Source organism: Aegilops tauschii, chromosome 5 (genome assembly GCF_002575655.3).
Source record: "Aegilops tauschii subsp. strangulata cultivar AL8/78 chromosome 5, Aet v6.0, whole genome shotgun sequence".
Taxonomy (NCBI): Eukaryota; Viridiplantae; Streptophyta; class Magnoliopsida; order Poales; family Poaceae; genus Aegilops; species Aegilops tauschii.
Window position 1 is genome coordinate 366732364 of NC_053039.3, and position 72089 is coordinate 366804452.

A 72089-nucleotide genomic window follows, 5' to 3' on the forward strand; every position below is an offset into this window, starting at 1 on the left:
CGTCGAGGGATTTGATTTCATCAATAATAGCTTCCCTAGCATGCTTTGTTTCGCTACCATGGTTTGCACCCCACCCACGGAGGAAACCACGCAGCACACCGGCCGCCGAGATCCATATATCCATTGGTCCCCTGGGACGGCCAGCCGCAGCCATCGCTTGCTCCCAGCGAGCGATGAGAAGGGGGATGAACCCATCTACCTCAAACCAACCAGTCTCGAAGTAGAAATGCAGGTTGCGCTTGATCCTGTCCTCCCCTGAGGCCAAGATAAGCGGGACATGGTCCGACCCGATGCGAGTTTCCGCGACCAGCGTGCACATGGGAAAGAGAACTTCCCAGTCGGACGAAACGAAAACACGGCCGAGAACACTACGGACCGGGGCAAGTTGTTTGTTAGTCCACGTATATCTAGCGCCAATCCTAGCGATTTCCCACAAGGCACAAGCCACGATAGCGTTATTGAACAGAAACACTCTTGGCCAGTCAATATTGCGGGTATTCTTATCCGCCCCCGAGCGGGTAAGGTTGAAATCACCCCCGAGCACAATGGGGATATCCGCGGCTTGCTTGGCCCCAACTAGGGCTTGGATTTCGCCCAGGAAATCCGCCGCACGCGAGTGGTCAGCCGGACCGTAAACGCAAACTATCGCCCAGACAGCTAAGGACACGCGGTCTTTAATTGTAACAGAAATATAGAAAGTGCCCGATTCCCAGCTTACAACATCACATACATCACAATTACATCCCAGAAGAAGGCCGCCCGAGTGGCCACAAAAGGGGATCCAACCCCACATGAAACACTGAAGAGGGTCGTAGGCCGCAAGATCTCTAAAGGTGAAGTTGATACGTCCATTTTGCATCATGCTTTTATATCAATATTTATTGCATTATGGGCTGTTATTACACATTATGTCACAATACTTATGCCTATTCTCTCTTATTTTACAAGGTTTACATAAGGAGGGAGAATGCCGGCAGCTGGAATTCTGGGTTGGAAAAGGAGCAAATATTAGAGACCTATTCTGCACAACTCCAAAAGTCCTGAAACTCCACGAAAGTTATTTTTGGAAATAATAAAAAATACTGAGCGGAAGAAATACCAGAGGGGGCCCACACCCTAGCCACGAGGGTGGGGGGCGCGCCCTACCCCCTGGGCGCGCCCCTGCCTCGTGGGCCCCCTGTTGGCCCTCCGGTGCCCATCTTCTGCTATATGAAGTCTTTCGTCCGAAGAAAAATCATAAGCAAGCTTTCGGGACGAGACTCCGTCGCCACGAGGCGGAACCTTGGCGGAACCAATCTAGGGCTCCGGCAGAGCTGTTCTGCTGGGGACACTTCCCTCCGGAAGGGGGAAATCATCGCCATCGTCATCACCAACGCTCCTCTCATCGGGAGATGGCAATCTCCATCAACATGTTCACCAGCACCATCTCCTCTCAAACCCTAGTTCATCTCTTGTATCCAATTCTTGTCTCTAAGTCTGGGATTGGTACATGTAGGTTGCTAGTAGTGTTGATTACTCCTTGTAGTTGATGCTAGTTGGTTTATTTGGTGGAAGATCATATGTTCAGATCCTATATGCATATTAATACTCCTCTGATTATGAACATGAATATGCTTTGTGAGTAGTTACGTTTGTTCCTGAGGACATGGGAGAAGTCTTGCTATTAGTAGTCATGTGAATTTGGTATTCGTTCGATATTTTGATGAGATGTATGTTGTCTCTCCTCTAGTGGTGTTATGTGAACGTCGACTACATGACACTTCACCATTGTTTGGGCCTAGAGGAAGGCATTGAAAAGTAATAAGTAGAAGATGGGTTGCTAGAGTGACAGAAGCTTAAACCCTAGTTTATGCGTTGCTTCGTAAGGGGCTGATTTGGATCCACATGTTTCATGCTATGGTTAGGTTTACCTTAATACTTCTTTTGTAGTTGCGGATGCTTGCAATAGGGGTTAATCATAAGTGGGATGCTTGTTCAAGTAAGGACAACACCCAAGCACCGGTCCACCCACATATCAAATTATCAAAGTACCGAACGCGAATCATATGAACGTGATGAAAACTAGCTTGACGATAATTCCCATGTGTCCTCGGGAGCGCTTTTCTCTATATAAGAGTTTGTCCAGGCTTGTCCTTTGCTACAAAAAGGATTGGGCCACCTTGCTGCACTTTATTTACTTTTGTTACTTGTTGCTCATTACAAATTATCTTATCACAAAACTATCTGTTACCTATAATTTCAGTGCTTGCAGAGAATACCTTGCTGAAAACCGCTTATCATTTCCTTCTGCTCCTCGTTGGGTTCGACACTCTTACTTATCGAAAGGACTATGATAGATCCCCTATACTTGTGGGTCATCAAGACTCTTTTCTGGCGCCGTTGCCAGGGAGTGAAGCGCCTTTGGTAGGTGGAATTTGGTAAGGAAAAATTTATATAGTGTGCTGAAATTTACTGTCACTTATTAATATGGAAAGTAATCCTCTGAGGGGCTTGTTCGGGGTATCTTCACCCCAAACAGTAGAGCAAAGAGTTGCTCCTCAACCTACTGAACCTACTGAAAATGAAAATGTCTACTTTGAAATTCCTTCGGGTATGTTAGAAAACTGCTAGCTAATCCTTTTGCAGGAGACGGAACAATGCATCCTGATGAGCACCTAATATATGTGGATGAAGTTTGTGGATTATTTAGGCTTGCAGGTGTGCCCGATGATGTTATTAAGAAGAAGGTCTTCCCTTTATCTTTGAAGGGAGATGCATTGACATGGTATAGGCTATGTGATGATATGGGATCATGGAACTACAAACTATTGAAATTGGAATTTCATCAGAAGTTTTATCCTATGCATCTTGTTCATCGTGATCGCAATTATATATATAATTTTTGGCCTCGCGAAGGAGAAAGCATCGCTCAAGCTTGGGGGAGGCTTAAATCAATGTTATATTCATGCCCCAATCATGAGCTTCCAAGAGAAATAATTATTCAAAATTTCTATGCTCGGCTTTCGGATAACAATCGCACCATGCTCGATACTTCTTGTGCTGGCTCTTTTATGATGAAGACTATTGAATTCAAATGGGATTTATTGGAAAAAATTAAACGCAACTCTGAAGATTGGGATCTCGACGAAGGTAAGGAGTCAGGTATGACACCTAAGTTTGATTGTGTTAAATCTTTTATGGATACCGATGTTTTTCGTAAATTTAGCACTAAATATGGACTTGACTCTGAGATAGTAGCTTCTTTCTGTGAATCTTTTGCTGCTCATGTTGATCTCCCTAAGGAGAAGTGGTTTAAATACCATCCTCCCATAGAAGTAAAAGTAGCTGCACCTATTAAAGTTGAAGAAAAGACTATCACTTATAATGATCCTATTGTTCCTACTGCTTATGTTGAGAAACCACCTTTCCCTGTTAGAATAAAGGATCATGCTAAAGCTTCAACTGTGGTTCATAAAAGCAATATTAGAACCTATACACCTCCTGATCAAGTTAAAGTTGAACCTAATATGGCTATTGTTAAAGATCTCTTGGCTGATAATATTGATGGGCATGTTATTTATTTCTGTGATGAAACTGCCAGAATTGCTAAACCTTGTGCTAAAGATAAATATAGACCTGTGGTAGGCATGCCTGTTAGTTCTGTTAAAATAGGAGATCATTGTTATCATGGCTTATGTGATATGGGTGCCAGTGCTAGTGCTATACCTCATGACTTATACAAAGAAACTATGCATGATATTGCACCTGCTGAGATAGAAGATATTTATGTTACCATTAAGCTTGCCAATAGAGATACCATATCACCCATTGGAATTGTTAGAGATGTTGAAGTCTTGTGTGGGAAAACTAAATATCCTGCTGATTTTCTTGTTCTCGGTTCCCCACAAGATAGATTTTGCCCCATTATATTTGGTAGACCCTTCTTGAACACTGTTAATGCTAAGATAGACTGCGAAAAGGATGTTGTTACTACTGGTTTGGAGGATATGTCTCATGAGTTTAATTTCTCTAAATTTCGTAGACAACACCGTGAAGAGGAATTGCCTAGTAAAGATGAAATTATTGGTCTTGCTTCTATTGCCGTACCTCCTAATGATCCTTTGGAACAATATTTGTTAGACCATGAAAATGATATGTTTATGAATGAAAGAAGGGAAATAGATGAAGTATTCTTTAAACAGGAACCCATCCTGAAACACAATTTGCCTGTTGAAATCCTAGGGGATCCTCCTCCACCCAAGGGTGATCCCGTGTTTGAGCATAAACCGTTACCTGATACTCTTAAATATGCTTATCTTGATGAGAAAAAGATATATCCTGTCATTATTAGTGCTAACCTTTCAGAGCATGAAGAAGAGAGATTATTGAAAACTCTGAAGAAGCACCGCGCTGCTATTGGATATACTCTTGATGATCTTAAGGGCATTAGTCCCACTCTATGTCAACATAAAATAAATTTGGAGAAAGATGCCAAACCAGTTCATGATCACCAACGACGGCTGAATCCTAAGATGAAAGAAGTGGTGAGAAAGGAAATACTAAAGCTCCTTGAGGCAGGTATAATTTATCCCGTTGCTGATAGTCAGTGGGTAAGTCCTGTCCATTGTGTTCCTAAGAAAGGAGGTATTACCGTCATTCCTAATGATAAAGATGAATTGATTCCGCAAAGAATTATTACAGGTTATAGGATGGTAATTGATTTCCGCAAGTTAAATAAGGCTACTAAAAAGATCATTACCCCTTACCTTTTATTGATCAAATGCTAGAAAGATTATCCAAACATACACATTTTTGCTTTCTAGATGGTTATTCTGGTTTCTCTCAAATACCCGTGTCAGCTGATGATCAATCAAATACCACTTTTACTTGCCCTTCCGGTACTTCTGCTTATAGATGTATGCCTTTTGGTTTATGTAACACACCTGCTACCTTTCAAAGATGCATGATGGCTACATTCTCTCACTTTTGTGAAAAGATTTGTGAGGTTTTCATGGGCGACTTCTCCGTTTATGGATCCTCTTTTGTTGATTGCTTGAGCAACCTTGATCGAGTTTTGCAGAGATGTGAAGAAACTAACCTTGTCTTGAATTGGGAGAAGTGCCACTTTATGGTTAATGAAGGTATTGTCTTGGGGCATAAAATTTCTGAAAGAGGTATTGAAGTTAATAAAGCCAAGGTTGATGCTATGAAAAGATGCCATGTCCCAAGGACATCAAAGGTATTTCCTTGGTCATGTCGGTTTTTATAGGAGGTTCATTAAGGACTTCTCAAAAATTTCTCGGCCTCTGACTAATTTATTACAAAAAGATTTACCATTTGTCTTTGATGATGATTGTGTAGAAGCATTTGAAATGCTTAAGAAAGCATTGATCTCTGCACCTATTGTTCAGCCACCTGATTGGAATTTACCCTTTGAAATTATGTGTGATGCTAGTGATTATGCTGTAGGTGTTGTTCTAGGGCAAAGAGTTGATAAGAAATTAAATGTTATTCAATATGCTAGTAAAACTCTAGACAATGCTCAGAGAAATTATGCTACTACTGAAAAAGAATTCTTAGTAGTTGTATTTGCTAGTGATAAGTTCAGGCCTTATATTGTTGATTCTAAAGTAACTATTCACACTGATCATGCTGCTATTAAATATCTTATGGAAAAGAAAGATGCTAAACCTAGACTTATTAGATGGGTTCTCTTGTTACAAGAATTCGATTTGCATATTATTGATAGAAAGGGAGCTGAGAACCCCGTTGCAGACAACTTGTCTAGGTTAGAAAATGTTCTTGATGACCCACTACCTATTGATGATAGCTTTCCTGATGAACAATTAAATGTCATAAATGCTTCTCGTACTACTCCATGGTATGCTGATTATGCTAATTACATTGTTGCTAAATTTATACCACCTATTTTCACATACCAGCAAAAGAAAAACTTCTTCTATGATTTGAGACATTACTTTTGGGATGACCCACATCTTTATAAAGAAGGAGTAGATGGTGTTATCAGACGTTGTGTACCTGAGCATGAACAGGAACAGATCCTACGCAAGTGTCACTCCGAGGCTTATGGAGGACACCACGCTGGAGACAGAACTGCACATAAGGTATTGCAATCCGGTTTTTATTGGCCTACTCTCTTCAAGGATGCCCGTAAGTTTGTTTTATCTTGTGATGAATGCCAAAGAATTGGTAATATTAGTAGACGTCAAGAAATGCCTATGAATTATTCACTTGTTATTGAACCATTTGATGTTTGGGGCTTTGATTATATGGGACCTTTTCCTGCCTCTAATGGATACACACATATTTTAGTTGCTGTTGATTATGTTACTAAGTGGGTAGAAGCTATTCCAACTGGTAGTGTTGATCATAACACTTCTATTAAAATGCTTAAAGAAGTTAATTTTTCCGAGGTTTGGAGTCCCTAGATATTTAATGACTGATGGTGGTTCACATTTTATTCATGGTGCTTTCGGAAAAATGCTTGCTAAATATGATGTTAATCATAGAATTGCATCTCCTTATCACCCGCAGTCTAGTGGTCAAGTAGAATTGAGCAATAGAGAGCTCAAATTAATTTTGCAAAAGACTGTTAATAGATCTAGAAAGAATTGGTCCAAGAAACTTGATGATGCATTATGGGCTTATAGAACTGCATATAAAAATCCTATGGGTATGTCTCCGTATAAAATGGTTTATGGAAAAGCATGTCACTTACCTCTCGAACTAGAACATAAGGCTTATTGGGCTATTAAAGAGCTCAACTATGATTTCAAACTTGCTGGTGAGAAGAGGTTATTTGACATTAGCTCACTTGATGAATGGAGAACCCAAGCCTATGAGAATGCCAAATTGTTTAAAGAAAAGGTTAAAAGATGGCATGACAAAAGGATACAAAAGCGTGAGTTTAATGTAGGTGATTATGTATTGCTATACAACTCTCGTTTAAGATTTTTTGCAGGGAAACTTCTCTCTAAATGGGAAGGCCCTTACGTTATCGAGGAGGTCTATCGTTCCGGTGCCATAAAAATCAATAACTTCGAAGGCACAAATCCGAAGGTGGTGAACGGTCAAAGAATCAAACATTACATCTCAGGTAATCCTATAAACGCCGAAACCAATGTTATTGAAACCGTAACCCCGGAGGAATACATAAGGGACACTTTCCGGAACGTTTCAGACTCCGAAAAGGAATAGGTCTGTGGTACGGTAAGTAAACCGACTCCAAAACAGTTCTAATGGCAATTTTTCTTTGTTTTGGAATATTTAGAAAAATAGAAAAATAAGAAGCAGTCTGGGAAGGACACGAGGCCTCCACAAGGGTGGAGGGCGCGCCCTACCCTACTGGGCGTGCCCCTGCCTCGTGGGCACCTCGTGCGCTCTCCGGACTCCATTTTCTTGCACGATACATATTTTGGTCGGTAAAAATTCATTATATAATCTCCCGAAGGTTTTGACTCCTGTATCACGCAAATATCCTCTATTTTCGTTTCGAGCTGTTTTCTGTCAGGGTTGTCATGGCCAGGCATCATGTCACCCCCCTCCTCCAACAATGGTGACAACGATGCTTGGCTAATGAAGATAGAGCTGAAGAAGGAAGAACCCATGGAGATCAACAAGGATGAAGGGATCAAGAAGGCAACGGAGGACCAAGTTCCGGCAACAGAAGATATCCTTCAACTTGATGACAATCTTCTTACCCCAACTGAGATCGAAGCTTTCAAGATGATTGAGTTAGCTCGCATACAAACAAGTATCTCACACGTGAAAATATTTTGTTGAAGGAGCATATCATCGCACTCAAGGGCATTATCCGCAAGTTGGAGGACCTCTTACGCTTGATGTGCGACTATCCATCATCACCTCCACTTTCTTCACCAGCAAAGGAGATATAATCATATGGGTATGGGCACTCCCCTTGGCAACTGCCAAGCTTGGGGGAGATGCCCCGGTATCGTATCACCACCACATCTCCTATCTTTACTATTTTTCTTAGTTCGATCCTTTTAGTAGTATCTTGATCTAGTAGAATAAAGTTTTAGTATGATCTAGTTTTGAGTTTTGCTTTATGATCTTTCTATGTAATCGAGTCCGTGAGCTATATATATAATAAAAATTCGTGTTGAGTCAAGGGCTTGATTATCTTGCTATGATTTTGAGTGAGTAAAAGAAAGAGAAAAGAATAAAAAGAAACAAAGAGATCATATTGATTTTATGGAGAGTAATGACTTCACATAGAAAGAGTATGATGATTAAAACTTGTTGAGAGTTGACAAACATAGCTTTGGTCATCGTTGCAATTAATAGGAAGTAATAAAGAAAGAGAGGTTTCACATATAAATATACTATCTTGGACATCTTTTATGATTGGGAGCACTCATTAAAATATGACATGCTAAAGAGTTGATGTTGGACAAGGAAGACAACGTAATGGGTTATGTTTTCTTATATCTGAGATAAAGTATATTGTCATGGATCATCCAACATGTTGAGCTTGCCTTTCCCCCTCATGCTAGCCAAATTCTTTTCACCAAGTAGAGATACTACTTGTGCTTCCAAAAACCCTTAAACCAATTTTGCCATGAGAGTCCACCATACCTACCTATGGATTGAGTAAGATCCTTCAAGTAAGTTGTCATCGGTGCAAGCAATAAAAATTGCCCTCTGAATATGTATGATTGATTGGTGTGGAGGAAATAAGCTTTATACGATCTTGTGATGTGGAAGAAATAAAAGCGACGGACTGCATAATAAAGGTCTATATCACAAGTGGCAATATAAAGTGACGTTCTTTCGCATTAAGATTTTGTGCATCCAACCATAAAAGCGCATGGCAACCTCTGCTTCCCTCTGAGAAGGGCCTATCTTTTATTATCTTCTACCTTATGCAAGTCATGGTGATCTTCACCTTTCCTTTTTATATTTTATCCTTTGGCAAGCACGATGTGTTGGAAAGATCCTGATACATATATCTAATTGGATGTAAGTTAGCATGAACTATTATTGTTGACATTACCCTTGAGGTAAGAGGTTGGGAGGCGAAACTATAAGCCCCTATCTTTCTCTGTGTCCGATTAAAACTCCGTAACCACAAGTATTGCGTGAGTGTTAGCAATTGTGAAAGACTAAATGATAGTTGAGTATGTGGACTTGCTAAAAAGCTCTGACATAGACTCTTTCTGATGTTATGATATATTGCAATTGCTTCAATGAGTGAGATTATAGTTTGTTGGTTCTCAATAAAGTTTCTGACTCATACTTTGCATTGTGAATTGATTATTACTTGAGCATAAGAGATCATATGACAATATCCATATATGTTGCTGTTATGAGAATAATCATGATGCCCTCATGTCCGTATTTTATTTTATCGACACCTCTACCTCTAAACATGTGGACATATTTATCGTTATCGGCTTCCGCTTGAGGGCAAGCGAGGTCTAAGCTTGGGGGAGTTGATACGTCCATTTTGCATCATGCTTTTATATCAATATTTATTGCATTATGGGCTGTTATTACACATTATGTCACAATACTTATGCCTATTCTCTCTTATTTTACAAGGTTTACATAAGGAGTGAGAATGCCGGCAGCTGGAATTCTGGGCTGGAAAAGGAGCAAATATTAGAGACCTATTCTGCACAACTCCAAAAGTCCTGAAACTCCACGAAAGTTATTTTTGGAAATAATAAGAAATACTGAGCGGAAGAAATACCAGAGGGGGCCCACACCCTGGCCACAAGGGTGGGGGGCACGCCCCCCTGCCTCGTGGGCCCCCTGTTGGCCCTCCGGTGCCCATCTTCTGCTATATGAAGTCTTTTGTCCGAAGAAAAATCATAAGCAAGCTTTCGGGACAAGACTCCGCCGGCACGAGGCGAAACCTTGGCGGAACCAATCTAGGGCTCCGGCAGAGCTGTTCTGCTGGGGACACTTCCCTCTGGGAGGGGGAAATCATCGCCATCGTCATCACCAACGCTCCTCTCATCGGGAGAGGGCAATCTCCATCAACATCTTCACCAGCACCATCTCCTCTCAAACCCTAGTTCATCTCTTGTATCCAATTCTTGTCTCTAAGTCTGGGATTGGTACCTGTAGGTTGCTAGTAGTGTTGATTACTCCTTGTAGTTGATGCTAGTTGGTTTATTTGGTGGAAGATCATATGTTCAGATCCTATATGCATATTAATACTCCTCTGATTATGAACATGAATATGCTTTGTGAGTAGTTACGTTTGTTCCTGAGGACATGGGAGAAGTCTTGCTATTAGTAGTCATGTGAATTTGGTATTCGTTCGATATTTTGATGAGATGTATGTTGTCTCTCCTCTAGTGGTGTTATGTGAACGTCAACTACATGACACTTCACCATTATTTGGGCCTAGAGGAAGGCATTGGGAAGTAATAAGTAGAGGAAGGCATTGGGACCCAAGCACCGGTCCACCCACATATCAAATTATCAAAGTACCGAACGCGAATCATATGAACGTGATGAAAACTAGCTTTACGATAATTCCCATGTGTCCTCGGGAGCGCTTTTCTCTATATAAGAGTTTGTCCAGGCTTGTCCTTTGCTACAAAAAGGATTGGGCCACCTTGCTGCACTTTATTTACTTTTTACTTGTTGCTCGTTACAAATTATCCTATCACAAAACTATCTGTTACCTATAATTTCAGTGCTTGCAGAGAATACCTTGCTGAAAACCGCTTATCATTTCCTTCTGCTCCTCGTTGGGTTCGACACTCTTACTTATCGAAAGGACTACGATAGATCCCCTATACTTGTGGGTCATCAGAAGTCAGATTTGATCGTCTCTTGGAGCGCAACGACATCGATTTTTTCACGGGCAATATACTCTCTAAGCTGGGTACGCCTGCCCGAGTGGCCGCAACCCCGAATATTCCAGAACAAATAACACATCAAATAATATGATTACGGAGGCGCACCCCTCTGGAGGTCACCGGTTTTGCCACACGGTTTTTGGCCGGGGCACGGCTAGTGGAGGGGGTTGCTTCCACCTCCCTGCTTTCAGCGCCACCATCCGACAGGACAAGCGCACGAGCGCCAGGCACAGTCCCTACTGTGCCCGAGGCAGGCAAAGACGCGACATTGGCCTCCCTGGCCTTAGCCGCGGCCGCAGCTTCAGCCAGAGCCGCTTGGGCATCCTCGCGCGCACGGATAAGTGAAATAAGCGCACCACCCTCCGAACCTAACTCGAAACCACTATCGTCTAGGATCGTAGCTAATTGCGGATCAGAAAAAGCATTCAGAATCTTATAGGAGGGGGGGATTACCTGAAGTCTCAAGATTCTTGTCAGCGAGGCGGAGCTGCGCACTCTGCAGGGAGGACAGGTCCCCCAGCGCCGCCTTGGCTCTGGCACTTGGAGCGCGCAGAGAAACCGGGGAGGCTTTGGAGCGCTTGGCCTTGGCTTCCGCACCCGCAGAGCCCAGCGCAGCCTGCAGATCCATGCACACCGGAGCAGCTGGCGACAGGAGTGACAGAACTGCAGGGATGGCCGTCGGCTTCCGACCGGCCGTCTTCTTGGGGGCGCGCCCAGAGCCACCCGAATTGCGGCGGCTCGACAGGCGAGTGCGGAGAGATGGTTCGTTGAGCACAACTCCTGTGTTAGAGCCCTGCAGACTAGGAGAGACCGGGGCGGCTGCAACAACCGCAGGGACATCGACCGCCTTCAAATTCGAGCCAAGCTGGTTGAACGTATCCTCCAGAGCACGGGCTGTGGGGGGACTGCTCCCGGCCGTGTCCAACACCGCGAGCGCCCTAGGCTCCAGAGCGTCTTTGTCCACACTGAGGTCATTCACATTGATGCCCAGCTGATCCCAATTCTCCGTGTCGATCGACGTATCCGACATGCTGTCATCTAGGTCCTCGTCGCGGCACGCCATCTCCACATCATTGACTTGACCACCAGTGAGCCTACCCTGGCCTCCCTGGCCCCCAAGCTCATCCTTCTTTTGCACAGACGACCCCCCGATCCCCGAACCGAGCGGGCCACCGCTCTTATCTGAGGGCCGAGGGGGAGCATCACTGGGCCCAGGCGCCGCTGACCCGTCCCCTGGGTGCTTCGGCAGCCACTCCACCTCAACCTTGATGTCGTAACCCTCGTGGTTGAACCACACCTGCACAAATCCATTCATCTTATCGGGGGCTTTGCAGCCAAACTTCATCCTCACCGGCCCCAACCGGATGAGGGAAAGCTCATCCACCACAATTGGCCTGCCCAGCATCTTGAGGCCCTCCATCAGACGGTCGACACGGCGGTGCTTCTTTGGAATGCCATGGAGGCGGAGCCAGACCTCAGGCATGGAGAGAGGTACAATCACTTCATGAATGGAGTCGCGGACCAGCACCGTGATGTCGTTGATAGAAAGGAAGAGCTTGCCACTAGTTTTTGCCATATGAAGCAGATCCGCGGAGGGGAAGATCACCGAGAAGTCATTGTCACCAACCTGTGAGATCTGCCAGTCCCAATCACCAACCACCATGTGCTTCAACTCTTGTTTGAGCGTACGGAGCGAGAGCCTCCCTGGCTCCACCGACAGAATCGCACCGTTAACTGCCTTCAAGTCAGATCCCTCCTCCTCGTCCTCGTCTTCAAATTCCATGCAGAAGAAGCCTTCGCCAGGGATAGCACTGCCCATGATTTGAAGATGAAGATGTTTGCCCCTTGTCGGGCAGTACGCAGAGGCGTGCCCCTCCTGCTTGTAGAGCACACAGAGGGGGGGGGCAGTGCACTTGGCTTGAAAGTGACCCGTCCGCCCGCACTTGAAACACTCTGAGCCGATCTCTTCTTCGACCGGGATGGGCGCCGCCGCCGATCCCCGCTGCGCCTCCAGCAAGCCACCGCCAAAGGCACAGCCGACGCCCGCGGTTTTTTGGCCAGCGGGTCCTCATGGCCCCCACCACATAGGGGATGCTCCTGCGGCTTGCGCTCGAGCTCGCGCCGCCGTTGCCCTTGCTTACGCTTCTTCTTCCTCTCCTGTTGACCCCACCAGGGTGGAGGAGGACCCCAATCCCCCTCGCGCCCGTAGGAGCCAGATCCGTACCCTTGACGGTAGCCGCCACCACCATAGCCTTGCCCGTAGCCACCACCTTGACCTTGCTCAAAACCGCCGCCGTCGTCCCGAGCCGCTGTCCTGGCCCGCTACTCGTGCTTGGCCTTGTCACGCAACGCCTTCTCATGCCGCCGCTCCGCCTCAAGGACCAGGGCCTCCATAGGCCGCTTGTCCGCCCGCCTGTCGCCCATGGCCGTCACCTCGGCGAAGGAGAGGGTGAGAGGGGGAGGAGGAGGAAAGGGAGTGAGAGATCTGGCAGAGAGACCGAAGCGCCGCACCTCACTTAGGAGAGCCGAAAACCCTAGCGAGGGGTCACGCACACCCCTGCGCAGCCATATATAGCGCGGCCCCACGGGCTCCCGGGCCCCTTGCGAGACAGGCCGGTGGATACGGGCCTGAGAAGGGCCAGGCCCAACGCAGACAGCCGTGGCCCCCCAGCCGCAGCGGACGCCACACCGAGCATGGGCCCCGGGGCCACCGGGCCAACGGAGGCCGGCCCAGGCCCAGCAGGCACCGCCAGGCCCAACAGACGAGGTTGCGGGGATTCGGCGCGCGGCAGCGCCAACCCTAGCGCGTCCGCCGCCGCCGCCCTCACCGGAGAAGACAGGGAGGGGAGCGCAGGCCACTCCTCCGGAGCTGTCACAACCGCGCTAAGGCCGACCACCAGCACGGGAGCAGGAGCCGGAGAGCTAGCCCCCCGCAGACCCGGAGCCGAAGTCGGCGGCGGTCGCCAGCGTCGCGCCGCAGTCGCCCTTGACCCACCACCGCCCGGCGCGAAGCGTCTACGCCAGCCTCCCTGCCCAGCGCCACCCGCTCCCACCAGCAGATCGAAATCACCCAGCGTCGTGCCTGCCGGAGGAGCACCAAGCCGCGGCGAGGGGGTCCCATCCTCCTCGTCGGAGTCGTCCTCCGTCAGAGCCCAGAAACGGCTTCCTCGCGCCTCCCGCACCGACCCAGAGGCCCCACCGGGGCCGGGCTCGCCGGAGAGCCGCAAGGGCCCCGCCGGACCTGAACCCAAGCACCCGCCGCGCCGAGATCTACCGAGAGGGGCAGGGCGCCACCCGCGTCGCCGGACGCCGCACCCAACGGCTCGCTATTTTCAAAACCCATCGCTGGCGCCGTGGAGTCTTCCACGGACGACCCGTACGTACCGACTCGCCGGAGCCTAAAATCGTTCAAACTGTTGGGTCCAAACGTATAGGGGTGATTTGGTCAGCCGTATTGAAGAGGAATTGAAGGGCATATTCAATGTTCACTGGTCAGCTAGTACACGCTACTAGTAGGTACGTATACCACATTCACTCGAGAACATGCATATCGACGACACGATGCTGGTAGCTCGGAGGCTAATAGTAGAGCGGCAGAAGGACTAGCAACCAATTATGGATGCCGTTGATGCATGTGCAACACTTACCATACCCACGTGCCACCGTCGACTTCGCTCCGGTGCAGTAAATAAAAGACGTACATCCACTGATTATTTGTGTAGACGTGCCGACAATTTATTGAAGGACCGGGACGTGGAGTTGAGTGTTGAATGCCGGATCCGTTGGGTTCGGGGCGTAGCCAGGCCAGGCCCCGGGCAATACTGGCCATGGCCTGGGCGTGGCATCGAACTTCTTCGTTCATTGTAGCTACAGTAGCTACTATTCAGCACTGTTTCATGTAGCATGATGTTGGCCTGGGGCGTGGATGTATCCTGGCCACGCAACTGACCCAGCATCGTTTTGTCACGGTTAGCCATAGTGCAATCTTTTTCTTACGTGAGAGTTGGATTTCATCATTAGTATTGTTGTGTTTCATCACTTTATTATACATAGAGCCTATGTGCTCACTTTTCAATGGACACAACCAATCACTGATCATAACTAGTTAAACTTAACGAGTTTAACGAATGAGCTTGTTAAGTTTGTTAGTACAAAGTAACACGTATTTTTATTTCAAGTGCTAGCATTTCGTGGCGCCTCCACCCAATCCACTCCATAGAAACTAGCAACTATATATCACACCTCCTTCCGTGGCCACCTTCTACTTTCGTAAAAATCATAGTCATAATCTCGTCCACAGACCACAACACCTCATAGCCAAACCAAGAGGGCAATGCCTATTAAAAAGCGCTCCTGACTCTAATAAGCTTCAAACGAACCGAGCCGAGCAAGATTTCTGCTCGTTAAGCTTACCAAACCCTAATGATTCGAGTATTAATGATCACGAGCTTAGGGAGCAAGATTTCTGCTCGTTAAGCTTACCAAACCCTAATGACTCGAGTTTTAATGAGCACAAGCTTAACGAGCCTAGCAATTCGTTGGCCTACCCGCATTGCAATATACAAAATTTATTGCACACCATTGACTTTTAGAAAATGGGAGATCATCTTTCTGCCTTGCACCGTGGGTGCATACTTACAAAGTTTAACGAGTCTTCAGATTATTAAAAAGACAACACACCATCAACATACTAAGAACTCCAGTATTGCAAAGTCTATTGCTAAACCATCACCTATGTTGAGACATGAATCCCCTAATAACTTGCTCCAGCTTGCCACTGCTGGCATTTAAATCCTCCTGTTGGTCTAGATGTTGCAACGTTAACCATAACTGCAGCTAAATAATCAATAAGAAAGTAGCTTGCAAAAGAGTTTGATAACTTACTTTCTATCAAAAGCGACATCATTAGAGCAAAGCCAAATGGGCCAACATCGAGCTATGACGCCAACAAAAAATTAGGCTTGCAATATCTAGGTGATCCCATAGAGCCAATTTCCAAACATATGAGATATAGAATGACGTGGGGTGTAAATCAAAAGCTAACCAAATCACTAGCCAATTTAGATGCGCAAACTTGCAATCAGAGGAATTGTATTGAATAGTCTCCTCCTGATTACAAAATGCGCAAAACAAGCTCCATGCCATTGTTTTGCTAGATTATCTTTATTTTAAAAAGCACTCCTTTAAGAAGACACCCAAATAAAAATTAACGGTTCTTCAAATTTGACCATGTATATAGAAAAATATTAACATCTACAACAACAAAAATTAAATTTTATGAACATGCATTTTATGATGAATCTGATGAACATGGTGTTATAGACATTAGTATAATTTTTAATAGACTTCATCAAACTTAAAGATGTTTGATTTACGACAAATCTTAAACTTCAAGTATTCTGGAATTGGAGAGAGTAGAAGGCAATCTTGTCATGCACTATAGCGTAAGTTGACTGAATTTGCAATTCGGGTAAGTCGATTTCGTGGGAGGATGAACAATTGGACAAGGAAGAAATGTGGAGGAAGAAGAAAGAAGAACGACTGTTGAATCTTAATCTAATGGCCCAGAAAACTGACTTACCCAAAATGCTACCTACATATAGCCAGTCCCCTTGTCATGAGTGCGATTGTTTACTATTCAATTATGTTAGGCTTGTGTGCTACCCATCTTTTTAGAATTCTTCTCTTGCATATGATACATGCTCATGAGAGGTTGTAGCCTTCTCTTGCTGAAAGACTTCCTCTACGATGATAATCTACTCGCGCGATCTGAATCTACAAAAAACTCTGGGAGATGTATATTTCAAAAGATCATGGATACCCACATTTATCTCTTACCTAGCATGCTCTCTAAGGAAGTATTTTATCGCATCACAAGTCTCATGCAACATGTGGGGCAGGTTAACAACACATGCGACCATGTGGGATGAATTAACAACATAAATTTTTAACCACTTTGTGCCAGGTCATGAAGACAAGAAAGAAAACTATTTGGAGTTTCAAACTTGAGGTTGCCCTAAAATTATATTTAAACTTGGGTAACAACTAACTAGGTTTTTTATACTAAAATAAAATCGAATTAAGGGTTTATGGTTTAACCATGCTCTTTTTTTCACATATATGTAACACAAAGCATAAACTTTGGAAAGTTGAATGTCTTAGTTGAACATCAGGAATGTACACTGCGCTACCTAGAGTATCTATGTTGCTAAAAGCCTAAAATGACTTCATTTTATTTTGGATAAACATAAAAATGTTTCTAGCAAGCACGACTTGAAAAGAAGATATATTTTTCCAACAACCGTTCACCTTATAGACTCTGACAAGTAACAATTACAAGTGATTGATTCATAATGAAAGACATTCTCGACAATCAGCACAGTAAGTTTTCTTCTTTATTGATTCTTCAGAGAAACATATCATCACGTCAACCTTTGCCACTCTAGACGGCGAGGAAATGATTCACTGCACTCAACCACTTGGGCTCCCACAACAACTGGTCAGGTGTTTGCGTTGGACGTCACCAAACGCGCGCCCTTAGAGAGCATATCTTAATAGCATCTTGCCGTGGGTCAAAGTCCATAGAATGAAGATGCATCTTTGATGTGTTAGCACACTAAAATCAAAGACAAAGCCACAATAAGAGGCAAAGGAAGCACGAAGCTTCCTGCACCAAGAAGGGCCAAAGTAGAATAGTAGAAGGACCACCAAAACAATTGCCCGCCCAAGCTTGAGACCCGAAACCGTGGTAACCACTATGAGCTCCACGCAACTTCATCACATGGAGATGAATGGAATCTGAAGGACTTTTATTCTCACAATGCCACCTCCACCATGATGTCAACACCATTTCGAAATGAATAGTTGAGCATCGACAACAAATATCAACGGATGAAGGAGTGGATGAAAATGGTACCCCAAATGCTTGCATGCCTGGATCATCCTGATCCCTATTAGTGAGTGATCAAACAAGGTAAAAAAGAAGAACAATCCACGACTAGGCATAGTATCAAGAGATCCTGTCGGATGCCTAACAAATCTCGAGAAACAAGAAAAGCATGACCAATTGAAGGGTTCGACTGCCCAAGGAGTTCCACTTGATGGCACAACACCGGTTATTGTCCCCTTGTTGGCTACCAAAGAACACACGGTTTATTTATTTGGAAGTTCATATCTTCACCTGAAAATTGTTCAAGTTTTGGTGTTCAAACCGAAGCTTTAAAATTCACGTTAAAGCGCACATCTACAAGTTTAATCTAAATTTAGATTTCCTCACTGGTCATGTGTCTAGTGCTCGACAGCAAGTTTTGAGGCCTCTTAGTCAAGTTACGTACCCTGTCGGCACGTGCATGCTGCTCCCGTTTCCATTTCATCCCCAACCAACATAGGTAGGTGCCTGCATATATAGGAAGCAAACATAGGTAGGTGCCTGCAATACTGCATCGTCTGGGAAGCTTTTGCCTTTGCAGCACTGAGAAGATGAGCATGCTCAAGTGTTTCCCGCAAGGTCTCGCCATGCCGGCACAGGCGCATCCAACCTGGTACGTACGAAGGCTCCCTTCCCCACGCAAATATGCACGCGATGTGACGACCATCCAACTAGGCGTGCGATTTGATTCGGCGAGCGGATGAAGTGGAATCGTTTGTACGTGCAGGTGTAGGAGCCGGGCTGCGGCGAGAGCTGGGAGATGGGCCTGCAAGGTCACCGCGACAGCTAATTTCGAGGACACGGTGACGGGGATGCCGGCGCAAGAGCAGGCGGAGGCGGAGGTGGTGCGGAGTCTGGGCCTGAGCGGCTGGGTGGAGGAACAGCTGCTGCCGCTGCTCACCCCGGTGGACGACGCGTGGCAGCCCAGCGACCTGCTCCCCTGCTTTTCCCTCTCTGCAGCTGGCCTCTCCGCCGAGCAGCAGCCGTCGATGATGATGACGACGGAGGAGCTGCAGGCCCAAGCCTCCGGCGTTCCGGACGATGTGCTGGTGTGCCTGGTGGGCAACATGGTAACGGAGGAGGCGCTGCCGACGTACATGTGCATGGGCAACCGGGTTGCGGGCTACCGCGACGACACAGGCTGCAGCGACCTGCCCTGGGCGCGCTGGATCCGCGGTTGGACGGCCGAGGAGAACCGCCACGGCGACCTCCTCAACCGCTACCTCTACCTCTCCGGCCGCGTCGACATGCGCCAGGTCGAGCGGACCGTCCACCACCTCCTCCGCAATGGCATGCAGATGCTCAGGCCGTCCAGCCCCTACCACAATGCAATCTATGGTTCCTTCCAGGAGCGCGCGACCTTCATCTCTCACGCCCACACCGCCAAGCAAGCTGCGCGCCACGGCGACCGCTGCCTCGCTAAGATCTGCGGCGTTGTCGCCGCCGACGAGAAGCGCCACGAGACGGCCTACACCAAGGTGGCCGCCAAGGTCTTCGAGCTCGACCCGGACGGAATGGTGCAGGCGCTGGCCGCCGTGCTGCGGGACAAGATCACCATGCCCGGCCAGCTCATGACCGACGGCCGCGACGCCGACTTGTTCGAGCACTTCTCGGCGGTCGCGCAGCGCACCGGGGTGTACACGGCAAGAGACTACGGCGACATGGTGGAGCACTTCGTGCGTAGGTGGAAGGTGGCGGACCTCGGCGGGGGGCAGCTGTCCGGGGAGGGGCGGCGCGCGCAGGAGTACGTGTGCGGGCTGCCGCGCAAGATCCGGCGGGTGGAGGAGCTGGCCCACGACCGCGTGATCAAAGCCGCAAAAGAGCCCGAGTTCGCAAGGTTCAGCTGGGTCTTCGACAGGCCAGTCTGCATCAGGAGCCTGATCTAGCCGTCCATCTACCAAATTCCACCCCAAAAGTATCTAATAAATTCCACCCCTAGAAAATCTACTACTCTATATGAATCACAAGCAGCGGCATCAGGATGAGGATGGTAGAGCCAAGTTTATACAGTAAACGTACTCTATATGATTTTGTGTGAAATGATGGTAGTTTATGTGTGAGCGAGTGTATGCATTTCTCTTTTGTGTGTATGTGCAGCAAACTCAGCTAAATAATTAGCTGCAATCAATTTATGTGTGTTTGTGTTGGTTTGCTCAAGCTGCAGTGCAGCACTAGTCTTTTGGGATAGTACAACACTATAAGCTAACGCGCGCTTCCGCGCCATTCTTCGCATGTGGGATTAACTACTCTTTTCTTCAACAGATTATTGCAGACGGTTGTTTCATTTTGGTTTATCTTTGCTGCCTTGGGTTTTAATTATGTTATGTTGGTGTTTTGCCATTCAATATTGTGCTGGTCTGCTGTTGGAGATGATATTTGTTCTGAGAGAAGAGTGAACTTGTTAGGGAGTATATGATTGTCATGTCCTTGCACGTTTTGGTCTTGGTGTCTGTCGGTGGTGATTGTGTGAGCCCCTTGTAAGCTCTTATTCCACGTTGAAACCATGGAATCGTTGCTAGAACACTCACATGGGCCGGCCATGATGCTCTACCTTGCTCAACACGGCTCCATGTTCGGTCACCCACTTAACATTTTTCCCCGCTTGCTTCACTGCTAACTCAGCAAAATTAGCTACTTAAAAAAGTTTATTAAATAAAAATTCTCCCATTTTAAAAACATTAGATTTATTTATTTTTGCTAATAAAAAAACAAAAAAAATTAAAAACGTGCGTGAATTTTAAACAATGTTCACGAATTAAAAAAATGTTTCTAAATTTAAAGAAGTTCAGACTTTAAAAATGTATATGAACTTAAAAATATTCATGAATTCAAAGAAATGTGCATGAATTCTAAAAAATGTTCATAGTTTTCTTCAATGTTCATGAATTCGAATAAATATGCATGAATTAAAGTGTGAAGAAAAAACTAAAATAAAGTAAAAAAGAAAACAAAACAGGAAAGAAGAAAAGCTAAAAAACACATAAAGAAAGACTAGTAAAACTGACAAAAAACACAGAAAAGAAAAAAATATGCCTCTTAAAACCCGCAAAAACCGTTTGATTCAAAGTGTATCCCATTACCATGTTGAACGGGGGATTGCCAGGATTATCGAAGAAATATTTAATGTTCCACACATAACCAACTTCGAGAGTTTTAGGAGGTTTCCCATCTTCACGAGTAGGAAGTACAACTAATATTTTTAGTGCTTGTCCTTTTCCCATAACTAAAGATAGAGAACAATTTAGAACAGGAAATAAAGTCTATGTAGAGATAAAGTCAACAAGTGCGCGTGCACACACACACACACATGAGAATATTCACCCCACGCTATTGCTCCCCGGCAACGGCGTCAGAAAAGGTCTTGATAGCCACAAGTGTAGGGAATCAGTTGTAGCCTTTTCATAAGAAAGAGTGTAGAATCCAACGAGGAGCTAAAGGTAGAATTAAAATTCTCCCAAGTTCTATCAACCACTGATACATTTCTACACGCACTAAACGATTGTTTTACCTAGAAACAAGAAATAAACTATTTTGCGAGAATAAACTAGAAGTACTTTGCGGGGATAAAAAGGTAGCTTTGCAAGATAATAAAGAACTTGGAAAAATAAAAGTTAGTTGCTGAATTGTGGAAGAACAATAAAGAAAAGGATTGTCCGTAGGCAATTGGATGTGAAACTATAGTGATAGTCATCATACTTATGAGGGAGAGACCTAAGCTAACATATTTTTCGTACATGGATCATATGTTCTTATGATTGGAACTCTAGCAAGAATCCGCAACTACCAAAGATTCAGTAAGGTAAAACTCAAACATGGCATTAAGTTAAAAGTCGCTTTAATCCCATATGCAATAACTCACGAACTTGGGTTTAAGTTTCTGTCACTCACCCACCATAAGCATACCGTTAACATACTGGACACCCTACAATGGGAATCTCGCACATTTATGCGAGATAGCGGGCACCATAGGATAGCACCATAATAACATACAACTCATATTAAACAGAGCATATCACAATTAACTAATGGAACAAAAAGAAATTACTCACACATAATAGATATGCAACACATCATTGAATAATAATATACAACATTAAACGCCATGTTTAAGTAGGAATTACAGCGGGGTAAGAGAGTACATCGCTGCACGCAGAGGAAGAAAGATGTTGATGACGGCGGCGAAGTTGTTGGAGATGATTGTTGTCACGATGGTTCCCAATGCAGCGCTCCGGTGCCACTGGGAGAGACGGGGAGAGAGGCGCCCTTCCTCCTTTCTCTTGCTTGGCCTTTCCCCTAGATGGGAAAAAGGTCTCCCTCTGGTCCTTGGCCTCCATGGCTCCCGGAGGGCGGGAGCCCCTCCAAGACTGGAGCTCCCCCCCCTCTGTTTCTCCCTATTTTTGCGACTTTCTGGAACTGTTTCTGATACCGAGCACCGTTTCTTTTATAGCCGGAGTTTCGTAACTCCAATCCGGATGAAATTTTAACACGTCCCCCCTCCCCCTAAAATTAGCTTCCTTGCGACCGAATGAGAGCTCCAACCGACATACGGATTGCCCACATGGACACATGGCGCAGGTGGGCACTAGGCTGCGGGTCATCCATGTGGAGCCCACGGGCGTCGCCTTGTGTAGATTCTTCCGCCAAAAATTCAGATATATTCTATAAAAATCCACAAAAAAATTCAGGTCATTCCGGCTCTGTGATTTTTCACCTAAAAACCCCAAAACAAAGTAAACAGAAACTAGCCTTTGGCACTACATTAAAAGGTTAGTCCAAATAAAAATAATATAATTTGTTGCAAAAATATACGTAAAAGTGATATGATAATAGCATGAAACGGTAAACAAATTATAGACAAGTGAAGACGTATCAATATGCACCACAAAACTTGGTGACGACCTTTTGAATAGTGTACCGTCGATGGCTTAGAGACTTTTCATTGTGATCATGGATCACTTCCTAATCGTAGGGGTCGTAGTGATTTTGCTCATGGTAGAAATCATACCCACTTTGCCGAAAAGTTGTGCCTTTTTACTCTGTGCCTTGAAGCGGATCAACACTTTTGCCCAACCACACCAAAACAATTCATCATCTTTGTTTGAGTACGACCAACCCCTCTTCTTCTTTGCATCCACATCAGGCACGACCGACTGCTCGATGTCTGTCAACGTCTCTTGCTCCAGCTGCGACTTGTAGTGGTCATTGACTTGTTCATCTTTCCGGTTGCCGCAGTTGTGGATCGTGTTCATCACTGCCTCGTTGGTGGCCGCCGCCGAGCTTGGTAGAGGTATACCGCCAAACAGTGATCGAGCACCATCGGACGAAGGCTCCTCTGTGAAACCATGACCGGACCAACGCCTGCAACTATGTGAACAAATAGGCGTTGTTGAGGTCGATGATGTATAATGGAGGGTGGCTGGAGGCGAAGGTGAAGGAGACGCTAGAGTCCTGCGGCGATTGTTGTGTGTCAGGCTAACCGTATAGATGGCCGGTGTAGTAGTACGATGGCTTGTACCGGACAGGCCAGGGTGGCGATTCCCTTACATAACTAGCATGACAGTCCGATGTGTAGGAGGACTTCCAGCCTGAGTGGCCACACCCGCCTTCTTTCTTCGCCCTCTCCATCATGTGCCACTCTTGCCGTTGTACGAATGTGGTCGCTCGACTGGGCTCTGGGTCAAGTGAGACAAATAACCTCATGATGCAGCGAGACGAAGAACCTCGTGATGAGCTCCGGTGGATCCATTGCGGAGGCGGCGGACTGTGGAACGGTCCAGAACAGACTGGGTGGTAGCTAACGGGGCGGAGAGCACATGATTTGCCGTGGAAATAATGGGGGATTGCCAATTTTGCGAGCTCTAAGTGTCTTTTTTTTGTTGGTCCAGGGTGTCGGACATTGATGCGGCAGATGTCCACACTTCCCCAGAGCTCCCGTGATTTGGTGTCGGGTTGTGGGATTTCGAACATCTAGGCCGGTCTGGACCAGTTTGGAGATCCACGTTGGATGGCTAAAGTGTCCTAACCGCTCGGCCGGGACATTTACGGGAGTTTTGGTAATTCACGTTGGAGATGTCCTTAGGAGTGTCAAAATAGTAATTTTTCCCCTTTCCTCACTCTGACCAAATTTGTGTTCACACAATGAGCCCACACAGTATTCGTATGCATTCAATTGGGAAGATTTTTCATTAGTTTAAAGCAAGTATAATAGGTCCTAGTCAGCTGGTTGCAAGCTATTCATTCGAGCTGAAGGAAGATAATGGATGAGAGAGAAAGGAGCGGGTGCTAGTGATAACTTAAGGCCGGCGTTTCTTCCCCGGGAAAATATCCGGTGCACCAGACTCACGTTGCGCTTTTAAATTGTTTAAATAATTTTTTTTTAAATAGCACATTCACACAACATCAATGTAGGTTGTTATAAAATTTCAAGTCAAAACTCGAAACATAACTCGAAAAAAATGACAAATTCAACACTGAATAGTAATAACATAACTTGAGCTTTAGATTTGACACATTATCACACTGATGTCAAATTTATTATTTTTGTATCTCAAACAATGTTTCAAATTTTGATATGAATTTTTGTGACATCATACATTAATGTTGTGTTAATGTGCTAGATTTTTTTCAGATTTATTAAAATGTTCTATGGCATCCAATGCATAGGTAGCACCACAAGTACGAGTGCACGGGATACATTCCCTTCTTCCCCCTCCCACGGTTGTGTTCTTTCTACCTCTCCCCATATGCAAGCATTTAACGCTATAGCCAGTCTAGTAGTAATCTATAGCCAACATATTATATGAGTCATAGAGCCAGCACCGATCTCCACGAGGGGACCGGGGGTGGATTCTTCCGTGGTAAATACACTTTCAACTGCAACTCTAAGTTTCCTTGCGTTCTGTAGGTGCACATATATACAGAGCAAACATGCACGGGCTCAATACGTTGCCTGCAATACAGCATCGTCAGTGAAGCTTTTGCCTTTGCAGCACTGAGAAGATGAGCATGCTCATGTCTTTCCCGCACGGTCTCGCCATGCCGGCACAGGCCCATCCAAGCTGGTACTTACACGAAAGCTCTCTTCCTCACACACATATGCACGCGATGTGATGAGCAAGCGAATGAAATGGAATCGTTCATGCATGCAGGTGTAGGAGCCGGGTTGCGACAAGAGCTGGGAGATGGGCCTGCAAGCCCACCGCGACAGCTCATTTCGACAACACGGTGACGGGGACGCGGGCGCAAGAGCAGGCGGAGGCGGAGGTGGCGCGGACTCTGAACCTGAGCGGGTGGGTGGAGAAGCAGCTGCTGCCGCTGCTCACCCCGGTGGAGGACGCGTGGCAGCCCAGCGACCTGCTCCCCTGCTTCTCCCTCACTTCAGCTGGCCGCTCGGCCGAGCAGCAGCAGCCGCCGTCGATGATGATGATGACGACGGAGGAGCTCCAGGCCCAAGCCTCCGGCGTGCCGGACGACGTGGTGGTGTGCCTGGTGGGCAACATGGTGACGGAGGAGGCGCTGCCGACGTACATGTGCGTGGGAAACCGGGTGGTGGGCTGCAGCGACGACACGGGCTGCAGCGACCTGCCCTGGGCGCGCTGGATCCGCGGGTGGACGGCCGAGGAGAACCGCCACGGCGACCTCCTCAACCGCTACCTCTACCTCTCCGGCCGCGTCGACATGCGCCAGGTCGAGCGGACCGTCCACCACCTCCTCCGCAACGGCATGCAGATGCTCAGGCCGTCCAGCCCCTACCACAACATCGTCTACGGTTCCTTCCAGGAGCGCGCCACCTTCATCTCCCATACTCACACCGCCAAGCACGCCGCGCGTCACGGCGACCGCTGCCTCGCCAAGATCTGCGGCGTCGTCGCCGCCGACGAGAAGCGCCACGAGACGGCCTACACCAAGGCGGCCGCCAAGTTCTTCGAGCTCGACCCGGACGGGATGGTGCGGGCGCTGGCCGCCGTCCTGCGGGACAAAATCACCATGCCAGGCCAGTTCATGACCGACGGCCGCGACGCCGACCTGTTCGAGCACTTCTCGGCGGTCGCGCAGCGCACCGGGGTGTACACGGCAAGGGACTACGGCGACATGGTGGAGCACTTCGTGCGGAGGTGGAAGGTGGCGGACCTCGGCGGTGGGCAGCTGTCCGTCGAGGGGCGGCGCGCGCAGGAGTACGTGTGCGGGCTGCCGCGCAAGATCCGGCGAGTGGAGGAGCTGGCCCACGACCGCGCGATCAAAGCCGCGAAAGACCCCGAGTTCGCAAGGTTCAGCTGGGTCTTCGACAGGTCTGTCTGCATCAGAGCCTGATCCAACGGTCCATCTACTAGACTTCACCCCTAATAATATATGGAAATAATAAATCCAAAATGTCTGGTGTTTGATCATGGCAAATCGAACATGTTCGATGGCAACTCTAGAGACACGAGGATAGCAAGTTTAGTTGACATGCATGGCAATTTTCTGGCACAAAATACACTGAGCCCAGACTTGCATGTTTATCAACTAAACTTAACGTTCTCCCATCACTAAACCATAGAAACATTCGATTTGCCAAGGTCAAATCCCGAACAATCGGACGTCATGGGGGTCCATAATATAATATCTAGTAAACTCCAAGGCCATGAATAACAAGCAGCGGCAGGAATCGTCGTCGCAATCAGTCTCGAGTACTCTGTTCTGTTGCATGCTACCTTAGTACTATTGATTGGAGTTGAGCCACTGAGTCGAGCAGGTTAATTAGCTGCAAACTATGCAAAGTGTGTGTGTTTCTTTCTTGAACCAAGTTTATGCAGTGCACTTGTACTCTATATATATGATTCTGTGTGAAGTGATGGTAATGTTTGCGTCAGGCAGCATGTGCATTTCTCTGTTTTGTGTACGTAGTTGCAAACTCAGCTAAATAATTAGCTGTAGTAATCTATGCAAGTTTATTTGTGTTGGTTTGCTCAGGCTCCAGTGCTGCACTACTCTAGCAGAACCAAGTTTTCGCAGTAACTAGCAACTGGCACATGTGTTGCAATGGATCTAAAATAGACTAATATATGTTCACAAACCTGGGAAAAGAAATATCACACCCTTTTAGGTATTTACCACTACAAATACATTTGGCTTCATCCCAAATTCATTGCTCTGGTTTGGATGAACTGCCCGAAGGATTAGACTGGTCTGGAGAGGTTGAGGGGTTTTCTACAAATATGGAGCAAAGTGGCCGTGGTTTTTTGTCAAAATATTTTTGAAGACAATGTATTGTATGATAAGTGTTTTAATAGTCTCCGGTCGGTAAAGGTTGTGCAGACTCACGTCCAACTAGACTAGAATAAAACACAGTTGATGGTTCGGTTCCACTGGCCATGTAGTGTTAGGATGCTAGACGGATAGTATGCACTCGAGTGGATCTGAGGCCGGTTTTGAGAAATCGAAATCCGGGTTTAGTTAAACTATCAAATTGAACATACCCAACCATAAGATGCAGCGATAGGCCTCTATTAGTATCAATACCACATGCATATGTGTCCTAGACCTGAAGCCCGCACATGTGCCCTGGATGGTGACCAACCTACTAAGGGTCGACTAAATTCTACTCGGTAACTAGGTAGTTTTAAAGGTAGGTTTTGGGCTAGTCCAAATCCATGCCGAGAGACATGATCAACCGAGAAGGATTTGCCCCTCTGACTGGAGAGATGTTATCTAGGGCTTCTCATGTGATCCGACTGGAAATATCACGGCCATCCGACTCGGATTAAGTGTTAATCCGGTTTGAGTAGTTGGCATCATGGGTCGAGAAAAGAGGTCGAGCTGGTACAAGGATGACCATTTTGCCTTGAGTCGGGCAACGTATATCATGAGGCAGAAAGGAGGCCAATATGACACGTGATACATGTTCGCTAGACCAGCTTCATCGGATACTTGGAGTCGACACGTTCTACTAGGAGTCGCTACCGACTGTCCAAGCCGGATGTGAATCCAAATTGTGGCCAAATCCTGCTTACCGAACGCATGTATGGGAAACTTTCCTACGGATTGCAGTTCCTATACTATTTCCTACAAAAGTCCTGCGTACCGAACAGGCCCTTAAGGGAAGGAACCCACTCAGTTGTATCCGACTTCTCTGGTCGGATGTGATCTGACTAGATCTTGGATCTTGGCCTAAGCGGGTATTTTTGGTGGGCCTCATGTGTGGAGCCCATGATTGATTTCTATATATAAGTGGATGTATGCTACCCATGATAGGGTGACCGCACTTGCGTCAGCTAGGGTTTGCATGTGTTGCATCTATAAATCTCCACTCGCCCAGGCCTGGCGGTGGACTTACCTAGTAGTCGATTGCCTGTTGTTCCTACCTGCACGTGTGAACACTATTAGAGGCAGTGCTCTTGTACCGCTACGACAAATTTATTTGAAGAATTTGGCGACCGCTTGTTCAAGGGAGATTGACTACACGAGGAGGAGACAACTCGGCTGATCGGTGACATGCTACTCTAACCCTATTTCCGCTATGAGGCATGCACATCCAGTGGTAATCCCGTGCTCTATCTCCTAAGCATGCTCGTTAGTGTTCGGCTAGGTAGGATTTTTTTATTATGCAACCATTGCACCCCGCGTAGCTCAACACTCACCATTTCTCATATATCTTGTTTTATAAGAAATAGATGTTACCTATGTTGTCTTTCGATGCTTTTATTGGAGAGTACTTTTCTTCGCCGGCAATGATAAAAACTCGGCTACATGATGTTGCACAGTTTTACTAATAGCTTGGTCCAATGGGGTTGCTCCTATTATTCTTATGTGTCTACCACCTCTCCGACTTTTTAAACACAATCAACTACTTCACTGGGCATTCTCTGCGGTTAAATGATCTGAGGGAGACAGAGTGGCATATTGTTCAACGGAATGTTATACTTTGTCAATGTTACTATTTGTCGAACCTAGGTGAATGAAATAAGTAGCATGTGCTTAATATGTGTAGTACCTAAGGCACCATATAACTTGAACTCTTCAACTTTCCTATACACCAATGCACTTTTATATGTTCATCTATTGAATATTTCATTTCATTTATGTGAGTTTTAACCTTTTGTGTTGCATAGCTTTATTTCCAGTTGAATATTTACAACTAGCAAGGATCCACTCGGATAAGCTCATGCGTTCTTCGGAAGTCACTTAGAATTAATGGTATGCTTCCGAGCAAGCCACGAGCCAAGCTCCCAACCGAGCATATTGGGTATCACTCAATCTTTTACTATAAACTTTCCAATACTAACCTTTTTAGGTACTTTTTAAAGTGCATCAAGGCTCTCCTCATGCAAACCAACTTATGTTTCGTTTAGTTCTTATAGGAGAACCTTCCTCGGTTAGGGAATCGACGCCATCCCCAAGACCTTGAAAGACTCAGAGGCTATTGACGATGGGATTCCCCGGGAAAGGCTCATGATAAGGATTCGACCTAGTGGCCCAAACAGATCGAGTCCACATCAAGAGAATCACTCGGCTAGCCCGACATCTCAAAGTATGTTCCGCCGACGAACACCGCGGCATCCATCTGACTGGACCAGATGTGGTCAATCAATATAGACTGTACCAACAACGCCTTCACGGCAACATTATGGCGTTGGGATTAATTCTGTTAGTAACGTCATTATTATGGCTTAGTTATTGCATTGGGGTGCACAAGTACTCCACACCCCTGTCGTCCCATATAATGCGAGGATGGCAAGAAATCTAGGGACAAAAAAAGACAACTAGATCACAAAACACAAGCTTCTCGAGATGCTCGGCCATCACCCCCGCTCCCCTCACCCACCCATTGTAAAAATCCTTCATACGAGGAGCGATAAACAACATCCAACAGAAGTAGGATATTACTCCTAATCTAGAAGGCCCAAACCTGGTTAAACAAATCGTGTGAAATCTCATACCTAAATCATCCGCACATGCCTTGCCTTCACAAAATCCTCAAATCATGAGTGGTTCCGCGTAATCCCCGCGACACATCCCTTGCAAGATCCTGAATAGTACTCAACTACAACACGACCCAAACTCGACAACCATTACAACAACAACGACTGGCGCACAAGCACCATAGGGACAAAACAACGACCAACTATAAGACATCACCACTGCACAAGCCTAGGCGCAACATCGCCATACAACAAGGACACCATTCTAATGCTACCAGATTGACCGTCGCCTAAGCCGTGGAAGAGGGGCCATGAAGGTGGACATACACCGAGTGGAGGGGAGCAGGGGCATAAGCGAGCACCGGTGATGAAGTTCACCAAGACCGACGACCGGATGGGGAGGCCAAACATGATCCGAGGAAGAGACCGAGCCGGCGAGGACGTCCACACTGCCAAATGAAATAGTTTATTTATATTCCTATGGAGTAGTCTATCACTTTTTTTGGGAGGATAGTAGTCTATCACTTCTGCTATATGCAAGTTGCATGAAATTTATTTTTGGGCAAGTCACGTTTTTCTTCTACTAGTATTTAGTCTGTTTTTCCAAAAAATAAATTTATGTGCCAGATTGTGTGTGTGTGGCACATGCTTGCATGTGCGGGTGTTGTGCGTGACTTTTGTGTATGTTGTGTGTGTGTGTGCTTCGGCCCGAGCATGTGCAGGAGAAGACATCCTCGATGTGAGATACGTTCAATTTCGACATGTCGAGATATGATTTTTTTAATTAAACACTAGATAAAACATAAACATATATACTCTAGTTTGATGCAACCTGTATGCAATTCATATTGTTATCTAAAAATCGCACTATGCTATATCACTATGCTATACTTATTTTTGCATATTGTGCAACAGTGCAATTTCAGCACAAATTATGTGCCTTTTTTAGCAGCGTTTATTAGATGTTTTTTCTTCTTCTTTTAGGGCAATACCAATGCTCATAGTTCATAGTAGCTTAGAATATATTTTTCGTTTTGTCCTTTTTAGGCTTTGTATTGTTTTAGTCTTTATTATTGTTTACCAAGTGTTCTTATTCATTTTTTCTATTTTTTATGTGTATGTGTCAACATTGGATGTGTGTAAGTATACACATATGTATTATACAATATGTGTAAATCGTACTAGAGTGTGAAAATTACATTATTATATGCTTATTTTTGCATCTGAAAAAGTCCAAATTCTAGTACAAACTATATGCTAGTTTCTGTCATCATTTGTTTTGTGTTTTTATTATTTTATAACTTATTTAAGGGCAGCACCAATTCCATCAGTTCATTCTTTCTTAGAAAACTTCATTTTTGTGAATACTCCACTACCATATGATTATTTTTGCATATTATAAAAAGGTGTAGTTTATTTGTAAATTGTGTGCAAATTTTGTCCTTATTATCTTAAAAAAATCTTTCGTCTTAAAGGGTAATATACCTAATGCCATTAATTCTATTTTCCTTAGAAAACTTCATAATTTGTTTCTCTTTCTGTTTTAATTTTAGTATTAGTATAGGGGGAATAGGAAGTCTACATAATGTAAAGGCCCGAGGCCGTTCTCCTTCAAGCCGGTCTCGTTGCAGGGCAGATGCCGAATTCGCTTCGTGTCAGATTTGCTTAATGCAAATGGGTCTTGGAAAGTGGAGCTATTACAACAGTATTTTCTGCCAATTGATGTGATTGAGATTTTGAAGATTCGAGCTTCGCCAAGGTTGGATGAGGATGTGATTGCATGGGCCCCTGGGAGACATGGAGTTTTTTCTGTAAAGTCAGCATATCAGTTTGCGTTTCAGGAATTGTACGGAGCGAGCACAGCCTCGTCCAGTAACTCGGCTTCAGGAGGAAGGAGTTGTTGGAAGCTTATTTGGAACAGTGCAGTTCCTCCAACGATCCGTAACTTTGCATGGCGTCTGGCGACAGACGCTCTTCCTACGTGGAAGAACAAGAACAAAAGAGGGCTTGAGCTTGTGAGCGGCTGTCCGATTTGCGGTACAGAGATAGAGGACAATTTCCACCCTTTTCCGAGATGTCAGCGGGGGAGGGATCTGTATAAGGAGATGGCGAAGGTATGGAGGTTGCCGGTGATCGAATCCTTTGTGCCCAATGGGAGGGAATGGCTTCTCCATGCGCTGGACTCCCTAAGTGAGCTTGATCGGTGATGGGTTTTGCTCATTTTCTGGAGAAGTTGGTACGTGCGGAATGAAATCATACATCATAAACCGGCCCCGGACATGGATGTATCCGTGAATTTCCTGAGAAGATATTTGGATGAATTAGTGGGGATCAAAATGAACCATGGTATGGATGTGGCTAAAGGTAAGGGATACCTGACTTTTGATCACACTAGAGAAGTGAGGGAGATTCAGAGTGCTGGCCCAGTGTGTAAGTGGCAACCCCCCGCCGAGGGCTGGGTAAAACTAAACACGGACGGGTCCTTTGTTGATAGTGATCTTGCGGGCACTGGTATGATTCTCCGAAACTCCAGTGGAGGGATTATTTTTTCGGCCTGCAGATCGCTATTTTCTTGCAGAGATGTGGTTGAAGCAGAACTAGGTGCAATCATGGAAGGTTTATCGCTGGCTATACAACGCTCCGATTTGCCTATTGTTATCGAATCGGATTCCAGCTTGGCAGTGTCTATGGTATCCTCTGGCAAAGTTGATCGTTCAATTTATGCTGCTTTGGTTAATGAAATAAGACTGCTGATGCGTCTTAGACAAACTTGTGTTACTCATATTATGAGAGTCCGGAATAAGCTAGTGATAGTTTGGCTAGGTTTGCTCGATTTGAGGGGCGAACTATGACTTGGCTGGGATCTGGGCCAGAGAAGGTCTTGGGTATATCCCATGATGATTGTAAAGACATTGATATTTGAGTAATACAAGTGTTCTCGCAAAAAAATGTAAAGGCGGCTGAGCCTATGGATCTTGACCAGGTAGTAGAGAGTGATGGAGCGCTATTTGACTGAATACCCCCCAAAAAATTTGGCGGCCTATCAAGTAGTTGCCCCCTGTATGTCATTGTTTATTTATGTTTTTTCGCTTGTTTTGTTCTTTAGCTCTCTTCGATCCATATTAATTGTCCCACAAACAGATGTCTAGCACTGAAATTGTCTAGATGCATGCATCCGTTTGAGCGACAAATAATATGGATTGGGAGGAGTTATAACAATGTTGGTAGTTCATTCTACGTTAGGAAAAAGTTATGCTCTGGTTTTTAAATTTTGTATTTGTTTGTTTTAGTCTTTGTTTATTTATTAAGTGTTGCATGCATTTATCCCTTTCCATGAATCCATCCATCGAGGAAGCCTAGTTGAATGTCATGCATGCCGGACCAGGCATATAGAGCGGACGGGTCTGTGGGTTACACCCTAGTACAAATTCATCTCTAGTTTAGTGTTAATCTTCCAGCCAGAAATGAACGATTTACTAGTTTCGCGGGATATGCGGTAAGCCCCTAGCATCCCTATGTCGGACCCATCCATGCATGCCATGCCATGAGAAGTAACAAACATGCATGCAGAGAGGTCCTTTTTTCTCGAATATGCACGAGTGTGCATATTATATATTAAAGAAAAAAGGTAAAGAAAGCCTCCATCACAAGTTACATGTTACATGTCTATGCGGCTTTTAGCGCGCACCCACTCCACTTACACACACGTATCTTACTCCTCCCTCATAGCCCACCTATACAATCTACCTTGGAAACCGTCCAACTCCCTCTTGATTAGCCCGGCCGTAGCCCACACTTTGGCCTCAGACTTCACCTTGTGGATGAGCCTCTCGATCGATGGGGAATTGCCGTCGAAAACGATGGCATTGCGATGCTTCCAAAGCTCCCACATTACAAGTAGTGTCACTGTATGTAAGTCTTTGATCCTCGTTTCACCATCCGCGCTTCTGCTGCAAAGCCATTCCCCAAGCGTGTCATCCTGGCTTGGTTTCCAGTCTGCTCAGCCAAGAGCCTCTCCTACAAGCGTCCAAGTCATTCTGGCGAACACGCACGTGAGCAAAATGTGGCTTATCGTTTCTTCTTCTTGATCACAAAATGGGCACGTGTCTTGGTGCGGCAAACCCCTCCTTGCTAGCCAGTCCGAGGTCCAACACCGATTTTTGAGGGCCAACCACGCAAAGAAGTGACATTCCAACGGTGCCCGAGATTTCCAAGTCAGCTTCGATGTCGACACCACCTCACGTCCCCAAAACCTGCTCGCATATGCCGATCTCACGGTGAACTGGCCATGCGCCTCCCAGGACCAAGATACCGCATCCTGCTCGTCAACCCGCGGCTCCCAAGCTTCTACTGTCGACCATAGTTCCAGAAACTGCGGCAACGTGGTCTCGTCCATGTCCGGCCCGACATGTTGTGCCCACTCTCCACTAGCTGCGATCTGACCAAGCATTGCTCCTCGCCTGATTCTTGGTGGGATCCTTTTGTACACTTCCGGTGCCAGCTCCTGCACCCTCAAGCCATCCAGCCATCTATCCTCCCAGAACAAGGTATTCCTTCCATCTCTAGCCTCGACTCTAGTTGCTGCCCGAAACAGTTGCATGGACTCCTTAGGCACTTTAATAGTGAATTCACTCCATGGTCTGTTACCATCCACCCTTTCAGCCACGGCCACCTCGCTTGCATTGCGACATTCAACCAGTGAAGGTTGGGGATCCCCAGACCTCCTGCCCACTTCAGGGCACACACCGCCTCCCAGGCCACCGCGCAATTGCCTCCATTTGCCTCGGCCCTCTTGCACCACAGAAATCCCCTGCATACTTTGTTCATGGCCGCAATAGTCTTCGTCGGCAGGTCCAGTGCCATCATCGCATGTATTGCCATAGCACACAACACTGACTGCACCAGGGTCAACCTCCCGCTCTTTGGCATCAGCGCTGCCTTCCATTTTGGCAGACGATTTGCCAAGCTGTCCACCAAGTATTGTAACTGTCCTGCCGTTTGTTTTCTTAGGGAAAGAGGCAAGCCAAGGTATTTGATAGGGAATGATGCCACCGGACATCCCAACTCCTGGCTCACCCAAGCCATTGTGTACTCATCACATCTAATGGGTAGTGCCGACGACTTGGCCATGTTGATTCGTAGGCCTGAAGCTTCCCCAAACATGGAAAAGATTGCTCTGCATGCTGCCAAGTCCACTTGCTTCAGCTTCAAGAAAAGGACCACATCATCAGCGTAAATCGACATTCTCTGCCTCATGCCCACCGCTACCAGGGGCTCCATTACCCGTCGTAGCACAGCAGCCTCGAACATACGTTGCAGTGGTTCCATCGTGAGAATGAACAACATTGGCGACAGCGAGTCGCCTTGCCGCAATCCTTTGCAGTTGTATATTGTTTCTCCTAGCTCGCCATTGACCATCACCTTTGTAGTCGACGTGGCAAGAATCCCACAAATCCAAGCCCTCCACTTGTGACCAAAACCGAATAGTTGTAAGACTTCCAACAAGAATGGCCATTGGACCGAATCGAATGCCTTTGAATATCCAACTTAAGTAGCACAGCCGGGTTCCTCAATGCGTGTAGCCGCCTTGCCATTCCTTGCACTAGCATGAAGTTGTCATGAAGGGATCTTCCTTTGACGAACGCACTTTGATGATTCCCCACGAGGTTTGGAGTTCCACGGCCAACCTTGTCGAGAGTACCTTTTCGAAGATTTTTATGGCCCCATGTACAAGGTTTATGGGTCGAAAGTCGCCCACATCCAATGCTCCATCCTTCTTTGGCAGCAGAGACACTAACGATCTGTTGATTGCAACCATGCCTCTCATATCCTCCCGATGCATACAATCCATAGCACACATGAATTCCACTTTAATGATATTCCAACACGTGGCATAGAACCTCCCCGTAAAGCCATCCGGCCCTGGCGCTTTGTCCATCGGCATCGCCTTAATCACTTTTTCCACTTCCTCCGCTGTGAATGGCTCCTCAAGTTGTGACATATCCCGTTGTGGTAGATTGAGCCCATCTAAGTTAATCGTATCCTGCTACGGCTCACACGAACCGAACGTCCTGCCGTAGAAAGCATCGACCGCCGATGCCACTTCATCCTGGCCCGAGTAAATCTGCCCATTGTACCTGACTGCTCGCAACACATTCTTCCGCTGCCTGTGACTAGCCTGCTGGTGAAACAGCCTTGTGTTACCATCCCCCTCGCGCAGCTGCAGCAGCCGAGAACGCTGCCTTGCTATTGATCGCTCCAGCGAGCACAACCCCAATAGTTTGTGCTTTAAGCATTTCCGCAGCTCCCTCTCCGCATGAGACAAAGCTCGCGACTCCATAGCGAATCTAGTCGCGTTATCACCTCCAATGCAATGGCAATCTGCAGCTTCACGTTCCGAATCCAACGGTCACTCCATTTCTGCAAAGCCTTTTCCGTCGCCCTAAGCTTGCAATGCAGCGTAAGGTAGTCATTTGATGCCGGGGGGTAGACTCCCACGCTGCCTGCACCGTCTCCATGGACCCTGCCGCCTTAACCCACAAAGCTTCGAAGCGGAAGCGTTTGTGCGTTTTTATTTCCACATTCATGTCCAACATCAAAGGACAATGATCCAAAATCGTTGTGCCCAGGGCTGACAAGAAACACGTCGGAAACGCCTCATCCCACTCGTTTGAGACGAACACATGATCAATCTTCTCCAGAGTAGCATTCTGCCGCTCGTTTGACCACGTGTATCTGCGACCATTCAAGTACATCTCCTTCAACTCGAGCCTATTCAACTTGGCTCGAAACCTGCCCAACATCCTCCGGTTGATCAAGTCGTTGTTCTTGTCTTATTGCCTTGCAATGAGGTTAAAGTCTCCAGCCACTAACCATGGTCCTGCATGAAACTCTCTAATATCCACAAGCTCTTGGAGAAACTCCACTTTATTCCTGTCCTCTTGAGGCCCGTAAACACACGTTAGCCACCACTCCGCTGCTTCGGGAGCCTTCACAATCGCCGTGAGCGAGTTAGTCTGGTAGTGTGGGTTTGAGAGCATGACTATCAGCTCGTCCCAAGCCACTAAGACCCCACCACGCGTCCCAGAGAGGTCCTTTTTTCTTTTGAGATGATGCAGAGAGGTCCTCAGGACCCGTTCGGAAGCTCTCCGGCTGCTCCGCCAGCTCCACGCGAGGAGCTGGGCCGAACTCCAATGCTCCATGGAGCCAGCTCCACGAAGCGGAGGATTCACATAGCGCAATCGGTGGAGCGAGGGATGTCCAGCTCCGTGAAGCCCAAACCGTGGAGTTTGTGAAAATTATGTTTATGTAGGAACTGCCACCGCATCTAGGATGGGCAGGAGTCCGGATGGCGGTCCTGACCTCTCTACCCTCTCTCTCCCCTCACGCCGCCCATGGCCGCCGATCCTCGACGACGGCGACGTGCGCTGATGCCGTCACGCCTGAGACGGTGGTTGTGGGGCGCGTTCGTTTACCGCTAGGTGCGCCCCATGTACCGCAGCGGACCGCGGACCCTGGACTTCTCGGGCCTGCACCCGACACGCGCGCCATGGCAGGACCAGGAGGTGGGGCAAGCCCGGGCCAGGTGGGGCCGACGGCTACATGGCACGCGGCTAGGGTTGCGGAGGGGATAAATCCCTCCCGGCCTCCACACCCACCACATTCCATTCCAGATCTCGATCTACTTCTTCTCCACTTCTGGGAGGCGCCTAGGGTTTTGGCACCTAGGGTTTCCCCATCGTTCGGCTGGTGGGAGGGGAAGGCGGGGGGTGACCGTAGATCCTTCGCCCAGGTCGCCGCATCTCCACCAAGAGCTACTCCGCCCGTTCCCATGGCAGATCGAGGATCGGAGAATCGCGGCCACCGGCTAGATGGCTTCGGAGCGGGCCGGGCCGGCCGAGGCGCTGGCCGCTTCGGGCGGGGAGTCGGGCGTGGGTGCGGTGGAGGCGGTCGCAACATGGTGTGGACGCGCGACATCGAGGAGGGCGGCCAGGTCTCCACCAACATGGATCAGGGCGCGCGGGCGTCAGATCGAGCAAGGTGGAAGGCTGCGGCCATGGAGACGCAGAGCGACGGCCGCCGAGTCGAGAGATGGGGAGACAACAACCAAGGCAATGCGGCCACGGGGGATCCAGGACAGCGTGATCTTCGTCCCCAACAAGATGCGCACCTACAACAAGATCGCCGCCAACCAACTCCAGGAAGAAGGAATGATGCCCGACTAGTGGGTGGCGCTGAGGTTTGCTTTACTCGCAAAGAACCAGGGCACGTTCCCATGTGCTGTCCTCGTGCTGTTTGCGGTAGATGTGGTATTAGTGGGCATCTTGTTCCTATTTGCAACACTGTACTTGATACGTCTCCGTCGTATCTACTTTTCCAAACACTTTTACCCTTGTTTTGGACTCTAACTTGCATGATTTGAATGGAACTAACCCGGACTGACGCTGTTTTCAGCAGAATTGCCATGGTGTTATTTTTGTGTCGAAACAGAAGTTCTCCGAATGACCTGAAACTTCACGGAGATTATTTTTGGAAATAATAAAAAATACTAGCAGAAGAATCAAGGCCAGGGGGCCCACACCCTGTCCACGAGGGTGGGAGGCGCGCCTGCCCCCTGGGCGCGCCCCCTGCCTCGTGGGCCCCCTGGAGCTCCACCGACCTCAACTCCAACTCTATATATTCGTGTTCGGGGAGAAAAAAATCAGAGAAAAAGATTCATCGCATTTTACGATATGGAGCCGCCGCCAAGCCCTAATCTCTCTCAGGAGGGCTGATCTGGAGTCCGTTCGGGGCTCCGGAGAGGGGAATCCGTCGCCATCATCATCATCAACCATCTTCCATCACCAATTTCATGATGCTCACCGCCGTGCGTGAGTAATTCCATCGTAGGCTTGCTGGACGGTGATGGGTTGGATGAGATTTATCATGTAATCGAGTTAGTTTTGTTAGGGTTTGATCCCTAGTATCCATTATGTTCTGAGATTGATGTTGCTATGACTTTGCTATGCTTAATGCTTGTCACTAGGGCCCGAGTGCCATGATTTCAGATCTGAACCTATTATGTTTTCATGAATATATGTGAGTTCTTGATCCTATCTTGCAAGTCTATAGTCACCTACTATGTGTTATGATCCGGTAACCTCGAAGTGACAATAATCGGGACCACTCCCAGTGATGACCGTAGTTTGAGGAGTTCATGTATTCACTATGTGTTAATGCTTTGGTACGGTACTCTATTAAAAGGAGGCCTTAATATCCCTTAGTTTCCATTAGGACCCCGCTGCCACGGGAGGGTAGGACAAAACATGTCATGCAAGTTCTTTTCCATAAGCATGTATGACTATATTCGGAATACATGCCTACATTACATTGATGAATTGGAGCTAGTTCTGTGTCACCCGATGTTATGACTGTTACATGATGAACCGCATCCGGCATAATTCTCCATCACCGATCCAATGCCTACGAGCTTTTCCCATATTTTTCTTCGCTTATTTACTTTTCCGTTGCTACTGTTACAATCATTACAAAACCCAAAAATATTACTTTTGGTACTGTTACCGTTACTATCATACTACTTTGCTACTAAATACTTTGCTGGAGATACTAAGTTATCCAGGTGTGGTTGAATTGACAACTCAACTGCTAATACTTGAGAATATTCTTTGGCTCCCCTTGTGTTGAATCAATAAATTTGGGTTGAATACTCTACCCTCGAAAACTGTTGCGATCCCCTATACTTGTGGGTTATCAAGACTATTTTCTGGCGCCGTTGCCGGGGAGCATAGCTCTATTCTTTGAGTCACTTGGGATTTATATCTGCTGGTCACTATGAAGAACTTGAAAGACGAGAAAACTAAAATTTATCCCTCAACTACGAGGGGAGGTAAGGAACTGCCATCTAGCTCTGCACTTGATTCACCTTCTGTTTTGAGTAAGCTTGCGACACCTAAACCTGCTTCTGCTATTAATTCTGATATGTCACATGTTATTGATGATGCCACTTCTGCTATGCATGATACTTATGATGAAACTACTTCTATGCTTGATACTACTGTGGCACTTGGTGAATTTCTTGATGAACAACTTGCTAGGGCTAGAGAGAATGAAATTATTGAAACTGATAATATTGATGAAAGTGATGATGAAGATTCTCCCCCTAGATATGAATTGCCTGTTGTGCCTGAGGGCTATGTTATGGATGAAGAAACTGCTAGAGATTTTCTTGCTTGCAATGATAGAAGTGATCTTAAGAAAGTATTAGCTAAGCTAAAACAAAAATCTCTGAATGCTAGAATGAAATATGATCCTGCTTATGCTACCTCACTATCTTTGTTACTGATAAGGATTATGAATTCTCTATTGATCCTGATATAATTACTTTGGTTGAATCTGATCCTTTCTATGGCTATGAATCTGAAACTATTGTGGCACATCTTACTAAATTAAATGATATAGCCACCCTGTTCACTAATGATGAGAAAACCCGCTACTATTATCCTTAAAATATTTCCGTTCTCATTAAAGGGTGATGCTAAGATATGGTTTAATTCTCTTGATCCTGGTTGTGTGTGTAGTCCTCAGGATATGATTTATTACTTCTCTGCTAAATATTTCCCTGCTCATAAGAAACAAGCTGCTTTAAGGGAAATATATAATTTTGTGCAAATTGAAGAAGAGAGTCTCCCACAAGCTCGGGGGAGGCTTCTCCAATTACTTAATGCTTTGCCTGATCATCCTCTCAAGAAAAATGAAATACTTGATATCTTTTATAATGGACTAGCCTATGCTTCCAGAGACCACCTGCATAGTTGTGCTGGTTGTGTTTTCAGGGAAAGAATTGTTGATCAAGCTGAAATTCTATTGAATAATATGTTGACCAATGAAAATAATTGGACACTTCCTGAACCAACTCCTAAGCCAACTCCGAAGAAAAGGGGTGTTCTATTTCTCAGTCCTGAAGATATGCAAGAGGCAAAGAAATCTATGAAAGAAAAAGGTATAAAAGCTGAAGATGTTACGAATTTACCTCCTGTTGAAGAAATACATGGTCTTAATTTACCGCCTGTTCAAGAAACGCATGGTCTTGATAACCCGACACAGGTAGTAAAGGTAAATTCTCCCTATAGATTTGATGAAGGTGATATTCCTCGTTATAAGTCTGCTAGCCAATGCTTAGATGAGTTTGATAATTTTATTGTCAAACAAGAAAACTTCAATGCTTATGTTGGTAGACAATTGAAACACAATTCTGATATGCTTGAACACTTGAGTGATTATATGTCTAGAGTTAAGGTGAACTTAAACTCATTAGTAAACATGCTTCTATGGTTACCACTCAAGTAGAACAAGTACTTAAGGCTCAGAATGATCTGCTCAATGAATTAAAAAGTAAGAATAATGACTTTGTTGTTAGAGTTGCAACTAGAGGAGGTAAAGTGACTCAGGAACCTTTGTATCCTGATGGTCACCCTAAGAGAATTGAGCAGGATTCTCAGAGAACTAATGTAGATGCACCTAGTCCTTCTAAGAAGAAGAAAAAGAAAAATGATAGGACTTTGCATGCTTCTAGTGAACCTGTTGTAGACACACCTGAGAATCCCAATGATATTTCTATTTCTGATGCTGAAACACAATCTGGCAATGAACATGAACCTAGTGATAATGTTAATGATGATGTTCATGTTGATGCTCAAGCTAGCAATAATAATGATGTAGAAATTGAACCTGCTGTTGATCTTGATAACCCACAATCAAAGAATCAACGTTATGATAAGAAAGATTTTGTTGCTAGGAAGCACGGTAAAGAAAGAGAACCATGGGTTCAGAAACCCATGCCTTTTCCTCCCAAACCATCCAAGAAAAAGGATGATGAGGATTTTGAGCGCTTTGCTGAAATGATTAGACCTATCTTTTTGCGTATGCGTTTAACTGATATGCTTAAAATGAATCCTTATGCTAAGTATATGAAAGAAATTGTTACTAATAAAAGAAAGATACCGGAAGCTGAAATTTCCACCATGCTTGCTAATTATACTTTTAAGGGTGGAATATCAAAGAAGTTAGGAGATCCAGGAGTACCCACTATACCATGCTCCATTAAAAGAAACTATGTTAGAACTGCTTTATGTGATCTTGGAGCCGGTGTTAGTGTTATGCCTCTCTCTTTATATCGTAGACTTGATTTGAATAAGTTGACACCTACTGAAATATCTTTACAAATGGCCGATAAATCAACTGCTATACCTATCGGTATTTGTGAGGATGTGCCTGTTGTAGTTGCAAACGTTACTATTTTAATGGACTTTGTTATTCTTGATATTCCCGAGGACGATAGTATGTCTATTATTCTTGGAAGACCCTTTCTGAATACTGCAGGGGCTGTTATTGATTGCAACAAAGGCAATGTCACTTTTCATGTTAATGGAAATGAGCATACGGTACACTTTCCGAGGAAACAACCTCAAGTTCATAGTATAAACTCTATTGGAAAAACTCCATCGATTACCATTGGAGGTTTTGAATTTCCTCTACCTACTGTCAAGAAGAAATATGATATTCTTATTATTGGGGATGTGCATATCCCCGTTGAGGTAACATAGTGTTATTCGAAATTTCTCCGGTTTCATGTTAATCGAAATGAGTTTGTTAACAAGACTTGATCAACCTTGTTAGTGGATTCCTTTTGATGAGCATGAGATGGATGAAGTTAGAAAGCACAGCCTTTTGTACCCTTCTTTTACTTTCTGTTATTTAGATTAAATAAAGCAAAAATAGTTTTTTCTGTCTGTTTTCTGATTTACCCGTGCAATTAAAAAATACCCCGAAAATAAAAGTTCTCCAAATGCCCCGAAATTAAAATATGATTTTTTCTAGAATATTTGAGAATATCTGGCACTGAGAACACAGCAGGGGGAGCTGGCACCTGGCCACGAGGGTCCAGGGCGCGCCCCCTGCCTCGTGGGCCCATGGTTGCTCCCCTCCACTTATTCCAGCACCCACACACTCCTTCTTCCTCCCAAAAAAATCACCAACCAGCTCAAGCACGAGTTCTAGCTCATTTTGCTGCGATTTTCTATCTCCTTGCTCAAAGCACCTCTCACAAAACTGCTTTGGGGGATTGTTCCTTAGTATGTGACTCCTCCAATGGTCCAATTAGTTTTTGTTCTAGTGCTTTATTCATTGCAAATTTTTGCTGCCTAGGTGACCCTGTTCTTGAGCTTGCATGTCAAATTTATATGGTTCCAAGTAGTTCTAATGCATGATATAGTCTCTAGGCACTTGTGGGAGTAGTTGCTATCAATTTTATTGAGTTTGGTTCACTTTTATTTGAAGTTACTAAAATTTTCAAAAAAAAAAATCAGAGGAAGAAATATGTTTAGGAAAATGTACCAAGGTGGTCCTTCAAGGAAGCAAGGGCCCAGGCCCGCAATACGCGATGCGGACGATGAACCTCCAAGGGAAGCTCAAGTGCGGGCTTGTGAATGGCCTTCAGAGGATTTCATGGATCGAGCAGGAATCAAGGAAGAATTTAACGCATATGTGCGTAACGCTAATCTTGTGAGCTTCGAGGCAGATAAGTGCCGTCAGTACGACTATCTCACTGATTCCTTTGTGAGGAGGTTTGAATTTTCATCATCACGCAATTCTCAAACTGTCATGTTTGATCTCTATGAAAATTCTTACACTATGGACTTAGAGGATTTTAATACTGCTTGCAAATTTCCACAATGGGGTAGTCTTAGTGAACCTCGCAAATCTGAGTTTAGAGATTTTCTGGCTAGTATAACTGTGGGGGAGTCTAGAGATATAACACAAGCTACCGTAGGGAGCATTCATTTTCCTGCTATACATTATTTTTCTCTTTTCATAGGTAGGTGCATAAATGGTAAGGATGAAGCATGTCACATGTGTGTCCCTGACCTCAGTGTTCCCAGGAGTGCTGTGTTAGGAGATAAACATTATAATTTGGGAGCCATTGTTGCACGTAGATTGCATAATAATAGAATTAATGGAGATTTCTTTGGTGGAATTTATGCAACCCGTCTAGCTAATTTTCTTGATATACCTATTCGTGATTATGATATGGAATTGCCTCCTTCTTATCTGGATTTTAATGCCATGGTTCACCATTAGTTTGTTGAGAGGAATGAACCGCCTCTCCAGTACCGACTAATCTTAGACATGCGTCACGCCGTCAATATTGTCCTCCCTGCTCCTACTCTCTTTGAATTTCATGCAAAGGGGAGATATGTTATAACCAGTGGCAATCCGAGGCTTCTTCACAGTACGACCCCAGCTATAACTTCGGATATCCGCCAGGCCAGCCATGGCAATAGACCAACTTAGGCCAAAAGCCTAAGCTTGGGGGAGTACGTATTTCTCACCGACATTACATTCATGTTCACACACTCATTTCTAGTTGTCGGTGCTCATACTCTTTCATTGTATTATCCATGCTAGTTTATTTTCCTTTTTATGTTTTCTTCTTGTGTGTTTGAAAAACCTTAGGAAAAACTAAAAAAATTAGTAGTAGCTTTTAGCTAGTTTGCTTTTCATACTGCTGTAGTAATAATTAAAAACAAAACCCAAAAAGACTTCCCGTTCTTCTTTTGCTTGTTGGGAGCTTTCCCGCGTAAATAGTTTTATTTCTTTTTCTGGGGGGTCGATAGGAGAAGACCATGATGAAATTGTTGAAGTGGCTCTTATATGCATTATTGTTGATTTAACCAAGAGCCCATATTGCCTTGTCTTCTCCTGTTTATTGAATGCTCGCAGATTCCAGCTTAGTCCGATGCACGTGCACTATCATTATTATACACATCGTTCGGTCGTGCAAGTGAAAGGCAATTATGACGATATATGATGGACTGATTGAGATGAGAGAAGCTGGTATGAACTCGACCTCTCTTGTTTTTGTAAATATGATTAGTTCATCGTTCCTGATTCAGCCTATTATGAATAAACATGTTTGCAATGACAATTAGAGATTATAGTTGGTTATGCCATGCTTAATTAGCTAGGAGTTTATAATGGTTTATCTTGCGTGCCAACATGCTATTAAAATGGTTGTGATGTGGTATGATAGGGTGGTATCCTCCTTTGAATGATTCGAGTGACTTGACTTGGCACATGTTCACACATGTAGTTGAAACAAAATCAACATAGCCTTCACGATATTTATGTTCACGGTGGATTATATCCTACTCATGCTTGCACTCAATTTTTATTAATTTTAATGCATGTTCATGACTTTTGTCGCTCTCTAGCTGGTCGCTTCCTAGTCTTTTGCTAGCCTTCACTTGTACTAAGCGGGAATACTGCTTGTGCATCCAATCCCTTAAACCCCAAAGTTATTCCATATGAGTCCACTATACCTTCCTATATATGCAGTATCTACCTGTCGTTCCAAGTAGATTTGTATATGCCAAACTCTAAACCTTCAAATGAAATTATGTTTTGTATGCTCGAATAGCTCATGTATCAACTAGGGCTGTCCATATCTTTCATGCTAGGCGGGTTATTCTCAAGAGGAGTGGACTCCGCTCCTCACTCACGAGAAAATGGCTGGTCACCGGGATGCCCAGTCCCATGCTTTATGCAAAATCAAATCAAAATAACTGCAAACAAAACTCCCCCGGGACTGTTCTTAGTTGGAGGCACTCGTTGTTTCGAGCAAGCCATGGATTGATGCTTGTTGGTGGAGGGGGAGTATAAACTTTACCATTCTGTTTGGGAACCGCCTATAATGTCTGTAGCATGGAAGATATCACCATCTCTCGGTTGTTATGTTGACAATGAAAGTATGCCGCTCAAAATATTATTTATCTCTATTTCAAAAATCGAGCTCTCGCACCTCTACAAATCCCTGCTTCCCTCTGCGAAGGGCCTATCTATTTACTTTTATGTTGAGTCATCACCCTCTTATTAAAAAGTACCAGCTGGAGAGCACCGCTGTCATTTGCATCCATTACTATTAATTTATATTGGGTATGACTATGACTGGATCTCTTTTACCATGAATTACAATGTTTAGTCAGTCCTTGATCTTTAAAGGTGCTCTGCATTTATGTTTTGCGGTCTCAGAAAGGGATAGCGAGATACCATTTTGTTATATCAAATTATGATTGTTTTGAGAAAGTGTTGTCATCCGAGATTTATTATTATTGCTCGCTAGTTGATTATGCTATTGATATGAGTAAACATGAGACCTAAATGTTATTGTGAATATGGTTAGTCATAATCTTTGCTGAAAACTTGAATGCTGGCTTTACATATTTACAACAACAAGAGCAAACAGAGTTTGTAAAAGTTTTTCTTTATCACTTTCAGTTTATCAACTGAATTGCTTGAGGACAAGCAAAGGTTTAAGCTTGGGGGAGTTGATACGTCTCCGTCGTATCTACTTTTCCAAACACTTTTGCCCTTGTTTTGGACTCTAACTTGCATGATTTGAATGGAACTAACCCGGACTGACGCTGTTTTCAGCAGAATTGCCATGGTGTTGTTTTTGTGCAGAAACAAAAGTTCTCGGAATGACCTGAAACTTCACAGAGATTATTTTTGGAAATAATAAAAAAATACTGTCGGAAGAATCAAGGCCGGGGGGCCACACCCTATCCACGAGGGTGGGAGGCGCGCCTGCCCCCCTGGGCACGCCCCCTGCCTCGTGGGCCCCCTGGAGCTCCACCGACCTCAACTCCAACTCTATATATTCGTGTTTGGGGAGAAAAAAACAGAGAAAAAGATTCATCGTGTTTTACGATACGGAGCCGCCACCAAGCCCTAATCTCTCCCGGGAGGGCTGATCTGGAGTCCGTTCGAGGCTCCGGAGAGGGGATTCCGTCGCCATCGTCATCATCAACCATCCTCCATCACCAATTTCATGATGCTCACCGCCGTGCGTGAGTAATTCCATCGTAGGCTTGCTGGACGGTGATGGGTTGGATGAGATTTATCATGTAATCGAGTTAGTTTTGTTAGGGTTTGATCCCTAGTATCCATTATGTTCTGAGATTGATGTTGCTATGACTTTGCTATGCTTAATGCTTGTCACTAGGGCCCGAGTGCCATGATTTCAGATCTGAACCCATTATGTTTTCATGAATATATGTGAGTTCTTGTTCCTATGTTGCAAGTCTATAGTCACCTACTATGTGTTATGATCCGGTAACCCCGAAGTGACAATAATCGGGACCACTCCCGGTGATGACCGTAGTTTGAGGAGTTCATGTATTCACTATGTGTTAATGCTTTGGTACGGTACTCTATTAAAAGGAGGCCTTAATATCCCTTAGTTTCCATTAGGACCCCGCTGCCACTGGAGGGTAGGACAAAAGATGTCATGCAAGTTCTTTTCCATAAGCACGTATGACTATATTCGGAATACATGCCTACATTACATTGATGAATTGGAGCTAGTTCTGTGTCACCCTATGTTATGATTGTTACATGATGAACCGCATCCGGCATAATTCTCCATCACCGATCCAATTCCTACGAGCTTTTCCCATATTGTTCTTCGCTTATTTACTTTTCCGTTGCTACTGTTACAATCATTACAAAACCCAAAAATATTATTTTTGGTACTGTTACCGTTACTATCATACTACTTTGCTACTAAATACTTTGCTGCAGATACTAAGTTATCTAGGTGTGGTTGAATTGACAACTCAACTGCTAATACTTGAGAATATTCTTTGGCTCCCCATGTGTCGAATCAATAAATTTGGGTTGAATACTCTACCCTCGAAAACTGTTGCGATCCCCTATACTTGTGGGCTATCAGTACTTCCTTGGGAATGTGTGGCTCCTATGTGTGGATTTCAAGCTAAGGGGAACGGGTTCTTCTATATCCATGATGCTAGTACACCTAAGCAGAACACTGATAGGAACAGATATATTGTGATTACTGTGATTGAGGGGCAGGCTAATGGCAGGCAGTTGGAGGAATTTTTTAATGCTTACATTAATACAAATTGGAAATGTTCAGCCAGATCGATTGGGTTCAATACTTTTGTTATGAGATTATCCTCTCCCAGAGATGTGGACAAGGCTTGTTTTGCTGAAACCATGAATATAAAAAGTTGTGGGGCTGTGGTGAGTCTTAAGAAGTGGTATGAATCTATTGGTGCCAAAGGTGTACTTAACATTGCTTGGGTCAATGTTAGCAACATCCTCTGGACAAAAGACATGAAAAAAACATAGCATATGTTGGATCTTTGGTGGGTGTCACTTTAGACATCGATAAATCTACTGTAAACAGACCTGAATCTGTGAGAATTAAATTGGGTTGCAGAGATGCTGAGAATATACTAGAAAAGGCTGAGGGAGTGCTGGGTGACCACTTTTATGATTTCTTCTACTCTGTTGACAAAATACTGGTTAAAAACCCTCCAAAAGACAGGAGTCTGACAAAGGGGTGTCACCAAAAAGAGCCAGGATCACTGGAAATGTTCAAAATGTTGGGCAGGGGGATTCCTCTTCTACTATGGGGAATTTCTCTGCTCCACCCAACTCTGTTGGAAAGGGGGTTAATATGCCTACTGTGACAGAAAAAGATGGAGAGGAGAATGAGGATGGTATAAAACAAAGGGGTAGTGAGGAAAATCTCTTTGAAGAAGAAAGCGAAGAGATAGATAATGAGTTGCTTATCGATACCATAGTTGCAGAAAACATGAAGGACCAGTTGGAAGGAGTGGAGTCCCCTGGAAACCAGTCATATGACAAAATTGTGGTCAACTCCATGCAGATCATACCCAGTGTTCCACTGATAAGAAAGTCTTTATCATATCTTGATGCTGTGCTTGGGCAACCTTTGATTACTGAAGTATCACCTGATGATGTGACATGTCAGCAAGTTCCTGCGTTGTACTCTGTGCAATCTCCTGCTAATTCTGGAGACTAGAATGTGGAGGTTATCCCTACTCCACCTGTGATGGATGAAACTCAAACCAGGCGGAGTCAAAGGGCAGATCGATGGTGGCAATATTGAGCATATGGGAATTCGGGCTGAAAAATTGACCAGGAAGAGAAACCTCCAAGGTACTGAAAAAACCCCAACCTCTAATTCTTTTGAGTTTCTTTCAAATTTAGAGATTGTTGATACTGCTGTAAAAATGGGAGTTGATATTCCTGACAACAACTTTTACTGTTGTTGATGTGATTAGGGAACTGGAAAAATCTAGAGCTAACATAGCTGAGAAAATTGAAAAAAAAAGAACAACAACAAGACAAAATGTTATTTATCACTAATGCTACTGGTGATAAATCCCCCTTAAACACTGAGTGGGTGAGGGATGGGGAGATTGATGAGGATGATTTTACTACTATTAGATCTAGAAGAAAAGAAAAAAAGAAGGTTAATGTACTTATATCTAAACTGTGACTAGAAGTCAAAAGAACAAAGTGTGTTCTGATGCTGGTTCAACCATGGCCCGTGGTAAACCTAGCAACAAGGACCACTCCCCCAAGTGCAAGAGAAAAATGATTAGTCTCTTCTGGAATTGTAGGGGTGTGGGGAAGAGAGGTATGGCAACTTGCTTATCTGACTTGATTAGAGAGTACTGTTTGGATTTTGTTGGTATTCAGGAAACTATGAAACATGATTTTTCCTCTAAATTTTTGAGGAAAATTGATCCAGGGGAGTGTTTTGAGTGGAAATGGTTCTCCTCAGTGGGCAAATCTGGGGGGATTTTATGTGGTACTAAGAAAGATACATTTGATATTAAAACTTGTGAGTCAGGAAAATATATCATGAAAATTGAGGTGTGGGATAAGAGTAAAAAGCTGAATTATTGTATTTTAGTGGTTTACGGATCTGCTCATGAGGAACATAAAGTAGAATTCCTGACTGAGCTATCTACTATGTGTGACAATATTGCTTGCCCATACATTGTGTGTGGGGATTTTAATATTCTGAGATATGCTAATGAGAAGAATAAGAAAACCAGAACAACCCATGCTTCTGATCTTTTTAATTACATCATTAATACCTCCTGTCTTAGGGAGGTTCATATGAATGGGGGTCTTTACACATGGTCGAATAATCAACAAAAACCTACCCTAGAAAAGTTGGACCGAATACTTATGTCCAGTTCTTGGGAAAGGCAGTTTCCTCTAACCTTTGTCAGAAAGCTAGTCAAAGAGATTTCAGATCACAGCCCCCTGATCTTGAATAGTGAAGAATTTATTCCTAATTCAGTCCATAAGAAAGAATTCAGATTTGATCTTAATTGGCTTAAAAACCCTGAGTTTATAACCTTAGTTGCTAAGGTGTGGATGAAACCTGTCAAATCTAAAGACCCCATTGACGTACTGAACATTAAACTGAAGAGATTTAAGAAGTTCTTCAAAGGATGGGGTGCGAATCTTTTTGGAAAATCCAGAAAGAGGAGGAGTGAACTAAGAGAGGAGTTAGAGCATCTAGAAAAAATGGAAGAAACAGATGTGCTGTCCCCTGAATTATATGAGAAGAAGGTTGATATCCTAGCAGAATTATACAATCTGTTAGTGGAAGAGGAGGTTGCTTGGGTGCAAAAATCTCATGAAAACTGGTTGTTGAAAGGGGACAGAAACACTGATTATTTCCACAAAATTGTGAATGGGAGAAGACAGAGAAACACTATCTTTTCCCTTAGTTGCGGGGACGAGGTAATCGAAGGGAACAGTAACCTCTTGAAACATGGCACAAACTTTTATAAGGACCTTTTTGGGCCGGCAGCTGGAAACTTATGTAAAATGAGGGAGAATATGTGGGAATCACATGGGAAATTGACAGACATTGACAACTTTATCCTCACAAGACACATCTCTGAAACAGAAATTAAGAATGCTTTATTTTCCATGAAACCAAATAAAGCTCCAGGTCCAGATAATATCCCCATCGAGTTTTTCCAACACTGTTGGGAGGTAGTTAAAGGTGAAGTGATACTGTTATTCGACTGGTTTCATGATAATAAACTTCATGTGCAGCGTTTGAATTATGGGATTATAACTCTGCTACCTAAGGTTGTGGGGGCAAATAAAATCCAACAATTTAGGCCCATATGCTTTCTTCGGTGTATCTATAAACTGATCACCAAAGTGCTTACAATTAGACTGGAACCTTTTGTTGATACTCTTTTCAGTAGACATCAGAATGCCTTTATTAAAAAGCGTGACATCATGGATGGAATCATGTCTCTACATGAAATCCTACATCACACTTATAGTAGGAAGAAGACTAGGATTGTGTTGAAACTTGATTTCGAAAAGGCATATGACAAATTCAACTGAGACTTCTTATTAGATTGCCACAAAATGTGAGAGTTTCATCCACAATGGATTGAGTGGGTCAAGAAAATCCTAGTGGGAGGTACGGTTAGTGTGAAACTGAATGATGAGGTGGGTCCCTACTTTCAAAGCTCGAAAGGGGTGCGCCAAGGGGATCCATTCTCGCCCTTTCTTTTCAACTTAGCTGCTGATTGTTTAAATAAAATGGTACTTAAAGCTCAACAAAACGGCTTATTCACAGGTCTGGCCTCCGACCTGATACCAAATGGAGTAGCTATTCTACAGTACGCAGATGACACAATTTTGTGTTTTGAGGATGATCTTACAAATGCTCTAAATATTAAGTTGCTCTTATATCTTTTTGAGATCATGTCAGGATTGAAAATCAATTTCTTGAAGAGCGAGATTTTCTCGGTCCGTGCGGACGATGAGACTATGCATAAATATGCTGAGATGTTCAACTGCCAAATAGGTAATTTCCCTATAAAATACCTAGGCATGCCTGTCAGCTATGCTGGGCTGAAGTGTAGCGACCGGATCTTTGTGGATGACAAATTCATTGATCACTGTGAAAACTGGATTAGTGAGGTGCTTTCTATGGGAGGGAGACTCATTAAAGTGAATGCGGTGCTGTCACATATTCCAACCTTTTACATGTCCATGTTTTTACTGAACAAGACCACTTTGGAGAAGTGGGACAAACCGAGAAGAAAGTTTTTCTGGCATAGGAAAGGAAAGAAAAAAGGATACCATATGGTCAAATGGAACCGCATTTGTCGGTCTAAAAAGAAAGGGGGCCTGGGGGTCAAGGACCTGAGAAAACAAAATATCAGTTTACTGGTGAAGTGGTGGTGGAAACTAGATAAAAATAAAGGCCTATGGCAGGACTTAGTTAAAGCAAAATACTTGAAGAAAACTTCAGTGGCCATGGTGAAGGCAAAGAACAATGATTCACCATGCTGGAAATCCCTCTTGAAAGTGAAAGACTTATATATGAAGGGCAGGGGGGTCAAACTGAATAGGGGAGATGTGGCCAGACTCTGGTTCGATGAATTGGAGGGAAGGATCCCATTTAAAGAAAAATTCCCATTACTGTTTGAAATCTGTGTTGAGCAAGATTGTACTGTTGATAGAATCGACTCGTTGAATCATATTACCTCCTTTAGGAGGAGGATGTCCCCTGAAATGATGAAACAATGGGAGGAAATGAAAAAGGAGGTATTAACACTTAAGCAAAACGGTCTGCCTGATGAGATTTATTGGAAACTTGATAACTGTGGAAAATATACGACCAAAACGATGTATAGATGGTTGGAAAAAGATATTGCTGGGTCTAGTTTCAAATGTATTTGGGATGCTAAGCTTCCCCTTAAAATTCAAATCTTCTTGTGGCAGGTGGGGCAAAATGCCATCCTGACTAGAGAAAATATGAAAAAAAAAAGATTTTGGCCCGGAAACCCCTGTTGTTCCTTCTATGATCAATTGGAAACAACCCAACACTTACTTTTCTTACGTCCTGTATCTAGAGTGGTATGGAGAACCGTTGGAGCTCTCCTTGGGACTGATTTTTGTCCCAATTCTGTCTGGCAGTACTATACTTGGGTTTACAGTTTCTTACCTGGCTTTGAACAAATTTACATTGTTGGCTTGGCAGCTATATGCTGGGCCATATGGCTGGCCCGGAACAGGGCTACTTTCGAATGCAAATGGATTAACTCTCCATTTGAGATCGTGTTCACAGCTTGTGCTTTTCTGATATACTGGGCAGGCCTCCAGAAACCTGAGATGGAAGAGATGGTGAAGAAGGGCGCGGAGATGCTGAAGGAGAACACAACTCAGATGATGTTGCTGTGTTGACCTCCGGCTCCAAACATGGACGGGCGCGATGGAAGCTGAAGCTGGATGACAGAAGTCTGTGCTCGTCAACGTCTGCTGGAGTGTGCTGCTGGGGTTTGCGTTGGGGGAGTTAGTTTCTTTTGGTAACTGTTGATACTTTGGCCTGGGCCTGGTGATGGCGTTTGTAATATGTGCGGTACTGCTTTAGTTTCTTGTAGGCGGCTTTGGGTGATATCAGGTTTTCGATCCATGATCTATCGTTCCTGATGACAGGCGCAGATGGTGGGTTTCCTGTTATTGCTCCGAACTCGCTTTTCTTCTTTCCCTAGCCTTGATAGTTTCAGTTTCTGAGACATTGTATTTCCGTTATGAAAGTAATGGAAAGGGGAAAAGCCCGGTTCGAAAAAGAAATTGCCACCGCTAAGTTGCATACTGATTCGATTCATTTTCTCTATGAACAGCAGCACTAGCCCATGCAAACCTCAAAAATAAATAAATAGAGCAGCCCATGCAGCGTGGGAGAAGCTGGCCACAGCCTTCGAACGCGCACAGCTCCTCGTGAGAAGTTGGAAGCTGGCGCGTGAAGCGGGAGTCGTGGATTTGCTGAAGCTGTAGTGCTTCCGAACAGGGCCTAAGTCAGCGCCCGTTGCGCTGGCTAGCCATTTATCGCTCACAGGCCCCTCCCGTGGGCCGACCAAGCAAGAAAGCACGTCCTGCTCGCTCGCTCACGCGTTGCTTGAGATTTGCTAAAAAACGCATCGCTTTGAAGATTCCTGCAAAATACGCATCGCTCGAAAGAAGCTGGTTAACTGTTAACCAGTTGACCGGTCAACCATTAACTTTTTGAAAAACATGAAACTTAGAAAAAACACCAACTGAAAAATACAGAAAAAACAATTATAAATTTTAAAAACAAAATTTAAATATAATCATGTGTTTGAGAAAAGTGCATGAATTTGAAATAAAGTTTGCAAGTTTGAAAGAAAAACATAAATTTGAAAAAAAAATACAAAGTTGGAAAACAAAATCATGAATTTGAAAAAGTTTCGTTACTTTGAAAAAAGTTTGCCGAACCAAAAAAATCATGAATTCGAAGTAACTTCACAAAAATAGGAAAATATGAATTTAAAATTTTCAAAAAGACAAATAAATAGTTCACAAATTTTAAGAAAAAGTTATTGAATCTGAAAAACAATACAAATTCAGGAAAAGTTCATACAATTGAAAAAAATGGAAAACAAAAAAGGAAAAGAAAACAACACCGAACCAAAAATCGGAAACAAATAAAACCACCAGGAAGCATTCAAATGCTTCCCAAGGCCGAACAGGGAAGATTCCAAAATCAGGACGAGCGTCTTGCGAGAATTGCTGAAATGGGCTGGCTCATTGCTATCCATGTGTGCGCGCCACGTATGCTAAAGGCTATAAGGACATCTCCAAGATGGACCCGCAAATCGCCCGTATCCGGACCGCGGAAGCCATCCAATATCAATCTGTATCGATTCGCGGGGCAGTCAGGACGCGATTTGTCCCGCAAATTGAAGACAAGGTGGGGGAGGTTTGCGGGAGCCCGGACACCCGAAACATAGGATTTCGACACCCCTGGCCCACCAAATCCCCCTCCCGGTCCCATTTCCTTCCACTCCGCCCTTCTCTCCATTGCTTTGCATTCGCACCCTCAACCTCCGCTGTCACTGTTGTATGTCTTTGGCCACCACAGAGGTATTACCGGACGTCCACAACAAGCAGCGACGTGCCCGCTCGAGGTTACGACGGAGCTGCCCACCCTTGAGCCATTTGTACCCAGGTACACTCTGCCCCCCGTGGACGACCTCCATGGCGGACACCACGCCCGGCAGGTGTTCGGTCAAATGCCATTGGGCCTATTTTCAAATGATATGTCCTTTTTAGAGTACGAAGGATAGTGAGGTACTCAACTATGGAGGATGAGTTGTTGTGCGATGTGTGGCTGGCCGTACCGTGGATTTCATAAGCAGGAGCAGAGGGGAGCCCTTCTGGGAGCAAGTGCATGAAAAATTTCACGCACGAAAGCATCTTGCGCCCTACGACATGTACATCATGCAACCACGCAATGTGAGGTCGTTGTTATATCGCTGGCACGCTATTCATATCAGCGTCATCAAGTTTTGCAACGTGGTTCGTCAGCTTGAGGCAACGTGGCCATTGCATGCGGCAGAGGACGAGATCGTAAGTTTTACTTCCTCTTGCTCAACTTGTTGATTAATTCATTCACTCAATATTGGTCTACACATTATATGTAGCCTGCACGCGCCGCCTTGATGTATCACAGGACAGAGGGACGACCGTTTACATACACACATTGTTGGATGAATCTGAAGGGGAAGTATGCGTGGAACGACATTATCCGTTCATGAAAAATTTGTTAGACATCCAAAATCTAGTCAAATTAGAGACATTGTTGTACTAGACTTAATTTGCATGCTATCTATGGATGAGGCGTGCTATTTTCTATCCGAACTTTGATGGATATCGATCGCTTTGCATGAGTTTCGTCTCGTAGTTAAAATGCGGTTTGCAATGTATGCGGCTAGGATTAGATAGCGTTTTCGTGTATCTGTGTTCGTGTATTGGTCCCTCCTGTCCGCGGACGGACGCGGGAGGATTTTTACGGGTTGACCATGAAGATGCCCTAAGTAGTGAATTTTTTTAGGGCTACCTAAGTATTTAATAGGAGCGGGAATGCAAGCATGCATTGTTCTGCTGCCAGGTGGCCGAAATCACTAGTTGCGGACTACTCGTTGCAAAGATCACTCCAACTCCCCAGGTTGCAACAAGTGGCGCACATGCAGCGCGCCACTTGTCGCAACCTGGGAGTTTTCCCTTTTTTCGTAAATCCGTTTATTCAAAACATTTTATCTCTCAAACCGTGCGTCCAAATCTCGAACCGCTTTCACCATTGGATTCCTCGCGTCGAGATCTTCAGCACTAGATACCATGTTGATAGGTTTTGACAAACTTTTTTGTCACGAAAAAACGGACGAAAAAACCGAACCGGGAACACGGGTTTTTCCCCTTTCCGAAAGACGCACGCCCGTGCCTCTCACGAAATCACAACCGTGCCTCTCGCGGAAGCAAAACCGTGACTTTCGTTTAAGAAAAAAAAGAAGAGAAAACGTGTTTTTTTCGTTTCCGAGGAGGCACGGCCGTGACTCACGTGAAATCACACCCATGCCTCTTCGCGAAAGAAAAAAAACAGAAGACGCATTTTTTTCGTTTCCGAGAGGCACGGCCGTGACTCTCGCGAAAGCACAGCCGTGCCTCTCGCGGAAGCAAATCCGTGACTCGCGCGAAAGGAAAAAAAATAGAAAACACGTTTTTTTTTCATTTCCGAGAGGCACGGCCGTGACTCTCGCGAAAGCACAACCGTGCCTCTCACGGAAGCAAAATTGTGACTCTCGCGAAAGGAAAAAAACAGAAAACGCGTTTTTTTCGTTTCCGAGAGGCACGGCCGTGACTCTCGCGAAAGCAAAACCGTGCCTCTCGCGAAAAAAAACCGTGACTCTCACGAAAGAAAAAAAGAAAACGCGTTTATTCGCGCAAAATAATTTTTTTTCGAAAATTTGTTTTGGTCAAAAAGCTAAGGAAGGCCGGTGGAAAACCGAAACCTCGAAAAAACTCAAGAATAACTGTTTAAATAGCCGAAAACGCTTGCGGAAAAATAAAAAAAAATCCGGAGGGAGCGCTTAGAGCACAACACGCGGCGAATGGCTGAGAGCGCGCCAAGTGGCGCTGATCGTTGCGAGGCTCCCGAAGGAGCGCTCGTTAACTAGTGGCTCCCCCAGGTGGCGGGGCAGGCTGCAAAACACGAGGAGGCTGACCTTGGGCCTTGTTTGTTGCGATCACTCGTTGGATTAAATCTCAGGGCCTCATAAGATAGTGATTGAACAAAAATAAAAATTCAGGCGCCTGACTGTTGGTCGGTCTAGCCTTTTTTTTGATAAAAGAAGGGCTCTCTGTTGGTGTCAAAACCGGCCGATCTCGGGTAGGGGGTCCCGAATTGTGCGTCTGAGGATCAAAGGTAACAGGAGACGGGGGACATGATGTTTACCCAGGTTCGGGCCCTCTTAATGGAGGTAAAATCCTACTTCCTGCTTGATTGACTTTGATGAGTATAGGGGTTACAAGAGTTGATCTACCTCGAGATCGTAATGGCTAAACCCTAGATGTCTAGCCTGTATGATTTGTGATAGCCTCTACGAGCTAAATCCTCTAGTTTATATAGACATCGGAGGGGCCTAGGGTTGTACAGACTCGGTTTACAGAAAAGGGAAACTACAGTCCGAGCGCCAAGCTTGCCATCCACGCAAAGGAGAATCCCATCCGGACATGGGGAAAGGCCTTCTATCTTGTATCTTCACGGTCCACTGATACGTCTCCAACGTATCTATAATTTTTGATTGTTTCATGCTATTATATTATCTGTTTTGGATGTTTAATGGGCTTTATTATGCACTTTTAAATTATTTTTGGGACTAACATATTAACCGGAGGCCCAGTGCAAATTGCTATTTTTTTTGCCTATTTGAGTGTTTCGCGGAAAAGGAATATCAAACGGAGTCCAAACGGAATGAAACCTGCGGTGTGTTTGTCGACATCCGATGAATTGTGGGTTTATGATCAAGATTATCTATGAACAATATTTGATTCTTCTCTGAATTCTTATATGTATGATTTGATATCTTTGCAAGTCTCTTCGAATTATCAGTTTGGTTTGGCCAACTAGATTGATCTTTCTTGCAATGGGAGAAGTGCTTAGCTTTGGGTTCAATCTTGCGGTGTCCTTTCCCAGTGACAGCAGGGGCAGCAACACACGTATTATATTGTTGCCATCAAGGATAAAAAGATGGGGTTTATATCATATTGCTTGAGTTTATCCCTCTACATCATGTCATCTTGCCTAATGCATTACTCCGTTCTTACGAACTTAATACTCTAGATGCATGCTGGATAGCGGTCGATGTGTGGAGTAATAGTAGTAGATGCAGAATCGTTTCGGTCTACTTGTCGCCGACGTGATGCCTATATACATGATCATGCCTAGATATTCTCATAACTATGCACTTTTTTATCAATTGCTCGACAGTAATTCGTTCACCCACCGTAGAATATGCTATCTTGAGAGAAGCCACTAGTGAAACCTATGGCCCCCGGGTCTATTTTCCATCATATAAGTTTCCGATCTATTTTATTTTGCAATCTTTACTTTCCAATCTATACCATAAAAATACCAAAAATATTTATCTTATTATCTCTATCAGATCTCACTTTTGCAAGTGGCCGTGACGGGATTGACAACCCCTTTATCGCGCTGGTTGCAAGGTTCTTATTTGTTTGTGCAGGTACGAGGGATTTGCGTGTAGTCTCCTACTGGATTGATACCTTTGTTCTCAAAAACTTAGGGAAATACTTGCGCTACTTTGCTGCATCACCCTTTCCTCTTCAAGGGAAAACCAACGCATGCTCAAGAGGTAGCAAGAAGGATTTCTGGCGCCGTTGCCGGGGAGATCTACACACAAGTCAAGACATACCAAGTACCCATCACAAACTCTTATCCCTCGCATTACATTATTTGCCATTTGCCTCTCGTTTTCGTCTCCCCCACTTCACCCTTGCCGTTTTATTCGCCCATTTTCCGTTCGTCTCTTTTTGCTTGCTTCTTGTGTGCTTGTGCGTTGGATTGTTTGTCACGATGGCTCAAGACAATACTAAATTGTGTGACTTTTCCAATACCAACAACAATGATTTTCTTAGCACTCCGATTGCTCCTATTACCGATGCTGAATCTTGTGAAATTAATGCTGCTTTGTTGAATCTTGTCATGAAAAATCAATTCTCTGGCCTTCCTAGTGAAGATGTCGCCACTCATCTAAAAAACTTTGTTGATTTGTGTGATATGCAAAATAAGAAAGATGTGGATAATGATATTGTCAAATTGAAGCTATTTCCGTTTTCGCTTAGAGAATGTGCTAAAACTTGGTTCTCTTCTTTGCCTAAAAATAGTATTGATTCATGGAATAAGTGCAACGATGCTTTTATCTCTAAGTATTTTCCTCCCGCTAAGATCATCTCTCTTAGAAACGATATTATGAATTTTAAGCAACTTGATCATGAGCATGTTGCACAAGCTTGGGAGAGGATGAAATTAATGATACGTAATTGCCCTACACATGGTTTGAATTTATGGATGATTATACAAAATTTGTATGCCGGATTGAATTTTGCTTCTAGAAATCTTTTAGATTCGGCCGCGGGAGGCACTTTTAAGGAAATCACTTTAGGAGAAGCTACTGAACTCCTAGATAATATTATGGTTAATTATTCTCAATGGCACACCGAAAGATCTACTAGTAAAAAGGTTCATGCGATTGAAGAGATTAATGTTTTGAGTGGAAAGATGGATGAACTTATGAAATTGTTTGCTAATAAGAGTGTTTCTTTCGATCCTAATGATATTCCTTTGTCCACTTTGATTGAGAATAATAATGAATACATGGATGTGAATTTTGTTGGTAGGAACAATTTTGGTAACAACGCGTATAGAGGAAACTTTAATTCTAGGCCGTTCCCTAGTAATTCCTCTAATAATTATGGTAATTCCTACAACAACTCTTATGGAAATTTTAATAATATGCCCTCTGATTTTGAGACTAGTGTTAAAGAATTTATGATTTAGCAAAAGAATTTCAATGCTTTGCTTGAAGAAAAATTGCCTAAGATTGATGAGTTGGCTAGGAACGTGGATAGAATTTCTCTTGATGTCGATTCTTTGAATCTTAGATATATTCCACCTAAGCATGATATCAATGAGTCTCTCAAAGCCATGGGAATTCCCATTGATGAGTGCAAAGAAAGAACCGCTAGGATGCGTGCTAAAAAAGATTGCTTTGTGAAAGCGTGTTCTTCTAGTTTTCATGATAATAATGATGAAGATCTAAAAGTGATTGATGTGTCCCCTATTAAATCTTTGTTTTCCAACATGAATCTTGATAAAGATAGGACTGGAGATGAGTCAACTTTAGTTAAAGGGCGTCCCAATGATTCGGAGTTTTTAGATCTTGATGCAAAAATTGGTAAAAGTGGGATTGAAGAGGTAAAAACTTTACATAGCAATGAACCCAATATTTTGGATCTCAAGGAATTTAATTATGATAATTTCTCTTTGATAGATTGTATTTCCTTGTTGCAATTCGTGTTAAATTCTCCTCATGCTTATAGTCAAAATAAATCTTTTACCAAACATATCGTTGATGCTTTAATGCAATCCTATGAAGAAAAACTTGAATTAGAAGTTTCTATCCCTAGAAAACTTTATGATGAGTGGGAACCTACTATTAAAATTAAGATTAAATATCATGAATGCTATGCCTTGTGTGATTTGGGTGCTAGTGTTTCCACGATCCCAAAAACTTTGTGTGATGTGCTAGGTTTCCATGAATTTGATGATTGTTCTTTAAATTTGCATCTTGCGGATTCCACCATTAAGAAACCTATGGGACGGATTAATGATGTTCTTATTGTTGCAAATAGGAATTATGTGCTCGTAGATTTCATCGTTCTTGATATAGATTGCAATCCTACATGTCCTATTATTCTTGGTAGAGCTTTCCTTAGAATGATTGGTGCAATTATTGATATGAAAGAAGGAAATATTATATTCCAATTTCCATTAAGGAAAGTCATGGAACACTTTCCTAGGAAGAAAATTAAATTGCCTTCTGAATATATTATGAGAGCCACTAATGATTTGCATACCAAAGATGATAATACCTAGATCTATTCTTGTTTTTATGCCTAGCTAGGGGCGTTAAACGATAGCGCTTGTTGGGAGGCAACCCAATTTTATTTTTATTCCTTGCTTTTTGTTCATGTTTAGTAATAAATATTTCATCTCTCCTCTGGTTAGATGTGGTTTTATGTTTTAATTAGTGTTTGTGCCAAGTAAAACCTATAGGATCTTCTTGGGTGATAATTATTTGATCTTGCTGAAAAAGTCAGAAACTTTCTGCTCACAAAAACAATTGTTAAAACTCACCAGAAAGTGATAAAATACTGATTCCAATTGCAGTAGATCAACAATCAAATTATCTACGTCATCCTATTTTGGTAGATTTTTCTGAGTTACATAAGTTTGCGTTTGATGCAGATTACTACAGACTGTTCTGTTTTTGACAGATTCTATTTTTCGTGTGTTGTTTGCTTATTTTGATGAATCTATGGCTAGTATCGGGGGGTATGAACCATATAGAAGTTGGAATACAGTAGGTTTAACACCAGTATAAATAAAGAATGAGTTCATTACAGTACCTTAAAGTGGTGGTTTGTTTTATTTCGCTAACGGAGCTCATGAGATTTTCTGTTGAGTTTTGTGTTGTGAAGTTTTCAAATTGTTGGGTAAAGATTTGATGGATTTTGGAACAAGGAGTGGCAAGAGCCTAAGCTTGGGGATGCCAAAGGCACCCCAAGGTAAAATTCAAGGACAACCAAAAGCCTAAACTTGGGGATGCCCCGGAAGGCATCCCCTCTTTCGCCTTCATCTATCGGTAACTTTACTTGATGCTATATTTTATTCACCACATGATATGTGTTTTGCTTGGAGCGTCTTGTATGATTTGAGTCTTTGCTTGTTAGTTTACCACAATCATCCTTGCTGTACACACCTTTTGGAGAGACACACATGAATCGGAATTTATTAGAATACTCTATGTGCTTCACTAATATCTTTTGAGCTAGATAATTTTGCTCTAGTGCTTCGCTTATATCTTTTTAGAGCACGGTGGTGGCTTTATTTTATAGAAATTATTGATCTCTCATGCTTCACTTATATTATTTTGGGAGTATTTTAGAACAGCATGGTAATTTGCTTTGGTTAAAAAATTTAGTCCTAAAGTGATGAGCATCCAAGATAGGTATAATAAAAACTATCATATAAAGTGCATTGAATACTATGAGAAGTTTGATTCTTTATGATTGTTTTGAGATATGACGATGGTGATATTAGAGTCATGCTAGTTGAGTAGTTGTGAATTTGAGAAATACTTGTGTTAAAGTTTATGATTCCTGTAGCATGCACGTATGGTGAACCGTTATGTGATGAAGTCGGAGCATGATTTATTTATTGATTGTCTTCCTTATGAGTGGCGGTCGGGGACGAGTGATGGTCTTTTCCTACCAATCTACCCCCCTAGGAGCATGCGCGTAGTACTTCGTTTTGATAACTAATAGATTTTTGCAATAAGTATGTGAGTTCTTTATGACTAATGGTGAGTCCATGGATTATACGCACTCTCACCCTTCCACCATTGCTAGCCTCTCTAATACCACGCACCTTTCGCCGGTATCATACACCCACCATATACCTTCCTCAAAACAGCCACCATACCTACCCATCATGGCATTTCCATAGCCATTCCGAGATATATTGCCATGCAACTTTCCACCGTTCCGTTTATTATGACACGCTCCATCATTGTCATATTGCTTTGCATGATCATGTAGTTGGCATCGTATTTGTGGCAAAGCCACCTTTATAATTCTTTCATACATGTCACTCTTGATTCATTGCATATCCCGATACACCGCCAGAGGCATTCACATAGAGTCATATTTTGTTCTAAGTGTTGAGTTGTAATTCTTGAGTTGTAAGTAAATAAAAGTGTGATGATCATCATTATTAGAGCATTGACCCAGTGAGGAAAGGATGATGGAGACTATGATTCCCCCACAAGTCGGGATGAGACTCCGGATGAAAAAAAAGAGAAAAAAGAGGCCATAAAAAAAGAGAGAAAGGCCCAAACAAAAAAGAACGAGAGAAAAAGAGAGAAGGAACAATGTTACTATCCTTTTACCACACTTGTGCTTCAAAGTAGCACCGTGATCTTCATGATAGAGAGTCTCCTATGTTGTCACTTTCATATACTAGTGGGAAATTTACATTATAGAACTTGGCTTGTATATTCCAATGATGGGCTTCCTCAAAATGCCCTTGGTCTTCGTGAGCAAGCAAGTTGGATGCACACCCACTTAGTTTCTTTTGTTGAGCTTTCATACACTTATAGCTCTAGTGCATCCGTTGCATGGTAATCCCTACTCACTCTCATTGATATCTATTGATGGGCATCTCCATAGCCCGTTGATATGCCTAGTTGATGTGAGACTATCTTCTCCTTTTTGTCTTCTCCACAACCACCATTCTATTCCACATATAGTGCTATGTCCATGGCTCACGCTCATGTATTGCGTGAAGATTGAAAAAGTTTGAGAACATCAAAAGTATGAAACAATTGCTTGGCTTGTCATCGGGGTTGTGCATGATTTAAATATTTTGTGTGATGAAGATAGATCATAGCCAGATTATATGATTTTGTAGGGATAACTTTCTTTGGCCATGTTATTTTGAGAAGACATGATTGCTTTATTAGTATGCTTGAAGTATTATTATTTTCATGTCAATATTAAACTTTTGTCTTGAATCTTTCGGATTTGAACATTCATGCCACAATAAAGAAAATTACATTGAGAATTATGCTAGGTAGCATTCCACATCAAAAATTCTGTTATTATCATTTACCTACTCAAGGACGAGCAGGAATTAAGCTTGGGGATGCTTGATACGTCTCCAACGTATCTATAATTTTTTATTGTTCCATGCTATTATATTATCTGTTTTGGATGTTTAATGGGCTTTATTTTGCACTTTTATATTATTTTTGGGACTAACCTACTAACCGGAGGCCCAGTGCAAATTGCTGTTTCTTTTCCTATTTCAGTGTTTCACAGAAAAGGAATATCAAACGGAGTCCAAACGGAATGAAACCTTCGGAGGATCGTTTTTGGAACAAACACAATCCAGGAGACTTGAAGTGGACGTCAAGGAAGCAACGAGCCTGCCACAAGGTAGGAGGGCGTGCCCAGGGGGTAGGCGCGCCCCCCATCCTCGTGGGCCCCTCGTGGCTCCACCGACCTACTTCCTTCTCCTATATATAATCTTATACCCTGAAAACATCCAGGAGCACCACGAAACACTTTTTCCACCGCCGCAACCTTCTGTTCCCGTGAGATCCCATCTTGCACTACAGGAATCAGCTACTTTAGGGTTGCGGACGGCAAAGGCCTTTGCCGTCTGCCGCGGACGGCAAAAGGCTCCGGCAAAGTAGGCTATGGTAAAGAGCTTCTTTGCCGTCTGCTTTCTGAAGCGGACGGCAAAGGGGCCTTTGCCATCAGCGGCGGACGGCAAAGAAAGCCGACGGCAATAAATTCACTGTTAGTCCATTAGGCGTCTAACGGCAGCCTTTGCCGTCCGCCGCTGACGGCAAAGACTGCAGGCTCTTTGCCATCTGCTGGCAGATGGCAAAGAGACCAAATAGGCATTAATTCTGTTTCTTCTTATATCCATTCATTTTCACAGAAAATCAAACACACACACACACACACACACACACATATATATATATATATGACCAATATAGGATATCCAACACATGTTACCAATAATAGCAAGTTTCATCCATACATATACATAGTTTCATCAATATTACACAGTTTCATCCATAGGTAGCAAGTTTCACAAAGTAAAAACAAAAACTAAAGACAAGCACTCCATATCTGAAATTACAAGAAATGACCTAAAACTAAATATCTATTTTCCTAGGCAGCACACACTTGACCACCAGAGCAGCTTGTTGGACCGTTGTATCTGTGGAGCACAAAACAGCAGTCAGCCTGATTAGAAATTTTAAGGAGAGCAGTGCTAGTTTAAGAGTTATGAACAAATAGAAATGGTGCATAAATTCCTATTATTCAACAAACATAAGTTATTTCCAAGTGAAACACGGGGCAATGTCATCCACTTCAAAATAGAACAGAACACACAGGTACACACATCGTCAAGTTTTTTCCACAAATGAGTTACTGATTGAGTTCAAGAAATGACCACTGCATCTTGGTTCACAGGACCTAAAAACTCATAAATAGGAAAATCACTGTGTTGCAATGTCATGCCCTCTCTTGATACAATATGATCAACCGGATGTTTGAGTGCATCAAAGAAAACCATAGGAGTTTTTCATGGCCGCATATTACAATCATATGGAATAATTTGAAGCAGAGAGGCCCCAAAAGGGGAAATCATGTTGTGTGGGAAAAGAGAATACCATTCACCGCAATGAAAAATATAGCATGCCAGAATCACTATGAGCACAATCGAATTGAGTTATCTAAGCAATTTGACAATCAAATGGAGTTAACACGGCCCCAGTGTTAGGGATTTAGTGACGGCAGCAGTCTGCCAGCCGGCTTCCTCAATAGAAGGGACAGACCCGGTGCTAGAAGCAGAACAAGAACGTTGATACACAAGATAAGCACAAGCCCTTGAGATATGTCTGCTTGGCAGAACAATTAATTAACCTCTAGAAGCAGAAGAAGCACGTTGATAGACAAGTTATTATGAAGAACCAACCTTGAGAGCGGTCTGCTTGCGCAAGATATCATTGGACTTGTGGACAAGAAAACAGTATAATCCTAGGCTGTGTCAGGTAACAACAATGTGGAGCAAGGTATCATGGTCATAAACAGCTAGGCTGACATGGTTATGAACAACTAGACTAGAACAGTAAGAGGGCAGTGAGGATTGATGAACCATCATCATTAAATAAAGAAGAAAAAAAGAACATCCTTGGTTGCAGGTGGTAATAAAAGAGCTAGACTGGAGCAGGACAGTGGTGTGTGACAAGTTAGAGAAGAAAACAGCATAATCTTGGGCTAAAAGGCAACAGCTGGGTTTCGCCAGAGGAAGTTGGCACATTTCCTGCATCCGGTCAGTCCACTGTGAACCCCCGAAGGGGCCAAGAACAGGAGCGATAACTAGTGCTTGCTGTGATGCGAGTTGACCGCGAATCTAGACTAGCAGAGCAAAGCAGAACGGCGATGGAAACAAGGAAACAGAGATGGGGGTGAACAGAGCAGGGGACCTTTTGTGGCGCGTCGTCGTGGTCGGGGTGGACGATGTCGTCATGGTCGAGCTCGAGGTCGGACTCGACGATGTCCTCGTCGAGCTCGTCGGGCTTGGGGGTGGGGTCGCGCATGTCCTGGTCGTCCTCCCCCTCCTCCTCCTCATCATCGTCGTCGTCGATGTCGTCCATGGACCTCGCCTGCGCTTCCAAATCCAACATAAAAAAGGAGATCAGACAAGAAAAGAAACATAGGATCGGGGCCGGGGAAGGAAGGGGAAGGGACGCGGAAGATCGGACCTTGGGGGCGGCGGGCTTGGTGGAGGAGGCGGCGGGCTTGGCGGAGGAGGCGGCGGCGGCGGATCTGAGCGAAGGAGACAAGGGTGAGGGGAAATGGTGAGGTGGTAGCGCGCACCGGTGGGCGGAGGCGAGGTGGCGCAGCGGCGCGGGGTCGGGAGGCTCTCGGCTGTGGGGCGGGCGTCGTCGAATCCCGCCGGAGCTCGCCGGAATCAGCCGGCGTAGCTTCTCACGGGAGGAAGAGGGAGAGACGGGCGGGAGAGAGAGGGGATAGGGATAGAGGAGGTGGGGCAACGGCGGGGTGGGGCTCGGCCGTTAGTTAGGTCGCATCTTTGCCGTCCGCTTTGTTTCCTCTTTGCCGTCTGCTAGCAGACGGCAAAGAGGGGGGCCATTAAGTTTTTTCCAATTAGCTCGTTTAGTGGGGCCAGCTCTCTATTTGCCGTCAGCCAGAGGACGGCAAAGAACAGGCTGATGGCAAAGACCTTCTTTGCCATCAGCCAGTTCTTTGCCGTCCGTTTTCCTGAAGCGGACGGCAAAGACCTTCTTTGCCGTCAGCCAGCAGACGGCAAAGAACTGGCAGACGGCAAATAAGCTAATTCCAGTAGTGTTGGGGCCTTTTCCGGCGCTCCGCCGGAGGGGGAATCGATCACGGAGGGCTTCTACATCAACACCATAGCCTCTCCGATGATGTGTGAGTAGTTTACCACAGACCTTCGGGTCCATAGTTATTAGCTAGATGGCTTCTTCTCTCTCGTTGGATCTCAATACAAAGTTCTCCTCGATTCTCTTGGAGATCTATTCGATGTAATAATTTTTGCGGTGTGTTTGTCGAGATCCGATGAATTGTGGGTTTATGATCAAGATTATCTATGAACAGTACTTGATTCTTCTCTGAATTCTTATATGTATGATTTGATATCTTTGCAAGTCTCTTCGAATTATTAGTTTTGTTTGGCCTACTAGATTGATCTTTCTTGCAATGGGAGAAGTGCTTAGCTTTGGGTTCAATCTTGCGGTGTCCTTTCCCAGTGACAGCAGGGGCAGCAAGGCACGTATTGTATTGTTGCCATCGAGGATAAAAAGATGGGGTTTACATCATATTGCTTGAGTTTATCCCTCTACATCATGTCATCTTGCCTAATGCGTTACTCTGTTCTTACGAACTTAATACTCTAGATGCATGCTGGATAGCGGCCGTGACTCTCGAAAGCACAACCGTGCCTCTCACGGAAGCAAAATCATGACTCTCGCGAAAGGAAAAAAAAACAGAAAACGCGTTTTTTCCGTTTCCGAGAGGCACGGCCGTGACTCTCGCGAAAGCAAAACCGTGCCTCTCGCGGAAGAAAAACCGTGACTCTCACGAAAGAAAAAAAAGAAAACGCATTTTTTCGCGCAAAATAATTTTTTTTTCGAAAATTTGTTTTGGTCAAAAAGCTAAGGAAGACCGGTGGAAAACCAAAACCTCGAAAAAACCCCCGGAAAAAACCGTTTAAATAGCCAAAAACGCGTGCGGAAAAATAAAAAAAATCCGGAGGGAGCGCCTAGAGCACGACACGTGGCGAATGGCTGAGAGCGCGCCAAGTGACGCTGATCGTTGCGAGGCTCTCGAAGGAGCGCTCGTTAACTAGTGGCTCCCCCAAATGGCGGGGCAGGCTGCCAAACACGAGCAGGCTGACCTTGGGCCTTGTTTGCTGCGATCACTCGTTGGATTAAATCTCAGGGCCTCATAAGATAGTGATTGAACAAAAATAAAAATTCAGGCGCCTGACTGTTGGTCGGTCTAGCCTTTTTTTGATAAAAGATGGGTTCTCTGTCGGTGTCAAAACCGGCCGATCTCGGGTAGGGGGTCTCGAACTGTGCATCTAAGGATCGAAGGTAACAGGAGACGGGGGACACGATGTTTACCCAGGTTCGGGCCCTCTTAATGAAGGTAAAATCCTACTTCCTACTTGATTGACTTTGATGAGTATAGGGGTTACAAGAGTTGATCTACCTCAAGATCGTAATGGCTAAACCCTAGATGTCTAGCCTGTATGATTTGTGATAGCCTCTACGAGCTAAACTCTCCGGTTTATATAGACACCGGAGGAGCCTAGGGTTGTACAGAGTCGGTTTACAGAGAAGGGAAACTACACGTCTGAGCGCCAAGCTTGCCATCCACGCAAAGGAGAATGCCATCCGGACACGGGAAAATGCCTTCTATCTTGTATCTTCAGGGCCCACCAGTCCGGTCCATGTCACATAGCCCGGCCATCCGAGGACCCCCTAATCCAGGACTCGCTCACTCTCCCCCTCCGATTTTCATTAACGAAAACCATAGCATCCGAGCGAACAAAACTACGAAAGAAACCAAAAGCACAGGTCTAGCCCTGCTTTCCTCCCTCTCAGGTCCAGCCCAAACCTCACCAGGGAGGCTTGCCAGAGCCCCCCCCCCCCCCCCCCCCCCAACGATTACAAACCTGTCTTACACATCCAGAGGCAACATCATGTTTTACTCTCCTAAAGTATCAAAATCATAACAAGTGTTGTTTCATTTGGTTTTGGTTCATGTGGTTTTGATACTTTAGGTACACGTACTCATGAAACAACACTTTCTATGCTTTTCATGTTCATGTGCTTTAATTCCTTGAATCCAATCAGGGCATGTGCATAGTGTCAATATTTTGGACCATTCAGAAGACCCTAGGGACCTTGTAGTCAACTATTGGCTTCTTATCCTATTAATGAAACCTTAGCAGCTCTTTCGCTGATTTTCAGAGAGAGAGAAAAAAGTCAGTCCACCTACAAATGCTACAAGTTTACAACACACGAAGCAACCCAAACGCCATCATCACGTAGTCCGTATGTAACCGAGCGGGGAAGTTTTGCGGATATGGCACCCGAAGTCAAGCATTCCATCACGCATCGCCAGTCAGCAAGGAACCTTTCGCCCTCGTCCTCCCCACGACTCCACCCGGCAGCCTTCTCCCCTTCCACACCGCCTTCGCCTTTGGCCTTTTTGTTCCGTTTCAGTTGGTGAGGCAGGCGATCGCCGAGTTGGACAAGCAACCAACCCCCGCGAAGACAAACACGGCCAGCCACCGTCCGCACGCCACACGATCCGTACCAGCCCGGGCGGGACCGGTCTACCCGTGCGCCTGTTTCTTGGTGCGATGCAACAAGGTCAGTCGGATGGGTCAATTTCTTCCACGGGGGATGTGACTTTTGGAATGGAGAAGTATACTATACTAACCGTGGTACCGCACTGGTTGGTCATGGAATCTTCTTCCTAGTTCCGGGTTCAAAGTGATGATGGCAACCCCTCTGCCTCCGCGGGGTTGGTGCAGTAGGACTCGCTGTACGACTGTGCAGATACGCGTGACATCGACGTGCTGAATGCCATTTCATGGCCCCAGAGGCCCTTATTTAGTGGCCTAATTTTCGAAAAACAAATCTAAACGATTAGGGCGTTGATTGACGCCTCCTTGGTCAGCGTCGCGTCATTTCCTTCCTTAACAATAACAACGAAAGCAGCAGCGGCCTCTGCACTTGATGATCCGTCCAATACACTCTCTCATCTCGCCTGTATTCAGATTTGAAGGGACGGTGGTCGACTGAATCTTCCAGGAAGTAGCTCCTGTAGCCGAGAGACGGGTCCAGACACAGAAGCGTAGACTCGTTTGTGCTTGTGGCGCCGTTTTCCGTCTGTGGCGTTGGGATTAAAGTTCAGTTAGACCAGAAGGATACTACATACAGGTGGCGGGAGAGCGAGAGGAGGAAGAGGACAAACCGATCGGCGATCGACGGATGGATGCAGCGGGCAAAGCCGCCACCGAATCGAGAAAATCCGCTTTCGACGCGTCGCTTTTCCACGAGCTCGCTTTTTCTCTGAAGAAGAAAAAACGAAAGATAAGCGAAGGGAGAAGAAATTCCGGTCCCGACATTTCTCGAAGCATTAGATTAGAAGCGGCCCAGGTGCGTTGACGAAAGGACACCCGATTCGTCCCTGCCCACTCCATACACACGTCCCACCGTGCACCACGCGCACACCTGCCACGTGGCCGCGAACCCCGTCCCGGTCCACGGTGGGAGCTGTCCACGGAGCACAGCGGAGCGCGCAGAGGCCACGGCTCTGGGGAAGCGAGGGGAAGCTTCTTATTTGGACCGGCCGGGGGCGAGCACGCACTGAGACCAGAGCCCCGAAAGCAACCGCCGCTCTCGCGACGGCGTGGCGACAACCCCTCGCCCTCTGTCTCTGCCTCTCCGCCCTTTATATCCCCCGGGGCTGCAGAGGGAGGCGAGGCTAGCGGAGGTAGAAGAAGAGAGGAGAGCCATCGCGGCAACCACAGACAAACCCAGCTGAAAGGCGCACACACCACCGTGCCGGTTACATGGGAGGAGGCCGCGGTCTGGTCACCGGGTTCTACGTCTGGGGCTGGGAGTTCCTCACCGCGCTGCTCCTCTTCTCCGCCGCCGTCTCCTGCTAGATACCTCTGCTTCTTGCTCATATACATACATACTCCAAACTTATTAGTATTAGGTAGAGAGACAGCGATCTGTTAGGTGATTAAGCCGGCGAGGATGGCCGGGGCGGCGGCGCAGCAGCAGAAGGGTGGAAGTGGTGGTGGCGGTGGTGCTGTGAGGGTCGGCGGCGGAGGGCCGGCGCCGTTCCTGACCAAGACGCACCAGATGGTGGAGGAGCGCGGGACGGACGAGGTGATCTCGTGGAGCGAGCACGGGCGGTCGTTCGTGGTGTGGAAGCCGGTGGAGCTGGCCCGCGACCTCCTCCCGCTCCACTTCAAGCACTGCAACTTCTCCTCCTTCGTCCGCCAGCTCAACACCTACGTACGTACCACTCTCTTCCTCTACCTCTGCCTTCACTAAATTATTAATCACTCCCATCTGCACTGTTCAACGATCGACGACTTGAGTAGACTACTATAGCAGGTAGAGTAGAGTATGCAGTATGCGTTCTTGTTTGGTTTTAATTATTATTATCTGGAAAAAAAAAGTATCTCGCTCGTCCTCTAAGAGTGATTAGTGATTAGAGATGCAAGTGATGGATCCATATGCCAGTAGCTTGTACCAGAAGAGATTATTATGATGAGATGCGCTCGGCTGCTTCCAGACACGCCCCTGACGTGTCCACGGAAAGCTCTCGGCCCTTCTACCTTTTGTTCTCCACACGACATATTAGTGCGTACCCACGCTATCGTAGTAGGAGCACTTAGCAGGGGTACAGATTGAGCGCACAGCCGGTGGATTCTTTTCCGGCCAGGAAGCTCGTACTCCTCGCTAGGGGTAGTAGTAAGAACTATTGTCACCGAGACCGAGGTAAGGCACGTGGCATGCACGAACGGATGTTTCTGGTTGGGAGTTCATCTTGCTGTCTCGGCCGTACACGTCCTAGAATGGATATACTACACATACGGCTAGCCAGCGCACATGTTCCACTGTTCGCGGTGGGGTCTCCGTTCAAAAGCGCGTGTGGACTTTGGGCAAAGCGAACGGGTGAAACATCTCGAGCTAGCTAATTACATATACTCCTACTGATGATGTTTGTTGCACGGACAAATCCGGATTACCGGCTACTAGTAGTGCAGAAGAAGTACATGGAAGAAGGTGACACATAAAAAAAGGCTACTAGTACCTTATTTTTCCTAGTAGGCTGTTTGTTGGAACAATATGGAAGAAAGATGACGCTCGAAAAGCTTTTTTGGTCGACCTAAAACGTAGAAAACGAGCAAAGCGTTTCACTTGTCGTGTCATGCAACGATATGTATATAAAAAAGTCTCCTTGTGCTGACCATTGACAGGGTAGGTGACAACAAAACTAGCTACGTGTGCGTGTGCCGTCTGCAAGTCAACAAACCATTCAGTTTCCCACGCTTGAGCGTACACGCTTGGACATTAACGCAAAAATAAAATAAAATAGTGGACCGTAGCTGCTTGGAAAATAGAGAGAAAAGACAGTGCAACTTAGAGGGGTGGTGAAAAAACGTGACTAGTGCTGAGTGTCGATGTCGCCTTCGCCTTCTCCTTTTGACAAAAT

The 72089-nt window shown here is 44.8% G+C and overlaps 4 protein-coding genes across 4 annotated transcripts in view; 3 read left to right on the forward strand and 1 right to left on the reverse strand.

Annotated features, from left to right (window-relative positions):
• LOC141022871 (uncharacterized) overlaps positions 1-319 on the reverse strand; it is a 669-nt gene extending 350 nt beyond the window's left edge. Inside the window, exon 1 of the mRNA XM_073499148.1 lies at positions 1-319. This exon is cut by the window's left edge and continues 350 nt beyond it. Coding sequence (XP_073355249.1) covers positions 1-319 — 319 coding nt within the window.
• A 17909-nt stretch (positions 320-18228) lies between these two features.
• LOC109763251 (acyl-[acyl-carrier-protein] desaturase 4, chloroplastic) lies at positions 18229-19917 on the forward strand. Its single transcript, XM_020322099.4, has 2 exons — positions 18229-18379; positions 18494-19917. Exons 1-2 carry the CDS (start codon positions 18318-18320, stop codon positions 19650-19652), a joined length of 1221 nt encoding a protein of 406 aa, XP_020177688.1. The 5' UTR covers positions 18229-18317; the 3' UTR covers positions 19653-19917.
• Positions 19918-24691: 4774 nt separating this feature from the next.
• On the forward strand, positions 24692-26712 carry LOC109763252 (acyl-[acyl-carrier-protein] desaturase 4, chloroplastic-like). The gene is made up of 2 exons (XM_020322100.4): positions 24692-24827; positions 24915-26712. The coding sequence occupies exons 1-2, from the start codon at positions 24766-24768 to the stop codon at positions 26074-26076; spliced, it is 1224 nt and encodes a 407-aa protein (XP_020177689.1). The 5' UTR covers positions 24692-24765; the 3' UTR covers positions 26077-26712.
• A 43509-nt stretch (positions 26713-70221) lies between these two features.
• LOC109763222 (heat stress transcription factor B-1) overlaps positions 70222-72089 on the forward strand; it is a 5395-nt gene continuing 3527 nt past the window's right edge. The window contains exon 1 of the mRNA XM_020322070.4: positions 70222-70882. Coding sequence (XP_020177659.1) covers positions 70619-70882 — 264 coding nt within the window. The 5' untranslated portion in view covers positions 70222-70618. The remainder of the gene's footprint in view (positions 70883-72089) is intronic.

Excerpts from the sequence above, each read along its gene's own strand:
- LOC109763252 (XM_020322100.4), top strand. The coding sequence starts at position 24,766 with ATGAGCATGCTCATGTCTTTCCCGCACGGTCTCGCCATGCCGGCACAG. Across the intron at positions 24,828-24,914 it reads GCACAGGCCCATCCAAGCTG|GTGTAGGAGCCGGGTTGCGA; the intron begins GTACTTACACGA and ends TCATGCATGCAG.
- LOC109763251 (XM_020322099.4), top strand. The coding sequence starts at position 18,318 with ATGAGCATGCTCAAGTGTTTCCCGCAAGGTCTCGCCATGCCGGCACAG. Across the intron at positions 18,380-18,493 it reads GCACAGGCGCATCCAACCTG|GTGTAGGAGCCGGGCTGCGG; the intron begins GTACGTACGAAG and ends TTGTACGTGCAG.